General features: G+C 45.1%; 3 protein-coding genes and 1 pseudogene across 6 annotated transcripts in view; 2 read left to right on the top strand and 2 right to left on the bottom strand.

Moving 5' to 3' along the window:
* Positions 1 to 11846, bottom strand: part of LOC140721644 (uncharacterized) — an 18417-nt gene extending 6571 nt beyond the window's left edge. The window contains exons 1-2 of one of the 4 annotated variants that reach the window (XM_073036447.1): positions 11745 to 11846; positions 10631 to 10797 (exon numbers count right to left, since the gene is read on the bottom strand). The gene's annotated coding sequence lies outside the window, so the exon portion shown is untranslated. Of the gene's footprint in view, positions 1 to 10630; positions 10798 to 11238; positions 11374 to 11744 lie in introns of those variants that run through there. The other 3 variants (XM_073036448.1, XM_073036450.1, XM_073036451.1) reach the window with 3 other exon arrangements.
* A 7790-nt stretch (positions 11847 to 19636) lies between these two features.
* LOC140721653 (uncharacterized) lies at positions 19637 to 26611 on the top strand (annotated as a pseudogene).
* Positions 26612 to 50645: 24034 nt separating this feature from the next.
* LOC140721652 (uncharacterized) lies at positions 50646 to 52115 on the top strand. The gene has a single exon (XM_073036455.1). It carries the CDS (start codon positions 50742 to 50744, stop codon positions 52113 to 52115), a length of 1374 nt encoding a protein of 457 aa, XP_072892556.1. The 5' UTR covers positions 50646 to 50741.
* Positions 52116 to 62050: 9935 nt separating this feature from the next.
* LOC140721643 (uncharacterized) lies at positions 62051 to 68048 on the bottom strand. Its single transcript, XM_073036446.1, has 2 exons — positions 67928 to 68048; positions 62051 to 63983 (listed from the first exon to the last, which is right to left on the bottom strand). The coding sequence occupies exon 2, from the start codon at positions 63575 to 63577 to the stop codon at positions 62186 to 62188; it is 1392 nt and encodes a 463-aa protein (XP_072892547.1). The 5' UTR covers positions 63578 to 63983; positions 67928 to 68048; the 3' UTR covers positions 62051 to 62185.
* Between the last annotated feature and the right edge of the window lie 4041 nt (positions 68049 to 72089).

The following is a 72089-nucleotide window of genomic DNA, read 5'->3' as shown; positions in this document are numbered from 1 at the left end:
GGAGTTACAGGCGGGAAACCATAATGAGAATGAACAGACAGACCAGATTATCCAAGCCTTGGAAAGGGCTCTCCAGCAACCTGTAAACATCACTGAAGTTCTTGAATGCAAACCTAAGCCTGGGGAATCGGGACGAGACTATCGGGAGCAGTTTGTGGACTGCTACGGCACTGGGAATCCACCCCCCCCCCACCCCCAGTTTAAAGCCTTACCGCTCCAATACTTACCAACTAAGTTATCCAACATGATTAAAACAAATAATATGGATTGGCCTGACAATGACCGAAATCGAATGCGACAAGCTTTGACATATTATTGGGACCCGACTTTCGAATCCTGATCAAACCCAAAGGGAACTAACATTAAAGGTGAATATGTTCAGCGGCAAAGAAAGACGTGAGCGGGCTATATCTGGGGATCCGAAATGGGAACAAAAACCTACCAAGGGACAGGTGGGGACAGCAACCTGTTTAGAAATTGACAATCAAGGATGCTTCCTACTGTGAGTACCACCCCTCAGGAAGAGCCCAATTTAATATTGCAAGTTGCTGGAATTCCGGTTCCACTTCTGATTGGGGGCAACCACAACCACTGTCGATCAGAAAATAGTATCGGAAAAGGGAAAACAGCTATCAGACGCGACAATCACTCTGTTTGGGTTTGAATGAACGGAATGTACGTATTCACGTATCCAGCCACTGCAGGTAGAATTCCAGGGGACCCAGTGTGAGGTTTCATTTAGAGTCACCACCAGTCGGGGTGTAATCTAGCAGAGAGAGACTTGCTCTGTCCGTTGTAAGTCGAGATTCTCTGCGTGGACAAGGGTATCACCCTGGGACTAGTGAACAACCGACATCTTCCCCAGTTACTGACACCCCCCCCCCAGTGGTGGGCACTTAATCTGGACTCCACTGTGTTTGAACCCCTTCTGCCAGCGGCCGACCCTCATGTGACCCTGTGCTATGACCCTCCGGGGTGCTCAACTGAGGAAAGCCAGTATTATGCACCCCTCGAGGGACAGAAGTTCCCAGTCACGGTGATTGGAGAACTTAAAGGAAAAGAGGGCAGTGCATTTCTGGCCGAAGTTCCAGATTTCCTTTGACGACAGACAGGACTGGTTGTTCCCCATACTACCTTCAGGGTTTGCCCCGGGTTCAAACCAAAGACCCTGGGGTTCTTTGCCTACACACTGATGAAACAAGCCTCTAGCAACGAGGGAGACTGGCAAAACTTGGGCGCAGGACAACTCCAATACTGGAAGGACTTTGAGTTGAAGATGGCACATCTGGTAAGACAACCTTTTAATATTGACCAAGATGTTGTACCCCATCTCTGGGCAATTTCAGGCCACGAGATCGGCCACACAAACTGCTCCAGTCCGGATCACTGCGGAAGAAGAACAGACTCTCCCATCCATTCCGCAATACCCCCTCAAGCCCAACGCAACTCCATATAAGGATGGAGGCTCTTTTGTGGATCCAGCAGGGAAACAATATTCTGGTGATGTGATAGTGACGGACAGTGAAGTAATTGAGCAGGCCTCTTTTGAAGCAGCTGTCTCTACCCAGAAGGCTGAGCCGTTTGCTCTGACTTGGGCCTGTATCCTAGCAACAGATAAAAGTGCGAACAATTACACGGACTCCCGTTATGCATTTGGAGTTGTCCATGACTACCGGGCTCTCTGGGAACATGGGGATTCCTGATTTGCTCTGGCCACCCCATTAGTAATGCCTCTTTTGTAAACAACTTACTCACCGCTCAACAGCTACCTCAAGTTTTGGCTATTATTAAATGTGCGGCCCACACCCGCATGGCCAACCAGGTCACTAAACTCAATGCTTCAGCAGATTAGACAGCGAAAAGTGCTGCACAATCCTCGATAGTTGTAGACTCCTCGGGTTCCCATCAAGCAATCCTCCGTGACTGAAGCAGAACGAGTTTGCCAGACATGTGGGAGGTACGTACTTTTCAGGGGGACGCCTCTGAGGAGGAGTGCAAGCTGTGGTTCCAGGTGGGGTGCCAGAAAGACCCCGACCGAGGTTTCTGGATCACCCCAGCGGGACAGGTTTGTGTTCCTACACAGTTTTTACCTATATTGATCAATTCTGCACACACCTGGAAAAGGAGGGAATGGTTGTTAACCTGCACCCTGCACACCGGGTACGACTCCCTTGACCATTTTCGTGTCTACAAGTTGATGTTACTGAATTGCCTAGAGTACATTGCTATAGATGCTGCTTAGTTATTATAGATGCATTTAACAGGTGGATTGAAGCTATTCCAACTACCAATAATACTGTTATGACTGTTGTGAAGGTATTATTACGGGATATAATTCCCAGGTACGGCCTGCCAGAGATGCTGAGCTCTGACAATGGCCCACACTTTGTGGCGAAAGCAAGCGAAGGGGTGTGTAACAAACTAGCTATCAAGCAACATTTCCACTGTGTACACCACCCACGGGCCGTTGGCTTAGTGGAAAGAGTCAATGGCACTCTGAAGAGTAAATTGGCCAAACTAACAGCGGAGACTGGACTCACTTGGTTGAAGGTCCCACTGTTAGACCTATTCTACATGAGGGTCACCCCACAGGGGAAAACAGTGTTGTCACCAGCTGAAATCATTTATGGACGGCCCATGAGGACACCCTGTGGACCAAGACCTTGTGCACCATTGTTCCCAGAAAGTCTACCAGGTAAATTGGATATGCATACCCTCGGGGAAGAGATGGGGAAATACATATGCCAACTGAACAAAATTTTCCAAGCATTACATTCACAGGTACAACAGGCTTACAAGGAAGAGAACCACCCTGCAGAGAGGAGTGACTATCCCACCCTAGAACCTGGGAATTTTGTCCTGACCAAGAACTGGGATTGAGGGAAACTCAGACCTCGGTGGAGAGGACCATATTAGGTGTTACTGACCACTCCACGGCTCTGAGACTGAAGGGGCAATCTCGGTGGATACATCAAACAGACTACAATCGTGTTACTGAAGGAACTGAGTAGAAGGACTCTCTCAGACTAAAGGAAAAGGTATTGGTTGATCGTGGTGTGGTGAACCTCTAGGTTTCTTGTCATTTTAAGAGAGATTGCCTGAGTGACGTCAGCCGCCGGCTTTCTCGGCTCCTGTTTGATTCTTACTGAGAGAGAGGGAGGGGTGGAACTATTTGACTCTACAGCGTGTTTACACTTGCTCACAGCTTGCGTTTACATAGCTCGCAGTTTGCTTTATTTAAGCAAAGACAGTCAGAGACAGACAGTCAGATGGAGAGAAAGAAAGAAGATGGAAGGTTCGAAACAAAGGATCTAGTGGCCGAAGTTCGGTGTTTGAACTCTCCTGTGCCCACAAGGGTGGGTTGATTATCGATCCAGCAAATACCTGGAAAATACCTGAGGAGGAAGGTAAAGCTGCGTGAGCGCGGGTGACGTCAGTGGCGAGCGCGGGCTTTAAAAAGCGACCCACTTTTAGGAGCGGGAGTAAGGAGTGCTTGTGATCGACATACGACTGGAGATCGGAGGATCAGTCGTTGTAGGCAGGCCAAGACCCTCGGACCTACCTGGAAAATACCTGAGGAGGAAGGTAAAGCTGCGCGACCGCGGGTGACGTCAGTGGCGAGCGCGGGCTTTAAAAAGCGACCCACTTTTAGGAGCGGGCAGTGTCGATGCGGGCAGCGGAGTGCGCAGGAGCAGAGTGCTGGGCTTTGGCTCAGCGGGCTTCGGCGCAAGAGGACTTTGGCGAGAAGACTTTGGCTGCTTTTCATTTATTCTGACTAATCTGGGATCAGGTAATGGGGGAGACGCTTAGAGCAGTGGTGTGCTCCGTATGCAGTATGTGGGAGGTCAGGGTCAACACAGTTGTCCCTGATGACCACACCTGCAATAGGTGCATCCAGCTGCAGCTCCTATCAGACCGAGTTAGGGAATTGGAGCAGGAGCTGGATAAACTACGGATCATTCGGGAGGCAGAGGCAGAGATAGATAAGAGTTATCGGGAGGCAGTCACACCGAAAAGAAAGGAGGTAGGCAAATGGGTGACAGTCAAGAGAGGCAGGGGGAGCAGACAGAGAGAGAAGAGCACCCCAGTGGCCGTTCCCATCAAAAATAAGTATACCGTTTTGGATAATGTTGGTGGGGATGACCTACCAGGAACAAGCTGCAGTGGTCCTGTCTCTGGCACTGAGGTTGGACCCGCGACTAGGAAGGGGAGGAGGGAAGAGAAGAGAGCAGTAGTGATAGGGGATTCTATAGTCAGGGGGGCGGACAGGAGATTTTGTGGGGAAGATCGGGAGTCTCGGATGGTATGTTGCTTCCCTGGTGCCGGGGTCCGAGACATCTCAGATCGGGTGCAGTTTATTCTCGAGAGGGAGGGCAAGGATCTACATGTTGTGGTCCATGTAGGGACCAATGACATGGGTAGGATGAGTGAGGGGGTCCTGCGTAGGGAGTTCAGGGAGTTAGGTGCGAAGCTGAAGAGCAGGACCTCCAGGGTAACAATCTCAGGATTGCTACCTGTGCCACGTGCGAGTGAGACAAGGAACAGGAGGATTATAAAAATTAATACGTGGCTGAGAGGATGGTGCAGGAGGGAGGGCTTCAGGTTTGTGGATAATTGGGCCTTATTCCAGGGAAGGTGGGATCTGTTCCGAAGGGACGGTTTACACCTGAACTGGAGCGGTACTAACATTCTTGCAGGGAAGTTTGCTAGAGCTTCTTGGGAGGGTTTAAACTAAATTTGCAGGGGGTGGGGATCCAGAATGTGAGAGAGGATAGCAAGAGGATGAATAAAGGACAGGTGGAGATTACACGGTTCCGGAATATTAAGTGTGTAGTAGAGGAAGGTGGGGCGGAACAAGCGATAAGGAGGACTCGTGTACAGAGGGATGGTCTGACTGAACATGGAGTTAAATGTGTTGCAAGAATAAGTAAATGTAGGAAGGACAACAAAATTCTAGGGGCGTATAGCCCGATGGGAGATCGGGGAGCTGGGTTAAGCACAATAGGCAGCAATTCAAACAGAGAGAGGAGAAATGGGTTAAAAATTCTATATCTGAATGCACGAAGTGTCAGGAATAAGACGGATGAGCTTGAAGCCCAGGTGCGAATGGGTAACTATGATGTTGTTGGGATAACGGAGACATGGCTGCAGGGAGATCAGACCTGGGAAATGAATGTACAAAGGTATACGTGCATGTGGCAAAGGTAATGTCGCAGTAGTTATGGGGGATTTCAAAATGCAGGTGAACTGGGAGAATCAGGTTGGTGCTGGACCACAGGATAGGGAGTTTGTAGAGTGCCTACGGGATGCATTCTTGGAACAGCTTGTACCAGAGCCGACCAGGGACAAGACTATTCTGGATTTAGTGTTATGTAATGAACAGGATTTGATAAGCGATCTCGCAGTAAAGGAGCCTTTAGGAGGTAGTGATCACAATATGATAAGCTTTTATCTGCAATTTGAGAAGGATAAGGGCAGCTCGGAGGTGTCAGTGTTGCAGATGAACAGGGGAAACTATGGAGCCATGAGGGAGGAGCTGGCCAAAGTTGACTGGACGGATAGCCTAGCAGAAAAGACAGTGGAATAGCAATGGCAGGTATTCTTGGGAATAATGCACAAGGTACAAAATCAGTTCATCCCCCAGAAAAGGAAGGATTCAAAGGGGGGAAAGGGGCCTCAGTGGTTGACAAAGGAAGTCAGAGACTGCCTAGCATTAAAAAAAAGGAAATATGACAGAGCTAAGGTGAGTGGGTGGACAGATGATTGGGAAGTTTTTAAGGAACAACAGAACTTAACTAAAAAGACAATACGGGGAGAAAAAATGAGGTACGAACGCAAGCTAGCCAGGAATATAAAGGAAGATAGCAAAAGCTTTTTTTTTCAGGTATGTGAAGAGAAAGAAGATAGTTAAGAACAATGTTGGACCCTTAAAGAATGAATTGGGTGAAATTGTTATGGGAAACAGAGAAATGGCAGAAGAATTTAATGAGTACTTTAGATCTGTTTTCACTAAGGAAGACACAAGCAATCTCCCAGATGTATGGATGGGCCAAGGACATAGGGTAACAGAGGAAATGAAACAGATTGACATTTGGAAGGAAACGGTGATGAGAAGACTGATGGGACTGAAGGCTGAAAAATCCCCAAGTCCAGATGGTCTGCACCCTAGGGTACTAAGAAGGTGGCTCTGGAAATTGCGGATGCATTGGTAATCATTTTCCAATGTTCCTTAGATTCAGGATCAGTTCCTGAGGATTGGAGAATGGCTAATGTTATCCCACTTTTTAAGAAAGGAGGGAGGGAGAAAACAGAGAACTATCGACCTGTCAGCCTGACATCGGTGGTGGGAGAGATGCTAGAGTCCATTATTAAGGATGAAATAGTGGCATATCTAGATAGCAGTGATAGGATTGGGCCGAGCCAGCATGGATTTACCAAGGGTAAATCATGCTTGACTAATCTGTTGGAGTTTTTCGAGGATGTAACCAGGAAGTTAGATGGGGGAGATCCAGTGGATGTAGTGTACCTCGATTTTCAGAAGGCATTTGATAAGGTCCCACATAGAAGATTGGTGGGTGAAATCAAAGCTCAGGGCATCAGGGGGAAGGCATTGACATGGATAGAAAACTGGTTGGCAGATAGAAAGCAAAGGGTAGCGGTGAATGGGTGTTTCTCAGAATGGCAGGTGGTGACTAGTGGGGTGCCACAGGGCTCGGTATTGGGACCACAGCTGTTTACCATTTACGTTAACGATTTGGATGAAGGTATAGAGAATAGCATCAGCAAATTTGCTGATGATACTAAGCTGGGTGGCAGTGTGACATGTGATGAGGATGTTAGGAGAATTCAGGGTGACTTGGATAGGCTGGATGAGTGGGCAGATACTTGGCAGATGGCGTTTAATGTGAATAAGTGTGAGGTTATCCACTTTGGGAGTAAGAACAGGAAGGCAGATTATTATCTGAACGGTATAGAGTTGGGTAAGGGAGTAATACAAAGAGATCTCGGAGTCCTTGTTCATCAGTCACTGAAGGTGAATGAGCAAGTGCAGCAGGCAGTGAAGAAGGCTAATGGAATGTTGGCCTTTATTACAAAGGGAATTGAGTACAAGAGCAAGGAAATCCTCTTGCATTTTTACAGAGCCCTGGTGAGACCACACCTGGAGTATTGTGTACAGTTTTGGTCTCCAGGGTTAAGGAAGGACATCCTGGCTGTAGAGGAAGTGCAGCGTAGATTCACGAGGTTAATTCCTGGGATGTCTGGACTGTCTTACGCAGAGAGGTTAGAGAGACTGGGCTTGTACACGCTGGAATTAAGGAGATTGAGAGGGGATCTGATTGAAACATATAAGATTATTAAGGGATTGGACAAGATAGAGGCAGGAAATATGTTCCAGATGCTGGGAGAGTCCAGTACCAGAGGGCATGGTTTGAGAATAAGGGGTAGGTCATTTAGGACACAGTTAAGGAAAACCTTCTTCTCCCAGAGAGTTGGGGGGGTCTGGAATGCATTGCCTCAGAAGGTAGTAGAGGTCAATTCTCCAGATGCTTTCAAGAAGGAGCTAGATAGGTATCTTATGGATAGGGGAATCAAGGGATATGGGGACAAGGCAGGAACTGGGTATTGATAGTAGATGATCAGCCATGATCTCAAAATGGCGGTGCAGGCTTGAAGGGCCGAATGGTCTACTTCTGCACCTATTGTCTATTGAATGTGTGATTGTCACTTTGTTTGATCCACTCGAGTGGATCTTTACATTTGGCAGTAACCTGTGAAGACCACTTGTGCTAACCCTTGCCTGGGGGTGGTAATTCACTTGTACAGGGTAACCCGTGACAAATCACTGTTGGTGATAATTCCTATAATCCATATGGGGATTTTGATGGAGTATCCCGTGGCTACCACTTTTGTTAACCCTTAACTGGATTCAGGTGTGTTATGTGGTAACCACTTGTGAGAAAGGTATTCTGTGGAAATCACTGTCAGTTATACTTTGTGTGTTGGATCTGGATTGGGAGAACCTTGTGGAATCTACCTGTGTGTTAACCCTTGCCTGGGTGGTAGTTCCCTTTGAAGACGGTACCCCTGTTATCAGCTAGTTTTGGTGATAATTCATATGTGGATTTGGAACGAAGACGGATAAGATCTTCGGCGACTGTTATCCTGTTTTACCACCGTGGAACTTGTGGAATTGGAAGCAATTGCCTACTCTCGACATTCACCTTCGATTACAAATATCTCTCTCACATCATTTATTCCGTGGATGAGCTGAACTTTCATACTTTACCATCTTAAGACTCTAAGCTTGGTATTCCCTGAGCTCAATGGTTTGGGAGTTATATTTACACATATGTATACACATAACACTGTTAACCATAGAACACTACAGCACAGTACAGGCCCTTCAGCCCTCCATGTTGTGCCGACCCATATAATCCTTTAAAAAATGTACTAAATCCACACTACCACATAACCCTCTATTTTTCTTTCCTCCATGTGCCTGTCCAAGAGGCACTTAAATATCCCGAATGTTATAGCCTCCACCACCATCCCTGGCAAGTCATTCCAGGCACCCACAACCCTCTGTGTAAAATAACTTACCACTGATGTCTCCCCTAGACTTCCCTCCCTTAATTTTGTACATATGCCTTCTGGTATTTGCTATTGCTGCCCTGGGAAACAGATACTGACTATCCACCCTGTCTATGCTTCTCATAATCTTGTAGACCTCTATCGTCCCCTCTCATTCTTCTACTCTCCAAAGAGAAAAGTCCCAGCTCTGCTAACCTTGATTCATATGACTTGTTCTCCAAACCAGGCAACATCCTGGTAAATCTCCTCTGCACCCTCTCCATAGCGTCCACATCCTTCCTATAATGAGTTGACCAGAATTAAACATTAAGAGCAGTCTCACCAGAGATTTGTAGAGTTGCAACATGACCTCTCTACTCTTGAACTCAATCCCCCTGTTAATGAAGCCTAGCATACCATAGGCCTTCTTAACCACCCTATCAACCTGTGCAGCAACCTTGAGGGATGTATGGATTTGAACCCCAAGGTCCCTTTTGATTGTTTTGCTTAAGTTGTTATATTATAAGTAGATACAAATAAAGATAGTGGTGTTAACATCAAAACCAGACTCCATGTGTGGTCTATTGCTGCTGGTTCATTTAAATTGTTACAGGTATGTAACAGTGGTGTTCGTGTTTATGTCTTTGAGAGGGATCACCCCACAATCCGGGGTCCCCATGTTAACACATTTCTGTGTCTCTGTCACACCGATGCCAAACAGGTAGAACTAGGGCCACCAAACGCAACTTCACAGACTGGGAAGCATGCAACCTGGCCATACTTGCAGGTGCCCAGCAGCGGAGAGGAATAACTGAGACTGAGTGATTTTGGATGATCACTTTTCTCTCCTATGGAGTAGCCAGGAATCCACCAAAGATAATCAATTTGGCTAAGGCACTTGAGGAGCCGGACACAATACTGCAGGGGCCCTGACAGAAACAAAGGCCCAAGTAACAGAAATATCAACTGAAATGATTGCAATCCGGCAAACAGTCGTACAGAATCGTATGGCTTTAGATTTTATCCAAGCTGAGAAAGGGGGAACCTGTGTTATTATTGACACAGAATGCTGCACCTATATCCCTGATGAGTCTACTAACATTACATCCCTCTCCAAGCACACTGCCAGGGAGATTGACAGCATCAAGAAAGTAGGGCAGGATTTACACAGGTTCACCGAAGGGTTGAAATGGTAGTATTTGAAGGCCTGTTTGGTAATATGTGAGGCATGATATTGCATTATGGCTTAATAGTTGTGCATATCATTGTTATAATTACTGTTGTGCATTGTTTTTATTCATTGATAAGTCAATGCTGTACACGGTTGCTCTCTCTGTAAAAAAAATTACGGCTTTGTTGATCATGTAATGATCAAAAGGAGGGAGTGGTAAAGTATGTAAAAGGGTTAACACTTCCTTAAACAATAGCCGCCTGTTCTTCTGAAAGAAATTGCTGATGATTAGCCAATGTACTAAGCCATGCTGAGCCATATTTCTTCTTGAGGGCAGCTAGCTAGGGTTTCTGGATGTTTATCTGAATTGTGCACTCATGCGTAGAGATAGGACAGCTTCAGTCCGTTCTGTGTGTTTAAGCCATTATGACTATTTTGTAATTTAAATTAAGGGGCTGTAATACAGTAAATAACTTTGGCTCCAGCCTGCCTTGTGTGGTGGGTATCTGGACAGATATATCTGTGGTGTAAGGGGAATTGTTAGTCAGTTAGTGGATTGGATACTAACGACACTAACGACATAAACAGTCTATGACTGTTCCTGTTTGAACGACTAACTGAGTAAGCCCCAGGTGCTTGGAGTAAAGAGTTTGTATTTATACGGTCTCTGAGTGACTTTATCCGGATTCGACTTCCACAGAATGGGAGTGGTTTTAAAGGACTGGGCTGCTGGAAGCACATTACCAGACCTGGAGTGATTGCAACTGGATCTGACAGAGGCATAACTGGCTCCTCTGGGCACATTCAGTCTCACTCCAACAATTTCCTACCTTCCTTTTACAGGTATGTAATGTCTAAAGGACCAGTGTTTCAGTAAATGAGACTCACCAAACTTTCTCCTGACTGAATCACTGGATTCTATGAGTCAGATGGGTTCTCTCCAGTTGACGCTCTCAATCCTCGGGCTGGTTCACTTGTTGATGTTCCACTGTCTTCAGTTGTGGTTTGCTTCCAGTTGGGTTTTTCTTCCAATAAATCTCTCACCGCAGGTCTAACTTTAACATGAAAGATAATGAAGCACATTGACAATAGAAAGGAGAACCAAACATCTCTGCTTAATGTTACTAAGAGCAAAACTCACTGAAATTTAAATGTTGAAGGTAGATATAATGATCTCAGTGAACAATCTTTTATTGTCCCTCACACGTCACAAAACGATATGGGATAAGAAGGAGCCATCATTCAGTTATGGTCAGACATAAGACACAGGAACAGAATTAGGTGATTCGATCAATCTGGTCTGCCCCACCACTCAACCATGGCTGATTTTCATTCCAACACCATATTCCTGCCTTCCTCCAGTAACCCTGAAGCTACTTAGCAATCATCAATATATTAATCTCTGTCATAAACATACCCAAATGGCAGCCTCAACCACCCTCTACAGCAACAAATTCCACAAATCAGACTTCCTTTGGCTGAAGAAATTTTCTCACCTCAATTTTAAAGGGAAGCATCTTTATTCTGAGCCTGTGCTGTCAGATCACAGATTCTCTGTCTAATGGAAACATCCTTTCCATGTCCATTTTATCCAGGCTTTTCAGCATTCGGTAGGTTTACTTAACCATACATCCCTCCACCACCCCCCACTCTGAACTCCATTGAACACAGGTCCAGAACCATCAAATACTTTTCATACATAAAGCCGATCATTCCTGAGATTATTCTTGTAAACATTGTTAGCAACACACCACGTGATCGTGCGTCACAAAGCAGATCTGCGGCGCACAGCCTCACGTGACCTGTTGGCGGGACGTCCGTTTCAATTCTGCGGAAATAGACAGCCTGGGCTCCTGGTTTGGATCGCTCAATGCAGATTCAGTGAAGTCGACACATTTCTGACGAGCCCAGATAACTGGGTACTAAATGAGTAATTGGCCCTCAGTTCGGGGCTCAAGGCCAATATCGGACCTCCCCGCCCGGGATCGGTCTCAATACTCACCGATGGGAAAGTGATATTTTCGGCCCGCAGACAGTGATCCCGAATCCGCAGAACGGCGCCAGCCTGGAGACTGTGAGCATGCGCAAAGTGATTGGTGCATCATCCGGAGGGCGGGGCCTCGGAAGCGACGCACAGATGCTGCCCATCTGTGGTTAAATGGGAGGGGAAAATGGGATCACCTGACTCCTCCTTCCCCCCCCCCGGCTGTGACTCCAGCTATCCATTACTCTGTGGAAAGAAGCAAACTTGCCACTCACATCTCCTCTCACCCTAAATGTATTAGCCATTTCACCCCCAGGAAAAATATATCGTCTGTCCACAATTTATTCCTCTCGTAATCTTATAAATGTCCATCCAGTCTCACCCCAGTCTGCGCCGCTCTGGAGTAAACAACACAAGTTTGTGCAACCTCTCGTTACAGCTCATGCTTCTAATCCAGGCAATATTCTGGTAAAACTCTTCTGCGAACAGAACTGTATGAAATTCTTCAGATGTGGTCTAACTAGTTGAATAAAACTGTGTTACGAACTGTAACGTTTTAGAAACGAAACAGCAGCAATACAGTTCACACCGGAGTCTGGTTTTGATGTTAAAACCACTTATTTATTAGTATCTACTTATAGTAACTTAACGAAATAAAGGAAAGGTAACAGTGTTATGTGTAAATATAACTCCCAAACTATCGAGCCTGAGGGAACAAAGCTTAGAGTCTTGAGATGGTAAAGTAGGAAAATTCAGTAATCCCCGGAATAAATGATGGGAGAGAGATATTTGTAATCCAGGGTGAAACGTAGAGAAAAGGCCGTTACTTCGAAATAACCGTCGTCGAAAATTTTATCCGTTGAATCTGTCCATATACAAGTTATCAGCGAAAGTGACCTGTCACAGTAATACCGTCTATCAGGGGTTACCGCACAACATACCCAGGCAAGGGTTAACACAAGTAACAACCACACACATTCGTTGTGGTTCTGTGCACCGATGATCAACCCACTCTTGTGGGCCGAGGCGAGTTCCAAGCCTCAGCTGCGACTAACTGAAGCTATCAGCTTTTCCACTCACACACACACACACACACACACACACACACTCTCTCTCTCTCTCTCTTCCCCCCCCCCCGCTCTCTCTCTCTCTTCCCCCCCCCCCCGCTCTCTCTCTCTTCCCCCCCCCCCCGCTCTCTCTCTCTTCCCCCCCCCGCTCTCTCTCTCTTCCCCCCCCCCGCTCTCTCTCTCTCTTCCCCCCCCCCGCTCTCTCTCTCTCTCTTCCCCCCCCCCGCTCTCTCTCTTCAGACTGGCCGACAGCCTGTCTGCAGATCGCTCACTCTCTCTCTCATGATTAATCCACAGTTAGCGCTGTCAGCCTGTGACTGACGTCATAGTCCCGCCTCCTCACGCCGGCGCTCTTAAAGAAACAGTCACAGTACGACCGCAGGCACGTAACAGCTGCAACACAACTTCCCGACTTTTGAACTCAATGCTTCAACTAATAAAGACAACCACGCCATTTGCCTTCTTAACCACCCGATCAATCTGTGCAGTCTCTTTCAGGAGCGATGAACTTGGAGTCTGAGATCCCTCTGATCATCAACACTGTTCAGGGTTTTGCATTTATCAGTGTACTGTCTCATACATTCGACCTACCGAGCTGCCGAGATGATCATCACTAATCAAATCTCACTGAGATTTCTCAGGTCCTGTTGAATTTATTGCCAAGTGCACAAGTACGGGAAGGTACAGGTACAGAGAAACATTGACTTGTGGCAGCATCACAGGCAAGTACATTCGGATAACACACGGAACACAGATTATACGATTCTCTGTCAGTAACAATCTATTATCTATAAACATGTTATTAACCGTATTTTATATACAGTACGTTCTGTCATGATCAATATTTAAATGTGCAATAACGGACTTGGAAATGTTGAATTTGGTCCATGTTTCCATTCCTCCTGTAATCCACAACCAGCTCCTTTGTTTTTGACACAATGAGGGAGAGGTTATTTTCTTGACACCACTGTGTCGGGGTGATGACTTCTTCTCTGTCGGCTGTCTCGTTATTATTTGAGATTAGGCCAGTCAGTGTAGTGTCGTCAGCAAATTTAATAAGCAGATTGGAGCTGTGGGTGACGACACAAGTCATGGATATACAGAGAGATAAAGGAGGGGGCAAGGAGACGCCCCTGTGGGGTATGTGTGCTGGGGGTCAGAGAGACAGAGGTGAGGGAGCCCACTCGCGCGATCTGACAGGAAGTCCAGGATCCAGCTACACAAGACACGGTGAAGGCCGAGGTCTCTGAGCTTCTTATCGATACTTCTCGCCTTCGTATGGCTGCTACTCTGCCCATGACTGCAAGGAACGGCAGAGAACTTTGGAGAGCGGAGAACATCAGAGAAACAAGCCTCCCCTCCATGGACTCTTCCTACACTTCCCCTGCCTCGGAAAAGCAGGCCATGTACTCACAACCTGGACATTCTTGCTGCAAACCCGCTCCCCATCGGGGAAGAGATACAAAAGCTTTAAAGCGCGAAACACCCGGCTCAAGGTCGGCTTCCTGTCTGTGGTTATAAGCCAAATGAATGATAAAATGGACTCGACCTCACAATGTAACTCGACGTGACCCTGTACCAGATGTCTATCTGTACTGCACTTTCTCTGCAGCCATAATGCTTTGTTACAGTTATTGTCTTGTCGTATATCAACTCAATGTACTGTCGTAATGTACTGATCTGTGTGGCTGGTACGTCAGGCAAGCTATTCACTGTAGCTCAGTACGTGATAAGAATAAACAATATCCCCATTTTAATTGTGTGGAAATACTAGACAGACTGAGCTTCTGCTTTGGAAACTCAGAAGGAAACTTAACTGACTGTTGTAATTTCTGAGGAATGCAAATAAATGGAAAAGGCTTCAATCTCGCATTACGATCTGCGGTAACTGGGATCAGGTGACCGGTGGTGGGTCTCCCATATCAATATCAGAATCAGGTTTAATAGCACCGGCATATGTCATGAAATCTATTGTCTCTGCGGCAACAGGAGAACCTAATTCATAACAATAGATTTTAACAACTATGAATTACAATAATATACATATTAAATCGTTAAATTATATAAGTAGTGCAAAAATAAACATAAAAACTAAACTCTTTTAATTGTGTGGATATTCTGGAGCAAAGCTTAACTGAACTGTCCACATTGATGAGAAGCTCAGAAAAATAGTAAAGGCTAAATTCTCATATGAATGGGTCAGGCATCCAGAAATATTGGCTGCACTTTGGCAGGGAGAAACAGTGGAATAGACCATAAGACCATAAAATATTGGAGCAGAAGTTGGCCATTCGGCCCACCGAGTCTGCTCCGTCATTCAATGATGGCTGTTCCAATTCATCCTGTCATCTCCACTCCCCTGACTTGGTCCCATACCCTTTGATGCGCTGGCTAATCAAGAAGCTATCTATCTCTGCCTTAAATACACCCAATGACTTGGCTTCACAGCCACTCATGGCAACAAATTCCACAGATTTACCACCCACTGACTGAAGTAATTTATCCGCATCTCCATTCCAAAATGGACGTCCTTCAGTTCTGAAGACATGCCCTCTTGTCCTAGCATCCCCTACCATTGGAAATTTACTTTGCCATATCTAATCTGTAATGGTCTTTTAACATTCAGAATGTTTCTATGAGGTCCCTATTATTCTCCTGAACTCCAGGGGACACAGCCCATGAGCTGTCAGACCCTCCTCATATGGTAAACCTTTCATTGCTGGAATAATTCTAGTGAATCTTCTCTAAACCCTCTACAATGGCAGTATATCATTTCTAAAATAAGGATCCCAAAACTGCACACAATAGTCTGTGTGATCTCACGAGTGCCTTACAGAGTCGCACCATCGCATCCTTGCTCTTAATTCAACCCATAGAGACTCTACACCTTCCAGTCATATGTCATCTCCTTCCAATGATTTAATATTGTACACAGGGCCACACCACTTCCTGTGCCTACCCACCTCTCTTTCAGATACACCGTACATCGTTGGACTTCCAGCTGCCAATGGCCGCCATTCTTTAGCCAAGTTTCACAGATAGCCACAGCGTCATGTTTGCCAATCTGTAGCTGGATTTCAAGATTGTTCATTTTATTCCTTATGCTGCGTGCATTCAAATACAACACTCTCAGTCCAGTATGTGCTGCTTTCTGTTTTAATCGCACAATGACTCTATTGCTCTGTAACTCATGCCACTGGTTTTGATTAAGCTTCATCTCCTGCCTGTTCTTTCTATAATCTCCGTTGCACACAATCTTTGATTTATTTCTGTTTTCCCCTTCCTCAGCCCAATCACTCCGGGTCCCATCTTTGTATACCTGTCTGGACACACCCCTCTGCTGACTGCTCCTCCTCCTCCCTCAGTCACCTACTCCTGAGGTTCAATAACATTGCTGACTCTGAGTTTACCACCGTCAAATGCCAGGAGGGATATAATAATAATAATAATAAGAAGAAGAAGAAGAAGAAGAAGAAGAAGAAGAAGAAGAAGAAGAAGAAGAAGAAGAAGAAGAAGAAGAAGAAGAAGAAGAAGAAGAAGAAGAAGAAGAAGAAAGTTTCTGGTGGCAGCCGTGTAAATAAAATGTGATCTAGCGTGTCCAATCCGTTAATAATCTTACCTGTTTCATTCAGATCCCCTCTCATCCTTCTAAGAATGCGAAGGAGACAGACAAACTGAGCCAAGTCACAGACTGATGAAGGGGAGGAATGATCCATTTTGATACAGACAGGGAAGCAGAGAGTTTGATATTGTGCCTGACACCGGAACTGTAGCCAGTTAGAAGATGAAGTGTTGTTCCTCCAAATTGTTTTGAGCTGTGAAAGTGTTTTTTTATCAGAAGACACAATGGAGACTAAAATTATCTGAGTTGAAATGTTGTCCTTCTCCCAGTGACGTGCTTTGTAAACTTTCAACAGTGTAGAAAGATCAAGGGATTTGTGTATGGGAATCTCAAACGTTGTTTCCGCTGTATCTGTCAGTTCACCAGCGCTTGCATGTCGCCGATCCTTGAATGTGGGGGCGGAGATACGGGAGAAGACAGCGCCCCACTCGCTGCAAGACAGCCCGATCACGTGTCCGTGTTCGTGATCTGATTGGATACATTGCCACGACGTTGATAGCAGTGTGATGTCATTCACTGACGAAGTGTCTCGGCCCGAACAGTTGACAGCTCGTTTCAACGGATGCTGAGTTCATCCAGCTTGTTTGTACGTGTTGATGTCATTCACTGGCACTCATTTTGGAAGGGATTCAATCGGCCATCGCAGATACACCAACAGCTTCGCACTGGGAAGCGGCCGTTCACCTGCTCCGTGTGTGCAAAGAGACACATTCAGTTAACCCACCTTGTGATGCTCCGGTGAGTTCACAATAAATAGAGGCCACATTTCTGTCCGGAGTGAGCAAAGAGTTTTACTCAGTCATCCCAGCTGCTGCAACACCAGCAACTTCACATCAGGGAGGAAGTTCAAATCAGCTCTGTGTTAAATGTTTAACCATCACGGTGACTGAAGGCAGCTGCAGGTTCATGAGGGACTGTTACTGTCAGATTCTGCAGTTCTTTCAGCTGCTCATCGCACCCAGGACTGAACCCTGGTCACTGAGCATTGGAAGAGTCTGTTCTGCTGATGTTAACCTTAAACTGGACTGATGTTTAATATTGTGGATCTGTGAAAGATAAACCAGTTCTGTTTCAAATCCCGTGTCTCAGGTACTGACTGTCTCTGCCAGACTCAGAATGTACACTAGAGAGGCCCATGTTTCTGTTCCATATCAGTATTTAGAAATATATCCCTGCCACTCCCCATTCAATCTCCCTGTATTTAGCCGGTTGCAGCTAGTCGCCACTCTAGGAGATTTCCCTTGAATTTCATAAAATCATAGAAATCTACAGCACATTACAGACGCTTTGGCCCACAATGTTGTGCCGACCATGTAACTTACTCTAACTCTGCCTGGAATTACGCTACCGCATAGCCACCTATTTTCCTAAGCTCCATGTACCTATCTAAGAGTCTCTTAAAAGACCCTATTCTATCCGCCTCTACAACCGTCGCTCGCAGTCCATTCCACACGCACACACACCACTCTTTGCTTTAAAAAACTTTGCTCTGACATCTCCTCTGCACATACTTCCAAGCAGCTTAAACCTCTGCCCCTCGTGTTAGCCGTTTCAGCCCTGGGAAAAAGCCTCTGGCTATCCACACGACCAATGCCTCTCATCATCTTATACACCTGCATGAATTCCCTGCATGATTTTCTCCAGGCTGAATAAAACGATGAGCTCACTGTGGTTTTGACTTTCTTCAGGGCTCTGGACAAAGTTGGTTAAACTCCTTCTTCCCTGCTCTTTTCAACGTTTTGGGTCATTTTCACCAATTTTAAAGGACGGTGCCTCAGACAGCTGGGTTGTTGCAATTGTTACGTACCAGGAGCAACAGATCACTAATGGAGTCTGGTTTCGATGTGAAAACCACTATCTTTATTAGTATCTACTCCAAATATAAAAGATTAAACAAAATAAACAGAAGTTAACAGTGTAATGCGTATATGTAGCTCCTAAACTATCAAGCTTGGGAAACAATGTTTAAAGTCTTAAGATGGTAAAGTAGAAAAGTTCAGTAATCCACGGAATAAGTGAGTGAAAGGAGAGATTTGTAAATCCACACGAACATGTAGAGAGAAGGCAATTACGAAGAATTCCACACACATTTTACGCTGGGTAAACGAAATAACAGTCGCCGAAGATCTTAGCCGTCGATTCGTTCCGAAATTCACTTCAAAATATCACCAGGTGACAGTGACAGGAATATCGTCTTCAAGTGGTTACCACAGAACACACCGATTCCAGGTAATGGCCAACAGAAGTGATAGCACGGGATACTCCAACAAATCCACACGTATGAATTATACGAAGTGACAGTCACACATACGTTTTGCACTGCGTGCTGATGATCAACCCAGTCTTTTGGGCATGGAAGAGTTCCAACTCGTAGCAGTGAGAAGCTGAAGTTCCAACAGCTGCTCTCTCTCTCTCTCTCTCTCTCTCTCTCTCTCTCTCTCTCTCTCTCTCTCTCTCTCTCGCTCTCTCTGACGTCACAGTCCCGCCTTACTCTGGCACTTAAAGCGACACTCAAGTAAACGAACCCGCGGTTTCGTAAAACAATGCACCTCTAAAGTCTGACAGCAGACTAGTGAATGAATCTTCGATGGAGCAGAGTCAGAAACCAGAGAGTTGCCAGCCTGAGCCAGGGCTTTGGGGCTCCGGAGAAGGATGCAGTCCAGAGTTTACGAGGAGGAGGAGGAGCAGGAATCAGACCAGCAGCATGCGGCTACAAAAGAAAGATCAGAAACATTTGGAAACTGGCTGACCGAAAAAGAAGGTGGTTAAGTTCTGCAAAATACTGGTGGAAATCAACAGATGAGGCAGCAAATATGGAGAGGAATAAACAGTCTACGTTTAGGCCGAGCCCCTTCAGCATGCCGAGTCTGTGTACTCCTCTGCTTAGTTGCCGGCTGAACTGCAGAGCTCCTCCAGCATTTTGTGTGTGTACGTCTCTGTATTTCCAGTAACTGCAGAATCTCTCGTGTTTCACATCTGCATTTTACCTTGGCATGAGATACACGTTGATATTGAGTATATTGTATATGGGAGCCGCTTTCTGCGTTAAAACAGCTGCTGATTTTTCTATACACACGAAAAAAAATGAGGTATGGACATTGAACCAGTGCTTGCAGAAATGTTTAATGGCGTCGTGATTACCCATAAGGACTTGCGTCACAGTTTTTGGCCGGCGCTGATGCACCGATCGAATGAGCAGGCGTCAGGGCTGTTGACGTCACTGTGTACACGTATGCGCGCAGTACAGAAAAGGCCTTGGAAAATTTCAATGCAGGTGAGAGTTATTCTCCATTCTGCTAATTTAAACTCCAACTTCGGGACAATGCCCTTGAGGTGTGGCCAATTATGGCCCGCAATCCCGGGACAGTCCTGTCTTTTTTTTCCCTCTCTGTCATCCCCACGATCCGTGCACGGGCCCCGGGGAGCTTAGGGCTGATGAGGGAATGGGAGCCAATGCATCTCTCAGACAGAGCTGAGCTCCAGCTATCTGAATGCAAGGATTAGGAACTCGGAGAAAGGGAACTTTTTTTTACATCAGCTGTGAGAAAGCCACCTTTGTTCTACCTCCAATCCTTAATAAGAGAAAATCCACAGATGTTGGAAATCCAAACAACAAACACAAAATGCCGGCGGAATTCATCATTAGTACACTTTTCGATGGTTGCTGCCTGGTCTGCTGAGTTCCTCCTGCATTTTGTGCGTGTGTTGCTTGTTCAAACTCCTCTTGTTCTGGACTTTTCTACCGGTGAGAAGATATTTTGTCCCATTCTCTCTGGGTACATAATGATATCAAACAAGTAGCTTTCACATCTGGAATGTGCCAGACTCCAATGAGACGGACTACATTGCCATCAATGAGTTCACCACCATCTGTCACCTGGGAGAGGATTCAGGGGGAAATATTTATGTACACTACAGAAACTGGTGATACATGTGTGCATTGTGATGATGCAAAAGTTGCTGGAGAATTTGCAAGTGAGAAGAAATGGCTTGATATTTGGAAATCTGACTTTTTAAAGCATATATGTCAAACTCAAGGCCCGTGAGATAATATCTAATTACTATTAAAGCTGGCCCCAGTAATCGAAGAGCCTATGGCGTATGATATGGCTAATGCTGAGTTTATTCAGGTACTAGGTTTTCAGGGTTTTTAGTGTTTATTCGGCAGTCTTGCTTGGCAGTCTTCTTCATAAGAAACCGAATTTGTAAAGAAAAACACTTTGTAGTTATAGCAGAGGCTGAGACACATGAGAGCAGGCTGAAAAAACGGAGGCAACGAAAGCTGCGTTCACACGCGTCCGACTGATGCAGTATGAAGCTGCATTTTGCTCAATCCGGCCCGTGACCTAAAATGAGTTTGACACCCCTGTTTTAAAGCATCATTTAGCAAGCCAACCAGATATTGACAATATGCAAAGGCTTTGGTGAGAAAATCCTTCATTACCCATTCCAGGCCTGCTACATAGGTTGTGTGAGAGTGCAGATGAACTGGATCAAACCCAGAAGAGGTCAAATTTCCTATCGACAGTGATTTGCCAGCTGTGAAAATGAATTCCTCTCTATATTAAATTCACTGTGCGCATGTTGTCACTGGGTAAAAAAATGCACAGTACAAGGTTTATGTGCACAAGGGTCATTACAAATTAGAGGGGACATTGGTGGGAAGTTGGGGAGACCTCCAGTGTCCCTGATGCCCTCACCTACAAGATGTGCATCCAGCTGCAGCTTGTAACCCTGCACTTCAAGGAGCTGGAATTTGAAATGGGTGAATTCCAGATCATCCAGCAGTTGGAGGGGGTGATAGATATGACATGAAGATGGGTAAGTTACACTCAAGGTTCAGGACACAGGACACTGGGTGAGAGCCAGGAAGGGGAATAAGGTTAAATAGCAGAGTACTCTTGTTGATATCCCACACAACAACAGTAGACCACTTTATTGGGGGGAATTACCTGGCAAAGGAAAGTCAAATAGCTGATAGGGGATTCATTAGTTAGTGGAACAGAACAACAGGGGATGAATATCCTAGTGGTAAGGCTTGCTGGTGGGGGGGAGAGGTGATGTGGTTACAATAAGCTGTAGAAGGTATGGGAGTCAGAATGACAGAACAGATAGTGGAGAGGGTGAATTGAGTTGACTTTATCACATACATACTTCATAAACATGAGAAAAATGCAATTGTATCAGCATGAATTAATCAGTCTGATGGCCTGGTAGAAGATGATGTCCCGGAGCCTGTTGGTCCTTTTGCTGTGGTACTGTTACCTTGATGGTCACAGCAAGAACAGTTTGTGGTGGTGGTGAATTTGGCCTGTTGTTCCCTGATATCCTTTGGGCCCTTTTTACACACCTGTCTGTGTAAGTGTACTGAATTGTGGAAAGTAGATTGTGCAATGTATAATTTCCTTGTTTATATTTAGAGCCTTTTTTAGGTGTATAAAATGATGAGGGGTATTGAGCGTGTGGGTGGCCAGAAGATTTTTCTCCAGGGTTGAAATGGTTAACACGAGGGGGCATAGTTTTAAGGTGCTTTGAAATAGTTACCGAGGGGATGTCATGGGGTAAGTTCTTTATACGGAGAGTGGTGGCTGGGTGGAATGCACTGCCAGTAGCAGTGGTCCAGGCAGGTACAATGGGGTCTTTTAACAGACTCTTAGATAGGTACATGGAACTTAGAAAATTAGAGGGCTATGCACTAGGAATGTTCTATGCAGTTTCTACCTTGTCATGCCCTGGAGATGTATCCACCCTAATCTGCCACAGAATAGCAAACAGCTCCTCTTCTTTAATCTGTACAGGGTCCATGATTTTTTAAAAATCTAGGCAGTTACTAGAGTAAGTTACATTGTTAGCGCAACATTTTAGGCTGAATGGCATGGAATACGCTGTAGATTTCGATGTTCTATTTTGAACAGCAAAATAACTTCTCTTCTTTAAACTGTAGAGGGTCCACGATTTTAATGCCTCTTTTCCACACTCCCATAGACCCTGTGTCCATCTCCTGAGTAAATAGAGATGAAAACATATTTAACATCTCCCCCATCTGCTTTGGTTCCACACGTGGATTGCCATTCCAGTCTTCCAGAGGATCAACTTTGTGCCTTGCAATCCTTTTGCTCTTAATCTATCTCTGGAATCCCTGAGGATTATCCTTCATCTTTTCTGCGACAGCAACCTCATGCCTTCTTTTAGTCATCCTGATTTATTTCTTATGTGTTCTCTTGCATTTCTTATACTCCGTAAGAACCTGCCTGCCTATCCCTGTTATGCAATTCCATTTTGTCCTTCACTAGGGTCTCAATATCTCTTAAAAACCAAGGTTCCCTACAGTTTCTACCTTTTCCTTTTATTCTGACAAGCACATACCCACTTTGTACTATCAATATTTAGATTTGAAGGCCTCCCATTTACCAAGCACACCTTTTCCATAAAGCAGCCTGTCACAGTTGCCAGATCCTGGTGTCATAATTCCAGGTGTTGATCCATCCCTGAACACATCTGCCTGTCCTACACTGCTCCTTGTATTGAAATATACAGGGGTCAGCATAGTCACTGCACCATTCCTGACTTTGTCTGCGGACAGAACAACAACTGTCTCCAAAACCCCTCCACCCTCTGTTCCATTATTCCGGCCCCCTGCAACTTTAGTTTAACCCCCCCCCCCACCTACGCCCTCCTCCCACCATGCAGCTCTATCACCCCTTTGACTTTCAGCACCCAAATCTATAAATAGGAGGTGCATACCAGGTACAGGCAGATAAGAACAAATGGGGTACTTATGAAGTACAGGAAATTCAAGTGAACACTTATGAAAGAAATAAAAGAAGGCATGAGGTTGCCCCAGCAGACAAGGTGAAGGAGAATCCTCAGGGATTCTGCAGATAGGTTAAGAGCAAAAAGATTGCAAGGGAAAAAATTAAACCTCTGGTAGATCAGAATGGTAATCCACATGAGGTAACAAAATAGATCGGTGTGATTTTTTGCACATGTGCAGGAACCGGATATATAAGTATTTGGATAGTTGTGGATTGATTAAGGATAGACAGCATGGCTTTGTGCATGGTAGGTCATGTCGAACCAACCTTACAGAGTCTCCCGAGGAAGTTATCAGGAAATTGGATGAAGGCAAGGCAGTGGATGTTGTCTGCATGAACTTTGGCAAGGCACTTGGCAAAGTCTCATATGGGAGGTTGGTCAAGAAGGTTCAGTTACTCAGCATTCAAGATGAGACAGTAAATTGGATGAGACAGTTTCTTTGGGAGAAGCCAGAGTGTGGTAGCAGATGGTTGCCTCTCTGACTGGAAGCCTGTGACTATTGGTGTGCCAGAGGGATCAGTGATGGATCTGTTGTTGTTTGTCATCTGTATCAGTAATCTGGAAGATAACATGTTTAGCTGGATCAGCAAATTTGTGGATGACACCAAGACTGGGGGTGTAGTGGACTGTGAGGAAGACTATCATGGTTTACAGTGTGAACTGGACCAGCTCGGAAAATGGCTTGAGAAATGGAAAATGGAATTTAATGCAGACAAGTGTGAGGTGTTGCACTTTGGTAGGACCTACCAGGGTAGGTCTTACACAGTGACTGGTCGGGCTCTGAGGAGTGTTGTAGAAGAAAGGAATCTAGAAATACAGGTTTTCTCTGAAAGTGGTGTCACAGTTCGATAGGGATGGAATGAAAGATTTTGGCACATTGGCCTTCGTGAACCGAAGTACTGCGTACTGGAGATAGATGTTATGTTGACTTTGTACAAGATATTGGTGATGCAGAATTTGGAGTATTTTGTGTAGTTTTAGACACCAACCTGCAGGAAAGATGTAAAAGAGTTTGAAGGAGTTCAGAGAAAATTCACAAGGATGTTGTCAGGTCTGGAGGACGGGTTATAAGGAGAAATTGAACAGGTCTGGGCTTTATTCCTTGGAATGTAGAAGATTAAGGGGAAATTTTGATGGAGGTGTACCACAATTGTGAGGGCTATAGATGAGGTAAATGCAAGCTGGCTTTTACCACTAAGATGGGGTGGGACTACAACCAGAGGCCATGTGTTAAGGGTGAAAGGTGAAACTTTAAGGGCAATATGAGGGGAAACTTCTTCACACAGATGGTCATCCGGGTGTGGAATGAGCAGCCAGCACAAGTGGTGCATGCAAGCTCATTTTCAACATCTAAAAGGTTTGTATATGTACCTGGATGGTAGGGGTATGTGAGTAGACAATTTAAATAGTTCAACACAAACTAGATGGGCCAAAGGGCCTGCATCTGTGTTGTACTTTTCCATGACTGACAAGAACCTTAAATAATACTAACATTCACTTGAATTCCTTTTAACAGCTGTGCATACCAACCATACATCTGAGTAGGAGATATTTACATGGCATTAAAACTGGCACTTTAAATTAACAGTACCGAAAGGAAAATCCCAGCTGCATGTCAACAAAGCCTATTTCTGTGAGAGTGTTTCAGTTACTGTGGGGCCAGGCACCCATGCAGCTCAATGGAACAGGGAATAATACCAATGGAGAGAGTCAAACTGATCCAAGTAACAGTTTGAAGATGGAAAAAATGCCCCATTCATACAGAGACAGGAAGAGCATCAGAGAGTTTGATTTCAGATACCAGCACTGTGCCCAGTTAGAAGATAATTTCTCTCTCCAACTTGGGTTGTACCTCGCTGTAACAGTGTGATGACAGATCACACCTTGACAACTATAGTGATCTCATCTGAAATGTTGTCCTTCATTCGTTGATGGATTTTGTAAATCTTTTTACAGGTTAAAAATGACAAGGAATTTGTCCATGGGAATTCCAACAAAACACACCAGTTTTGCTGTCTCTGTCCAGATATTTAAGAAGTGGAGCAAGGGATTCACTCGATCATCTTTCCTGCTCAGACTGTGGGGAGGGATTCACTTGATCATCTGACTAACTGGCATGTCTGTCATTTTACACAGGGGATCCCATTCATCTGCTCAGAAAGTGGGAATGAATTCAGTCTGTCATTTCAACTGAAGGTACATCAGCAAGTTCATACTGGGCAAGGCCATTCACCTGTTCTGTGTGTAAGAAAGCATTTAGTCTGTCATCCCACCTGTGGACACACCAGTCAGTTCACACTGGGCAGAGGCTGTTCATCTGAATTTGTGGGGAAGGATTCACTCGGTCATCTGACCTAATGGCTCACCAGCGAGTTCACACTGGGGAGCGGCCGTTCACCTGCTCGGACTGTGGGAAAGGATTCATTTACTCATCTAAGCTGAAGGTACATCAGCGAGTTCACACTGGAGAGAGGCCGTTCATCTGCTCGGACTGTGGGAAGGGATTCACTCAGTCATCCACCCTACAGAGTCACCAACGAGTTCACACTGGGGAGAAGCCATTCACCTGCTCAGACTGTGGGAAGGGATTCACTCAGTCATCCACCCTACAGAGTCATCAACGGGTTCACACTGGGGAGAAACCATTCACCTGCCCAGACTGTGGGAAGGGATTCACTTTATTATCTCACCTACAGAGACACCAATCAGTACACACTGGAAAGAGGCCATTCACTTGCTCAGTCTGTGGGAAGACATTCACTCAGTCATCCCACCTACAGAGTCACCAGCGAGTTCACACTGGGGAGAAGCCGTTCACCTGCTCAGACTGTGGGAAAAGATTCACTTGGTCATCTGATCTACTGAGACACCAGCGATTTCACACTGGGGAGAAGCCATTCACCTGCCCAGACTGTGGGAAAGGATTCACTTTATTGTCTCACCTACAGAGACACCAGTTAGTACACACTGGAAAGAGGCCGTTCACCTGCTCAGTCTGTGGGAAGGCATTTACTCAGTCATCCCACCTACAGAGTCACCAACGAGTTCACACCGGGGAGAGGCCATTCTCCTGCTCAGACTGTGGGAAGGGATTCACTCATTTATCCGAACTACAGAGTCACCAACGAGTTCACACTAGGGAGAAGCCGTACACCTGCTCAGACTGTGGAAAGCATTTCACTAGATCATCCACCCTATTGGCACACCAGTCAGTTCACACTGGGGAGTGGCCGTTCACCTGCTGTGAATGTGGGAAGGGATTCACTCGGTCATCTCATCTACTGAAACACCAGCGAGTTCACTCTGGGTAGCGGCCAATCACCTGCTCAAACATTGGAAAGAGATTCTCTCAGCCATCTCCACCAAATGAGCATCAGTGAATTCACATTGGGGAGAGGCTGTTCACCTGCTGTGAATGTGGGAAGGGATTCACTCAGTTATCTAACCTTGTGACACACTACTGGGTTCACACTGGGGAGAAAGTTTCAATAAGCTGCATGCTGGATATTTGTCCAGCACCATTGCTGAATGTAATTTCGAGAGTGACTGTCGGTGCTGAACTCTGCAATTATTGCTGCTGCTCACCACACCCAGTTCTGCACCCTGGTCACTGGGCACGGGAGGAGTTTCATATAACCATATAACAATTACAGCACAGAAACAGGCCATCTTGGCCCTTCTAATCCGTGCCGAACACTTACTCTCACCTAGTCCCACTGGCACACACTCAGCCCATAACCCTCCATTCCTATCCTGTCCATATACCTATCCAATTTTACTTTAAATGACAATACCAAACTTGTTTCTACCACTTCTACTGGAAGCTCGTTCCACACAGCTACCACTCTCTGAGTATAGAAATTCCCCCTTGTGTTACCCTTAAATTTTTGCCCCCTAACTCTCAACTCATGTACTTTTGTTTGAATCTCCCATGCTCTCAATGGCAATAGCTTATCCACGTCAACTCTTATCTATCCCCCTCATAATTTTAAATACCTCTATCAAGTTCAGCCTCAACCTTCTACGCTCCACAGAATAAAGACCTAACTTGTTCAACCTTTCCCTGTAACTTAGATGCTGAAACCCAGGTAACATTATAGTAAATCTTCTCTGTACTCTCTCTATTTTGTTGACATCTTTCCTATAATTCTGTGAACAGAACTGCACACAATACTCCAAATTCGGCCTTGCCGATGCCCTGTACAATTTTAACTTTGCATCCCAACTCCTATACCAATGCTCTGATTTATAAAGCCCAACATACCAAAAGCTTTCTTCACCACCCTATCCACATGAGATTCCACCTTCAGGGAACTATGCACCATTATTCCCAGATCACTCTATTCTACTGCATTCTTCAATCCCCTACCATTTACCTTGTATGTCCTATTTGGATTATTCATTCCCAAAATGTAGCACTTCACACTTCTCAGCATTAAATTCCATCTGCCATCGTTCAGCCGACTCTTCTAACTGGCCTAGATCTCTCTGCAAGCTTTGAAAACCTACTTTATTATCCAGAACGCCACTTACCTTAGTATCATCTGCATACTTACTAATCCAATTTACCACCCCATCATCCAGATCATTAATGTATATGACAAACAACATCGGACACAGTACAGATCCCTGAGGCACAGCACTAGTCACCGGCCTCCAACCTGACAAACAGTTATCCACCACTACTCTCTGGCATCTCCCATCCAGCCACTGTTGAATCCATTTTACTACTTCAATAATAATACCTAACAATTGAACCTTCTAAACTAACCTTCCATGTGGAACCTTGTCAAAGGCCTTACTCAAGTCCATATAGACAACATGAACTGCTTTACCCTCGTCAACTTTCCTCATAACCTCTTCAAAAAATTCAATAAGATTTGTCAAACGTAACCTTCCATGCACAAATCCATGTTGACTGTTCCTAATTAGACCCTGTCTATCCAGATAATTATATATATATACCATATCTAAGAATACTTTTCATTAATTTACCCACCACTAACATCAAACTGACAGGCCTATAATTGCTAGGTTTACTCTTAGAACCCTTTTTAAACAACGGAACCACATGAGCGATACGCCAATCCTCCGACACCATCCCTATTTCTAATGATATTTGAAATATTTTTGTCCCCTGCTATTTCTACACTAACTTCCCTCAAGTTCCTAGGGAATATCCTGTCAGGACCCAGAGATGTATCCACTTATAGATTCCTTAAAAGCGCCAGTATTTCCTCCTCTTTAATCATCATAGTTGCCATAAATTCCCTACTTGTTCCCCTTACCTTACACAATTCAATATCTTTCTCCTTAGTGAATACCGAAGAAAAAAAATTGTTCAAAATCTCCCCCATCTCTTTTGGCTCCACACATAGCTGTCCACTCTGATTCTGTAAGGGACCAATTTTATCCCTCACTATCATTTTGCTATTAATATAACTGTAGAAACCCTTTGGATTTATTTTCACCTTACTTGCCAAAGCAACCTTGTATCTTCTTTTAGCTTTTCTAATTTTTTTCTTACATTCTTTATATTCCACGAGCACTTTATTTACCCCATGCTGCCTATATTTATTGTAGATATCTCTCTTTTTCCTAACCAAGTTTCCGATATCCTGTAGCGGGGTGCTACGCGCAGCGCTGAAATTACAACACGGAGTCGATAAACTGCAGCCACAGAATAAGTTTATTTCAAAAACACAGTCTTGCTTTAAAGCCTCTCTCCCCCACTCGATACTTTGAGAGGCACGTAACTGAAACCCCTTGAGGCTATCTCCCTTTGTCTCTGGCTCTGGCTAATTGTCAGCTGGTTCGAGTGAGCTAGTAATTGGGTCACCACAATCCTTTAAAAACTATGGCTCTCTCAAATTTCTAACCTTTACTTTCAACCTAACAGGAACATAAAGATTCTGTACCCTTAAAATTTCACCTTTAAATGACCTCCATTTCTCTATTACATCCTTCCCATAAAACAAATTGTCCCAATCCATTCTTTCTAAATCCTTTAACATCTCCTGAAAGTAGGGCCTTTCTCCAATCAAAAATCTCAACCCTGGGTCCAGTCCTATCTTTCTCCATTATTATATTGAAACTAATGGCATTGTAGTCACTAGACCCGAAGTGCTCCCCAACATATACCTCTGTCACCAGGCCTATTTCATTCCCTAACAGAAGATCCAACACTTCCCCTTCTCTAGTCAGTACCTCTATGTATTGCTGCAAAAAACTATCCTGCACACATTTTACAAACCCTAAACCATCCATCCCTTTTACAGTATGGGCTTCCCAGTCTAAGTGGAGAATTAAAATCTCCCACAATCACAACCCTGTGCTTACTACAAATGTCTGCTATCTCCTTGCAAATTTGTTCCTCCATTTCTGGCTCCCCATTAGGTCGTCTATAATACACCCTTATGTATTACTACACCTTTCCCATTCCTCAATTCCACCCAACTAGTCTCTCTAGATGAGCCCTCTAATCTATCCTGCCAGAGCACTGCTGTAGTATTTTCTCTGACAAGCAAAGCAACACCAGCCCCTCTTGTCCTTCTGATTCGATCACACCTGAAGCAACGAAATCCAGGAAAATTTACTTTTCAATCACACCCCTCCTGCAACCATGTTTCACTGATAGCAACAACATCATATTTCCAGGTATCAATCCATGCTCTAAGCTTATCCACCTTTCTTACAATGCCCCTAGCATTAAAATAAATGCATTAAAGAAATTCTCCACTTCTTCCTCTCTTTTTATCTCTAACAGTACAAAGAACTTTAGTCTTATTTTTCTTCCTTCTCCCATATATCTGTTCCTAATTTCTGGTTCCCCTCCACCCCCCCCCCCCCCCCCCCAGTATCTAGCTTAAATCCACTGGAGCCTCTCTAGCAACCTGCCTGCAAGAATATTTGTCCCCCTCCAGTTCAGATGTAAAACGTCCCGCTGGAACAGGTCCCACCTTCATTGGAAAACTGCCCAATTATCTACAATTCTGAAGCCCTCCCTCCTGCACCATGTCTTCAGCCACGTGTTGATCTGCAGTATCTTACTATTTCTAAACCCACCCACCTGCACGTGGCACTGGTAGCAATCCTGAGATTGCTATCCTGGAGGTCCTGTCCTTTAACTTAGCACCTAGCTCCCTAACTCACCTTTCAGGACCTCCTCACTCTTTCTACTCATGTCATTGGTCCCTACATACACCACGACATCCGGCTGCTCTCCCACCCTCTTGAGAATACTGAGAACTCGATCTGAGATATCATGGACCCTGGCACCAGGAAGGCAACAGACCATCTGGGACTCTCGATCTCTTCCACAGAACCTCTTATCTGCCCCCCCCCCCTAACTATCGATTCCCCTATCACTACTGTTCTCCTCTTTTCCTTCCTTCACTTCTGAGCTGAGGGTCCAGTCTCGGTGCCAGAGACACAATCACTGCAACTTGTCCCTGGTAGGTCATTGCCACCAACAGTATCCAAAATGGTATACTTGTTGCTAATGGGAACAGCCACAGGGGTGCTTTGCTCTTCCTGTCTATTCCCCTTCCCTCTCCTGATAGTCACCCAACTACCTGTCTGCTGACTCCTAGGGGTGACAATCTCCCTGAGACTCCTGTCTATTTCTGGATCTGCCTCCCAAATGATCCGAAGTTCATCCAGCTCCAGCTCCAGTTCCTTAACACGGTTTGTCAGGAGCTGCAGCTGGATGCACCTTTTGCAGACAACAGTGCTTGCCCTGACTTCCCACATGCCGCAATCGGAGCACTCAACTGCCCTAACTGCTGCCTCCATTACCTACTCCTAAGCTAATTAGATTAGTTAAAGGTGCTTACCCGGCCTTACCTCACCTGGAGTTAAGCTCGTTCTCAGCCTCTGCTCACTATTTAAATTCTCCCGCTGCCACACGGGCCGACGTTTTATGCGCTTACGCAGTTGTGTCCCGTTCAAACCACGCCAAAGCCTGACTGAGCCAAAGCCGTCCCACTCTGCCTCAGTCCACTCCGACGATGGCCACTGTATATGGCGGTCTTTCTTTTTAAACCTTTGGCGCGCTGCGTGACGCGCCTGTGCAGTCTAGCGTCTTTGCCCCGATCAGTTAAAAAAAACAGCTTCTCTCCGAGCTTCTTTTACCTCTTCCCTCTCCGCCTCTTGCCGTGATTTAAATAACCATTGAAAACTTCCTCTCCTTTTTATACCTTTGGCGCGCTACGTTTCTTCTGCAGACTGAAGAAGCCGAGCTGACTGAAATTCTGTCTGCGATGTCCTTCGCCCCTCTAATCTCTGGGCTGAGGAAGAATGACATTGGTAGTTGACCTCCTTAATCTCGACTCATTTCCATATTATGGGTTATTTTCTCTCCTGAGAAAGCACTCCTGTCCTCTGAAGACTGAAAGCAGAATGGGAAACCATCAGTTGGATGTTCCAACGAAGCAGGGACAGAAACCAGAGGCAGGTCTGCACAGGGCAGAGTTTGGGGCTCCGAACGATGGTCGGGGTAAGTTCGTATGATGAGGAGAAGGGAATCATCAGCTGGGTGTGGCAACGAATGACAGAGTAGCAACATTTGGAAGCTGATTGACAGAGAAAATCTTTTGGTTGTCTGACTGATAACATAAACAATACCCGTGGTGAGGTGCTCCACTGGTTGAGGAAGATGTGTGTGTTGGGAATGGTTTTATCTATTCAGGGAGTTGTTCCTGCTTGTTATCCTGTAATATTATTAATGGCCTCCTAGGTTCCCCAGCGTTTTGTGTATGTGTTGCTTGGATATGTAGAGTCCACTGATTTTCTCCTGTTTTTGAAAAGAGCAAAAGCGGGGTTATATAATATAGCAAGAAAATAGTAGGAAGTCAGAGGATTGGAAAGCTTTGACATAACCAACAGAAGACAACTAAAACACACACACAGGAGAGGCAAGATGAAAAATTGAGGTAAGTGAGCCAATAATATCAAGTATCAAAAGTTTTTCAGATACATAAAGAGTACAAGAGAGGCAAGAGTTGATATTGTACCACTGGAAGATGATGCTGGCGAGTTAATAATAAAGGAAAGAACCAGCGGCCGAATGTAATAAGTATTTTGTGCCAATCTTCACTGTGTAAGACACTCGCAGTATAAGACCATAAGACATTGGGGCAGAATTAGGCCATTCAGCCCCATCGAGTCTGCTCCAGCGTTCTATCATGGCTGATCCCGGTTCTCACTCAACCCCATGCACCTTCCTCCTCGACATATCCTGCAATGCCCTGACTGATCAACAAACTATTAGCTTCTGCCTTAAATGTACCCACAGACTTGGCCCCCACCGCTGTCTGTGTCAGAGAATTCCACAGCTTCACCGCTCTCGGACTAATTAAAATCCTCCTTAACTGCTCTAAAAGGTCACTCCTCAGTTTTGAGGCTGTGCCCTCTGTTATGGCTACCCCCACCATACAAACTGTCCTCTCCTCATCCACCCTATCTAGAGCTTTCCACATTCGGTAGGTTTCAGTGAGATTTACCCCCTACCACCTGCATTTATTAAACATAGGTCAGTGCAGGAGTACAGGCCCAAGGCTGGCAAACGCTCCTCATATCTTAACCCCTTCATTCCCGGAAACATCTTCTTGAACATCCTCTGGCCTCTCTCCAACGACAACACTCCTTTTCTGAGATTTGGGTCCCACATCCTCTAAGTGCAGCCTAAGTAGTGTCTTCTAAAATATCTACATTATCTCCTTGTTTATATATTCTGATTCACTTTAAATAAATGCCAGAATTGCATTTGCCTTCTTTTCCACAGGCGCAACCTGTAAATGAACCTTCTGGGAGTCTCGCCCGATGACTCATATTTCCCGCTGTACTTCTGATGTTTGAAACTTCTCCCCAATCAGATAATAGTTCACTATTGTTCCTTTTACCAAAATGCATTATCATACATTTCCTAATATTGTATTCTATCTGCCACTTTTTTGCCCGGTCTTCAAATTTGTCTGTGTCCTGCTGCAATCGTATTGCTTCCTCAGCCGGACCAACATCTCCACCTATCTTTGAATCATCCGTAAACCTTGCCACAAAGCCATCAGTTCCATTATCCAACTCATTGACAAGCAATGTGAATAGTACCGGACCGAATACTGACCCTTGTAGACCACAAGTCACTGCTAGCCAAACAGAAAAGGCTCCTTTTATTCCCACTTGCTGCCTCTTGGCTGTTAGCCATTCCTCTATCCATGTCAGTATTTCTTCTGATTTTCATCCTGTTAAGCATTCTCATGTGTGACACCTTCTCAGAAGCCTTCTGAAAGTTTAATTAAATTATATCCACTGCCGCTCGTTTCTCCATCCTGCTTATGACTTCCTCGAAGAACTCTAACAGGCAAGATTGCCCTGTACAGAAGCTATGCTGGCATTGACTTTTTTTCTCATTAGTCTCCTGGTACCTCAAAACCTCATCTGTTATAATAGACTCAAACGCTTTCCCAGCCACTGAGGTTAGGCTAACTGGACTATAATTTGTTTTAATTGCCTGGTGTTTAATTTTAAAAGATACCCAATTATCTAACTTCCTTCTCACTTTTGCTTTCTTATATGCACTTTTCTTGGCTTTTATGCAGTCCATAACTTCCTTTGTCAGCCACGGTAGCCTAGCCCCGCTGTTTCAGAACTGCTTCTGCGGGACATAACTATCCTGTACATTATGAACTATTCTCAGAAATGGGGAATTCTCACCTGGGGAATCACCTCTCCCATGCCTCTGTAATTCCCTTTATTCCATTGCGATACTACGCGTGTGACCTATGGTTCTCCCTCACAAATTGCAGTAGGAATTCAATCATTTTATGATCCCTACCTTCTATTGGTTCCTTTACATTAACCTCCCTAATAAGATCTGTGTTGTTACACAACACCAGAACTGAGATAGCAGTTCCCCGATTAGGCTCAACCATCAGCTGCTCTAAAAAATCTGTTTCGTAAGCATTCACTCTCTTGTGATCGGACACACATCTGACTTTCCCAATTCTCCTGCAGATTGAGGTCACCCACTACAATTGTGTCATTAAATTTATTACATAAATGCCAAACATTCAGAAGTATCTGGGGCAGAATTGAGGATAAATGCTTCTACCAAGGAGAGAAGGTGTCACTGAAGATTCATTTTCTGCATTCATATTTAGACTTCTTCCCTGCAAATCTTGGTGCTGTTAGTGACGAGCATGGTGAAAGGTTTCACTAAGATGTTGTGGTCAAGGAGAAAATATACAAGGGCAACTGAATCCAGCAATGCTGCAATTTATTGTTGGACACTTAAGCGAGCAACCTCAGATACGGAGTACAAAGGAAAATCATTAACAAAATATTTTTAACTTAGTTGAGCTATTGCAAAGCATTAGCACCATTATGCAATTAAACACATTATATTCAATAAAAGTTAATTTGTCGTTTTTCCAAATTCCTACGTGATACATGTAGTCTGAAATTCTATTTGTGTTAATCTTCAAGCAGTCTATCATAAACAAAAAAAAATTGAAGAAGCAACACTTTTGAAAAAGATTGTTGTCCAGTGAAATTACAGGACAGTTAGTCTGACCTCAGTGGTCAGGAAGATGTTCGAGTGTATTAAGGGTGAGTTTTTTTGGGTACTGTAATTGGGGAGGCATGATGAAGTAGGACAAAGTTAGCAGGATTCCTTTACAGGAAATAGTGCCTCATAAGTACCTTGGAATATTTTGAGGAAATAACAGACAGGATAGATAAAGCAGAGGCAATGGATGTTGTTTGCTTTGATTTTCAGATGATTTTAACAAGGTACGCCATGCAAGGCTGATTGAGAAAGTAAGGAGGCATGGAATCCAAGAGGACATTGCTTTGTGAATCCAGAACTGGCTTGCCACAGAAGGCAATGAGTGGTTGTAGACGGGTCATATTCTGAATGGAGGTCAGTGACCAGTGGTGTGCCTCAGTGATCTGTTCTGGGTCTCCTACTCTTCGTGATTTTTATAAATGACCTGGATGAGGAAGCGGAGGGATTACTAAGTTTGCTGATGACACAAATGTTGGGTGCGTTGTGGATAGTGTGGAGGGCTGTCAGAGGTTACAGCAGGATATTGATAGAATGCAAAACTGGGCTGAGAATTGGCAGATGGAGTTCAACCCAGACAAGTGTGAGGTGGTTCATTTTAGTAGGTCAAATATGATGGCAGAATATAGCATTGATGGTATGACTCTTGGCAGTGTGGATGATTGGAGGGATTTTGAGGTCCGAGAGCATAGGATGTGGAAACCATAGAACGGGTGCAGATGGGATATAGAAGAATGTTGCCTGGATTGGGCAGCATGCCTTATGAGAGAAGGTTCAGTGAACTCGGCCTTTTCTCCTTGGAGTGACGGAGGATGAGAGGTGACCTGATAGAGGTGTATATCATGATGAGAGGCATCGATCTTGTGGTGAGTCAGAGGCTTTTTCCCAGGGCTGAAATGGTTAACACGAGAGGGCACAGTTTTAAGGTGCTTGGAAGTAGGTACAGAGGAGATATCAGGGGTAAGTTTTTTATGCAGAGAGTAGTGAGTGCATGGAATGGGCAGCCAGCGACGGTGGTCGAGGCAGAAATGATAGGGTCTTTTAAGAGTCTCCTGGATAGGTATATGGAGATTAGAAATTTAGAGGATTCTTGGTAAGCCTAGGTATTTCTAGGGTAAGGGCATTTTCTGCACAGCTTTGTGGGCAGAAGTGCCTGTATTTTGTTGCAGGTTTTCGATGTTTCTAAGATGCTGCACGTGAGGCTGCTTAATAAGATCACAGCTCATGGAATTACAGTAAAGATACTTGTATGGATCGAAGAGTGGCTGACTGACAAGGGAGAAAGAGTCAGAGAATCTGCAATTCTGTATTGCTGTTGGTAACTAATAGTGTTCCGTAGGGGGTCGGTATTGAGACCGGACCTTTACATGTTATATCTGAATGATATGGATGACGGATTTGATACCTTGGAGACTGCTGCACCCTTGGCTTTATCACAGGCCAGAGAAGTCGTGTCAGAGCTTTGGAATGTGCAAAATATTATTCCTTTGTTTAAAAAGAGAAGTGGAGATAACTCTGAAAATTATAGTCTAGTGAGTCTTACGTTTGTGTGCAAACTATTGGAAAAGATTGTTAGAGAGATAATTTAAGAGAAATTGGAGACGGGAATTGAAATAGTCATTATTGCTTTCAGAGGAGCAGCTCTTGTCTCAGAAGCCGTGTTGTATTTTGTGAGGGTATGACAAAGCACATTGATAAAGGTAGAGACGCTGATATGGGAAAATGGATTTTAATAAAACATTTGATAGGTTTCACCGAAGTCACCGACAGCAAAAGTCATCTAGCAGGATCCTTGCCTCGCCCTGCCTCTGCCTGGAGCTTTGCCTTGCCTGTGTCTGAGTCTCGCCCTGTTTGCAATTGTACGTCCGTGTCCGCGTCTTCGATAGGCAGGTCCGGCCATTTTGCCGCTACTTAGCGTTGGGAACTGTCTCATCGTGTCCGCATTCTGTGTGATGACTCCCGCCCTACGTCCTGTACCCAAGGAGGGGTCCCGGCTCGGTGTTCCATGTTCCTATCCTCCCTCGACCCAGGCTCAGTGTTCTGCGTTCCTGTCTCTCCCTCGACCAAGGCTCTGGTGTTCCAAGTATCAAGTCCTGGCTCTGGCGTTCCAAGGATCAAGTCCTGGCTCTGGCGTTCCAAGGATCAAGTCCAGGCTCTGGCGTTCCAAGGATCAAGTCCTGGCTCTGGTGTTCCAAGGATCAAGTCCTGGCTCTGGCGTTCCAAGGATCAAGTCCTGACTCTGGCGTTCCAAGGATCAAGTCCTGGCTCTGGCGTTTCAAGTATCATGTCCTGGCTCTGGCGTTCCAAGGATCAAGTCCTGGCTCTGGCGTTCCAAGGATCAAGTCCCGGCTCTGGCGCTCCAAGGATCAAGTCCTGGCTCTGGCGTTCCAAGGATCAAGTCCTGGCTCTGGCGCTCCAAGGATCAAGTCCTGACTCTGGCGTTCCAAGTATCAAGTCCTGACTCTGGCGTTCCAAGGATCAAGTCCTGGCTCTGGCGTTTCAAGTATCAAGTCTTGGCTCTGGCGTTCCAAGGATCAAGTCCTGGCTCTGGCGTTCCAAGGATCAAGTCCTGGCTCTGGCGTTCCAAGGATCAAGTCCTGACTCTGTCGTTCCAAGGATCAAGTCCTGGCTCTGGCGTTCCAAGGATCAAGTCCTGACTCTGGCGTTCCAAGTATCAAGTCCTGGCTCTGGCGTTCCAAGGATCAAGTCCCGGCTCTGGCGCTCCAAGGATCAAGTCCTGTCTCTTACCCCCGAGCTCCTAGTCCTAACCCCAGACGCTGAGTCCCAGCCTAGTCCCAGGCCTGAGTCCTCGGCCATAACGCCTATTCCCGCTTCCTCTTTGCTCTCCTTGATTTCTCTCAGTTCTATCCTTGCGTCACGGCTCTCCTTGTAAATAGTAATAAACTCTATTTAGTTAACCTTACGAAACGTATTTGTGTCCTGCATTTGGGTCCTCCTCCAGCAGCCTTGCCCCTCCACGTTTTGACATGATTGTTAGCAGTCTCGTGGAACAGAGGGATGTTAGCGTCCACATCCACAGATTCTGCAATGTTTCTTCACGCTTTGACAGGCAGTTTAAGAAGACGAATTGGGTGTCAGCTGCATTAGGTAGGGGATTGAGTTCAGGAGCCACGAGGTCATGTGGCAACATCCTTGTAAATCTCCTCTGCACCCTTTCTATAGTTTCCACATCCTTCCTGCAGTGAGGTGACCAGAACTGAGCAGAATACTCCAAGTAGGGTCTGAGCAGGGTCCTTTATAGCTGTAATATTATCTCTTGGCTCTTGAACCCAATCCCACAGTTGATGAAGGCCAATGCACGGTATGCATTCTTAACCACACATCCAACTTGCATAGAAGCTTTGAGTGTCCAATGCACTCGTCCCCAAGATCCCTCTGATCCTCCACGCTGCCAAAAGTGTTACTATCAATCCTATATTCTGCCATCATATTTGACCTGCGAAAGTCAACCACCTCACACTTATCTTCGTTGAACTCCATCTGCCATCTCTCAGCCCAGTTTTGCATCCTATTGATGTCCTGATGTAACCTCTGACAGCCCTCCACACTATCCACAACACCTCCAACCTTTGTGTCATCAGCAAACTTACTAACCTATACCTCCCCTTCCTCATCCAGGTCTTTCATAAAAATCATGAAGAGAAGGGATCCCAGAACAGATCCCTGAGGTACACTACTGGTCACCAACCTCCATTCAGAATATGACCCGTCTACAACCACACTTTGCAAGCCAAATCTCGATCCACAAAGCAATGTCCCCTCGGATCCCATGCCTCCTCACTTTCTCTATAAGTCTTGCATGGGGTTCCTTATCAAACGATTTTCTAAAATCCATATACACTACAGCTATGGCTCTACCTTCATCGGTGTGTTTATTCACATCCTCAAAACATACAATCAGGCTCGTAAGGCACGACCTGCCTTTGACAAAGCCATTGTGACTATTCATTATCATATTCTACCCCCTGAAACGGTCATAAATCCTGCCTCACAGGATATTCTCCATCAACTTACCAACCACTGAAGTAAGACTCACTGGTCTATAATTTCCTGTGCTATCTTAGCTCCCTTTTTTGGAATAAGGAAACAACATCTGCAAACCTGCAATCCTCTGGAACCTCTCCCATCCCCATTGATGATGCAGAGATCATTGCCAGAGGCGCAACAATCTCCTCCCTCGCTTCCCACAGTAACCTGGGGTGTATCTTGTCTGGTTCCAGTGACTTAATTAACTTGATGCTTTTGAAAAGCTCCAGCACATCCTCTTTCTTAACGTCTATATGCTCAAGCTTTTCAGTCCGCTGTAAGTCATCCCTTCAGTCGCCAAGGTCCCTTTCCGTAGTGAGTACTGAAACAGGTTTGTGTGGTGTCACAGTTTTTCAGGACGGTGCCTGGGGTTTGTGGTGTTTCAGTGTGTCAGGACCCTCCCAGGGTGTGTGTGGTCTCACAGTATATCAGGATCCTTCCAGGGGTGTCTGAAGTCTCATAGTGCGTTAGTCCCCTTCCAGGGATCCGTGGGGTCTCTCGGTGTGTCAAGACACTACCAGGGGAATGTGGGTCTCACTGTCTCTCAGGAAACTTCGGTGTGTGTAGGGTCTCACAGTTTATCAGGACATGGCGGGGTGTGGGATCTCACAGTGTGGAACAGTGTCAAATATTACAAGTAGAAGACAGAGATTGAAGCAGAGGGCAAAGGGGTTTAGAGGGATCTGAGGAAGAGATTTTTCACTCAGAGGGTAGTTGAAATCTGGAACACACTGCCTGAGGTGGTGGTGGAGGCAGGTCCCTTCACAACATTTACAAAGTGGATGAGCATTGAAACTGCTGAGATACAGTCGGCTATGAACCAAGTGCTGATAAATGGGACCAGTGTAGACAGTGAGTGGATGGTCACAACAGGGATGGCCGGCCAAAAGCCTGTTTCCGTGCTGTGTGATCCGTCACTCCGGACATGCTAAATTAACGATAGTGGCACTGCAAGGCATTGATTTCAAAACTCCACACCCCTCCCCAACCGGCATCCCTTTGTCTCCACTGCGAATATCTGTTTCCTTTAAGATAACATACAAATTGGTCACTTCTACTGAACAACTGGCAATTGATGAAGTTCCTGTGTCTTCTTCCATTAATGTTGCTTCCTTACAGCAAAACTAACCCTCTCACTGTGTCAGAATCAGTGACTAAATCCGGCCCCAAACACTGTGCTTTCATCCCTGCACATTGTAACTTGAACCATCTCACTGAGGGTCTGATGGAGACACAACTCCTGCCCTCTGCACATGCGATCACATTTCCCCTGCTTCTGACATTTCAAATGCCCTCAGAATGGTTTTCTGATTCAGTCTGAAGGTGATGGTACATTCAGCCCGTCGTCAGACCTGACAAACCATGTCTTCCCACAGCTGGTCCCACCTGTTGGTGTGTCCTCTTTCCTCCACCTCCGGGGAAGCTGCATCTCCACACAAACTCCTCACTTGAGACGACAGTCTGTACCCGTGACACAGGAAATCACATCTCTGTCACTCTCCTGATACCGTGTCTGACCTGCTCACCTCCGGTTATCCTCCCTCAACAAGCTTCCTCCTCAGTCACCGTCTGTGAGATTATATATATAAAAAAAAGCAATTAAAACCATCTATCAGGCAGCTCCTGTACCCCTCCACCCCAGACGATGGCTCGCTGGTTAAAACTCTCTTTCCTCAACCCCAGATATGCCAGCAGATCCGAATCCACTGTAGGGACATTTACATCTCACAAGCGGCTGTACAAACCCGTGTCTTTCTCTGATGCAAGGTCACTGACACCCCTCCCCTTTCCCATTCTGCACTCGCAGCCCATGACGGTGACAGCTGTTCCCAGACGCTGGGGCTTTGTAACAAACACAATGTCAACATCAAGATTAGACAATAATTAATTTAAAGAGAGTATTGTTGCTTCCTGAAAGGAAACCCGAGCGTCCAATACAACGGAGCAGATCCTCCCCTGTTTACAACTGTATTTGACCCGGGTCACGGAACCGGAGATACCTACAGACCTCCTACAGTATCGGAGGCCGGAGGGACAACGGAGAGGTAAATCACAAACACGACAAAGTCTGCAGATGCTGGAAGTCCAGAGCAACACAAACAAAATGCTGGCGGAACTCAGCAGGCCGGGCAGAATCTATCTTAAAGAGTCAACAGTTGACGTTTCCCGTTGAGACCCTTCTTCAGGACTGAGAAGGAAGGGGAAACGTATCGGAATATAAACGGGGCGGGTGAGGAAGGGGTAACTATGGGTCACATTGTCAGGGTGTTAAGTTTACCAGGAGACAGACACAAATCGAGACAAACACCACGCTGCCCACTCCACCAACAACACGGCACAGCCGGACACATAACAGGGGACTTTACATCTCACAACACTGGATTCAGTGATGAAACCCATGATTAAAGTTGTAGGCCCACTGAAATCATCAGAAACGTGAATTAAAGTGTTTTTATATGTGAGCGCTCTCCCACAGCTGCCGTCAGACACCCCCCCCCCCCACGCGCCTGACGTCACACATGGGCTCCACACGCCTGGAACTGCCCTCGCGTGAGCAGTGTCTTACGTCACCCACGAGCTGGAGAGCTCGAGTTTTATCGGTTTAACGGCTGGGCTACTAACCACGTGACCATCCCCTCCCCCACCGCTGTCAACGGAGGATTCGGGCGCTGCGCTATTCCTATTGGTGCGAGGCGATGTCAATCACTGGTTAAAACAAGTCTCGGAGGCGGACAAGCGGAGTGGGCGTTACCACCGCTTCGTTCGTCTCCCGCTGAAGCGCCGACCGCCTCATCAGAGCTGAGAAAATCTCAAAGTAAATGTTCGCTTTCTGATTTATTTCCATTTCCCTCCGAGGGAAGCTGGGGCGTTTGTGAAGCGTCTCTTGCGGCCGAAGACTGATGTATCGCTGAGAGGTAGGAGGAGACCGTTCGGCCCGTCGTTTTGATGCCGGTACCCCGTGGTGAGGTTTGGGGAGGGGTATTTTATTGAAAGAATGAAGATGGTGAGAGACGGGTCGGACAGGATGTTTGTCCCGGTGGGGACAGGAGGGGCTCATCTGTGGAAATGTCTGAGACCACGGTGGTGTCGAGCAGAGGGATTCATCACATTGGGGGGCAAACACTGGCAGACTGTTGCCCTGCAAGCGGGGCCAATGGTCCGGCAAAGTGACAATTATTTGAGATTTGTTGAGATTGTACCTGGAATATGGTGTAAAATCCCGCTCCCCATACTAACACGGGTTATATAGACCAATCCCTCTGGACTGAGAGTGGAAGGGAAATAGTCAGAGAAAAGAGGTGAGGGGTGGGGATGGGGCAAGAGCTGGGGAGTAAGATGTGGATCCAGGTGAGGGGGGAGGTGGGAAGGTGGAAATAGTGACAGGGGTGGGAGGTGAGTGTTTGAGGCAACACGGGGCTGCAGAAGATGTAAATTAATTCCATAGAGCAGGGGTGTTAAACTCATTTTAGGTCACGGGCCGGATTGAGCCAAATGCTGCTTCATGCGGTCCGGATCAGTCGGACGCGTGCGAACGCAGCTTTCGTTGCCTCCGTTTTTTCAGCCTGCTCTCATGTGTCTCAGTCTCTGCTATAACTACAAAGTGTTTCACTTTACAAATTCCGTTTCTTATGAAGAAGACTGCCGAATAAACACTAAAAACCCTGAAAACCTGGTACCTGAATAAACTCAGCATTAGCCATATCATACGCCATAGGCGCTTCGATTACTGGGGCCAGCTTTAATAGTAATTAGATATTATCTCGCGGGCCAAAGATAATTCCACCGCGGGCCTTGAGTTTGACATATATGCCATAGAGGACTTACAAAGAGGTTAGAGAGTATTTGTTATCGAGAGTGCAATGAAGATTCACCAGACTGATCCCTGGAGTGGTGGGGTCTGTAAGTCCCCACCACAGAGGGCGGTGAAGACTCAGTGATCGTCCTCACATAAAACAGAGGCCGGCAGATGTGTGGAGACCGAAGGGATCGAGGAAATGAGGATCGTGCAGAAACATGTGGCTGAGATGGGAGAGCAGCCATCATCTTGTTGATGGTTAGAGGGGCTGAATGGCCACAGATAGAAAAGAGCAGACAGATCGAATAGACCTGCGGGGTAATCTCAATACACAGAGGCAGTGAGTACCTGGATTAAGCTGATCAGTGTTTGCATCGTTGGTTATCTACCTCGGGTTCAGTATCCTCACCGTGTTTGGAAATTCCCATTCACTGTCGTCTGTCTGTGAGCAGCTGGAAGTTAAAGAAACACTCAAGATGCTGGAGACGTGAAACCACATCAGAAATTGTTTGAAGCCATTCCGACACAGGGTGTTGGAGCTGAAACACTAACTTTGTTCCCCACAACAGATATTCTTTGTCTGTTAAGTGTTACTTGAATTTGCAGTTTTTTAGAACATTTCGTTGGAATGATTTAAGTCTCCTAGGAAATGGACTTGTGTCGGACGTACAATGTAATTCACTCTCTTACAGCACAGAAACAGGTTTTTTGGCCCATCTAGCCTGTGCCATTTTCTGCCTGGATCCATCCACGTGCACCGAGACTCTAGATGTCAATACCTCCCTCATCCACGTACCCCACAAACTTCTCTTCAATGCTGCAATTGAACCCGCATCCACGTTCGCATCACCATCTGAGAGAAGTAAACATCACACCGAACAGGGTTGTCGGAACAGATCGGTTCAGAACACTCCTGGGTACCGGCTTCCAGAGTGAATACGCTTCTCACTCTACCACCACCCTCTGCCTCCTGTGGCCAAGTCATTTCGGTATCCACAAAGCCAAGTTCCCCTGGATCTATGCTTCCTACCACCCTGACCCGGCCTAATTTCGGGAACGTTGTTAAAATTCTCACTAAATTCCATTTGGCGCTTCTTCGTGAATTTTAATAAATACTCCCGAATACCTTAAGTGTAGTGAACAGTGAAAAGATAAGTGCAGAATACATAAAATTGAAAAAGACCGAAAAAAATGAAGTTCCATTGTGTGTGTGTCTGTGTGTGTATTATCCTGTGAAAGTGTGCATTTTTGTGAGGGAGAAATGAACAGAAAAATAGGTGGAAGATAGAAAAATAGATGGACAGAAGCGCAGATAGAGAGAGAGAGAGAGATGTCCCCATCGCAGGTAAATTGTTTTGCTGTAACAGAATCAAAGAGATCGGCGTGGGCAGGAACGCCGGCATGGACATCGTCGACCTCACTACACACATCGATGCTGTGAAACTCCATGGACAAAGTGGAGTGAACTGCCCGCTTGCATGAGCGGAATATGTTGATTGCAGAGAGTCAATGTGTGGTAGGGCAGGACAAGAGGAACTCTGTCGCTATTGCTCCAGTGTCTTCATAAATGCTACCCGACCTGCTGAGTTCCTTCAGTACTTTGTGTGTGTTGCTTTGGGTTTACAGCATCTGCTGAAATCCACCTGTTTAACATACTGAGATGAACATTTTTTTCAGGTATGTCGCATCCGGAATCCAGCATCAGGCTGGATTCGAACTCAGGACCTCTCGCCTCGAAGTCCGGCGCTGATGCCAATGCGCCAGCAGCCGTAGTGGCAACAGAAATGAACATATTTTTTGAAAATTTCAGATGGATGGAGACGCACGGAGAAGTGAATCCATAAAACCATCAGATATACGAGCAGAAGTAAGCTATTCGTCTCAACGGGTCTGCTCCGCCAATGAATCATGGGCTGATCTAATTATTCCAGACATCTGAACTCCCCTGCTTTCACCCCATACCCTTTGATGCACTGCCTAATCAAGAACCTATCTATCTCGGTCTTAAATACACCAAATAACTTGTCCTCCAAGGATGCTCGTAGCATCAAATTACACAGATTTACCACCCTCTGATTACAGTGATTTCCCCACATCTGAGTTCTAAATGGACGTCCTTCAAGTCCGAGGTCGTGCCATCTTGTCCTAGAATCCCCTACCATGGGAAATTAACTTTGTCATATCTAATCTGTTCTGGCCTTTTAACATTCAATATGCGATCTCCCTCATTCTCCTGAACTCCATGGAATACAGCCCAAGAGATGTCAGACGATCCTCATACGGTAAACCTTGCATTCCTGGAATCATTCTCTGAATCTTCTCTATACCCTCTCCAATATCAGTATATCATTTCTAAAATAAGGATCCCAAAACTGCACACAATACTCTACCAATTTCCCTCTATTTTTTCCTCTATTATTTCCCTCGATCTTTCAATTGCCCTCTATTTTCCTAAGTTCCATATACCTATCTAAGAGTCTCTTAAAAGAACCTATTGTATCCGCCTCTACCACCGTCGCTGGCAGTGCATTCCACACACATTGTTCAATAAACGTAACCCTGACATCTCCTCCGTACCTACTCCCAAGCAGATTAAACTTTTGCCCCTTCGTGTTATCCGTTTCAGTCTTTGGGAAAAGCCTCTGCATATCCACACAACCATTGCTTCTCCTCATCTTATACACCTGCATGAATTTCCCGCATGATTTTCTTCAGGATGAATAAGACAATAAACACACTATGGTTTCGAAATTCTCCAGGGCTCCGAACTGAGGTGGTTAAACTCCTTCTTCCCTGCTCTTTTCAACTTTTTGAGTCATTTTCACTCATTTCAAAGGACTGTGCCACAGACAGCTGAGTTGCTGCATTGCACCTCTAAAGTCTGACAGCAGACTAGCGAGTGAATCTTCGATGGAGCAGAATCAGAAACCAGAGAGTTGCCCGCCTGAGTCAGGGCTTTGGGGCTCCAGAAAGGGATGGGGTCTAGAGTTTACGAGGAGGAGGAAGAGGAATCAGACCAGTAGAATGCGGCTACAAATGAATGATCAGCAACATTTGGAAACTGTTTGATCGAAAAAAAAGTGGTTAATTTCTGCAAAATACTGGTAGAAATCAACAGATCAGGCAGCAAATGAGGAGAGGAACAAATAGACAACGTTTAGTCCGAGCCCGTTCAGCATGCCTAGACTGTGCACTCCTCTGCTTAGTTGCCACCTGAACTGCAGTTTTGTGTGTATGTGTCTACATTTCTAGCAACAGCATAACCTCTTGTGTTTAATATCTGCATTTGTAAGAAGGTTCTACTTTGGCATTAGAAACGCGGAACGTTTGCTGATATTAAGAGCATTGTTTCTTAGAAGCTGCTTCCTGCGTTAAAAGAGCTGCTGAGTTTTCTACACAAAAACAAAACTGAGGTCTGGATATGGAACCGGTGCTTGCAGAGACTTTTAATGGCACCGCGATTACCCTGAAAGCTCTGCTGAACAATTCTCACTGTCGCTGATGCACCGATCGAATGCGCAGGCGTCAGGGTTGCGGATGTCCCGAATATCGCGCATGCGCGCAGTACACAAAAGGCCTTGGGAGGATCAATAAAAAGGTAAGTGTTTCGCTGGGTTAACATTTTCACTACCGACTGAGGGGCTATTTCTGTGAACTCAGTACATCGTGACCCACAATCACGGGACAGTCCTGCTCTCTTCCCTCTCTCACAGCCCCGTGTTCTGTACACGAGCCCCGGGGGTGGGGGCTTCCGGCTGCTGAGGGAATGGATCTGTCAGACAGAACTGAGCTCCACCTATCTAAATGCGAGCACTGGGAACTCGGAGAAAGGGAACAAAATCGTTTCCATCAGCTGTTGAGAAAATCACCTTTGTTCTACCTCCAATCACAAACAAGAGAAAATCTGCAGATGCTGGAAATGCAAGAAGCGCACACAAAATGCTGGAGGAACTCAGCATTAGTACTAATTTCCATAGATGCTGCCTGGCCTGCTGAGTTCCTCCAGCATTTTGTGTGTGTTGCTTGTTCTACCTCCACTTGTTCTGGACTTTTCTGCCAGAAAGGACATGTTTTGATCCATTCTCTCTGGGTACATAACGATATCAAACACCTTGTTCCTGGGCATCAAGTAGCTTTCACATCACAGATGTGCCAGACTCTAGTGAGACAGACTACTGCCCTTCCCTTATCATATTCATTGGCATTACCATCAGGAGTTAACCACCGTCAGTCATTGGGGGGGAGTTCAGGGGAAATATTTATGTACCATATTGAAAGTGGTGTTACCTGTGTGTAGAAAATTTGCTGGAGAATTTGCAGGTAGGAATAAGCAGAGTGATATTGGGAAATCTGACTCTTTAAAGTGTAATTTAGCAAGCAAATCACATATGGACAATGTGCAAAAGCTCTGGTGAGAAAATCCTTCATTACCCGTTATAAGCCTGGTACATAGGTTGTGTGAGAGTGCAGATGAACTGGACTGAACCAAAAGGAGATCAAAGTTCCTATAAACAGTGATTTGCTAGCTGTTAAAATGAATTCCTCTCTATAGAAAATTCACTGTGCACATGTTGTCACTGGGTAAAATATGGACATTACATGATTTATGTGCACACTGGTCATTACAAATTAGAGGGGACATTGGTGGGAAGGTGGGGAGACCTCCAGTGTCCCTGATGCCCTCACCTACAAGATGTGCATCCAGCTGCAGCTTGTAACCCTGCACTTCAAGGAGTTGAAACTTCAAATGGATGAATTCCAGATCATCTAGGATTTGGAGGGGATGATAGATATGACATGAACAGAGGCGAGTTACACCCAAGGTGCAGCACACAGGAAAGTAAGTGAGAGTCAGGAAGGGAATAGAGGTGAAATAGCCATTGCAGAGTACTCTTGTGGAAATCAAACACAACAGCAGGTGGACCACTTCAGAAACGGTTGGTCTGTACTACCTGGCAGAGGAAAGTCAAAGGGCTGATAGGGGATTTGTTAGTTAGGGGAACGGTACAAGAGGGGACTAATATCCTTGTGGTAAGGCTTGCTAGGCTAGTGTGTGTGTGTGTGGGGGGGGGGTGTGATGGGGTTAAAATAAGTTGTAGGGGGAATGGGAACCAAATGACAGAACAGATAGTGGAGAGGGTGATTTGAATTGAATTCACTTTATTACATACATCTTTCATATAGATGAGGAGTAGAAATCTTTATGTTACGTCTGTCTAAATGCGCAATGTGTAAATTATAATAAATAGCTTGTACTTAGAACTGTCAATGTAACATCGAAATCAATTAATCAGTCTGATGGCCTGGTAGAAGATGAAGTCATGGAGCCTGCTGGTCCTTTTCTGTGTTACCGTTTCCTGGATGGTAACAGCAGGAACAATTTGACGTTGTAGTTAGTTGACTCCCCAATATCCTTTAGTCCCATTTTATACAGCAGTCTCTGTAAATATCCTGAATAGTGGGAAGTTCACATCTACAGATGGGCTGTGCTATCCGCACCACTCTCTGCAGGTTCCTGCGATTAAGGGAAGTACAGTTCCCATACCAGGCATTGATGCGGTCAGTCAGGATACTCTCAATTGTGTCCCTGCAGAATGTTCTGAGGATTTGGGGCTGCATCCCAAAATTCTTCGACCGTCTCAGGTGAAAGAATTGCTGTTGTGCTTTTTTTCACAACACAGTGGTATGTACAGACCATGTGATATCTTTGGTGATGTTTCTGCCAAGGAACTTAAAGCTGTTCACCCTCTGAACCCCAGATCCATTGATATCTTGATGTCAATATGGGTTAGCCTGTCTCCAATCCTCCTGTCATCCACAATCAGCTCCTTTGTTTTTCTGACAATAAGGGAGGGTTTGTTTTCTTGACACCAGTCAGATGTTGTTCAGACCTCAGACAGAGTCAGCAATCAAATGGTTGAGCATGGTGCGATGAATGTGCTGAGCTGTGTATATCACCATGCAAGAAGCCTCGTAGGAAAGCCAGATGAGATCAGGACAGGGAATTATGATATTGTAGCCATTACTGGGACTTGTTTACTCCCAAAAGTCTGAGGGATTTAGAGGAACAAACTTGTAGAGAGATGGCAGACCATGCCAAGAAACAAAGGTTGATTTAGTAAGTGATTTTAACTTTCCATATATTGACTGGGACTCCCATACTGTAAAAGGACTAAATGGAGTAGAGTTTGTCAAATGTGCCCTTAATCAGTACGTAGAACACCCGGTGTAGAAGTGTGCAATAAACCATTAGGAAGTGATCCAGGGCTGGTGACAGAAATTAGTGATCATAATCCATGAAATTCCAAGTAAAGGTGGAAAAGGAGAGGTCTGGACAACGGGTTGAGATTCTGAATTGGAGAAAGGTCAATTTTGATTGTATCAGAAGGGATTTGACAAGTGTGGTATGGGACAGGCTGTTTTCTGGCAAAGGAGTACTTGGTAAGTGGGAGGCCTACAGATGTGAAATTTTGAGGGTGTAGAGTTTGTATGTGACTGCCGAAATAAAAGTTGAAAGGTAACTGGTTCAGAGAACCTTGGTTTTCAGGAGATACTGAGGCCCTGGATATTCTGGTCCTCTAAATGCCACAGACTTTTGGGTGCTACCAAGACTCATTAATGACTACAATATCATGATTCCATGCCCTGAGCTCATCTGGCTTTTTTTTTTAGTCATCTTCTGTTGGTTTCTAAAAGCTTCCAAATAGTTTTTCTTCTAAATTTTGCCCTCTCTTTGGCTCTTATGTTGGCTTTGGCTTCTCAGTTTAGCTATGGTTTTGTCCTCCTGCCTGTCCAATGCTTCCATTTCATTGGGATGTATGAATCACTCAGCTCCCGAATTGCTCCCAGAAACTCCGGTCATTGCTGCTCTGTTGTCATTCCTACCTTTCCCTTCCAAACAAGTTTGGCCAGCTTCTCTGACATAGAAACATGGAGAAGTTTAGTATGGATACAGGCTATTTAGCCCATCTAGTCAATGCTGAAAAAACATTTAAGCTGTCTAATGCAACTACCTGCACTGGGACCATCGCCCTCCATAACCCTACCATCTAGGCTTCCCTCCAAACTTCTTTTAAATGGTGAAACCGAGCTCATATTCACCTCTTGTGCTGACATCTCATTCCACAGTCTCACAACCATTTCAGTAAAGAGTTTTTCCACATGTTTCTGTTAAATTTTCACCTTTCCCACTTACCCATGATCCTCTGGTTGTCATCGCACCCAACCTCAGTGGAAAAAGCTGCTTGCATTTACTCTATCTATACCCTCATAATTTTGTATACTTCCAACAAATCCTCAAAACAATGTATACTTTCCTTATAATTAGATTATATTCAGAGCCTTTTTTTAAATGTATAAGATGATGAAGGGCATTGATGATGTGGATATCCAGAGTTTTATTCCCAAGGCTGAAATGGCTAATGCGAGGGACCATAGTTTTAAGGTGTTTTGAAATAGATTCCGAGGGGATGTCAGAGGTAAGCTTTTTACACAGAGAGTGGTGGGTGTGTGGAATGCACTGAGTACCGGCTATTTGTGTGAGAGTGTTTCAGTGACTGTGGGGCCAGGAATCCATGCAACTCAGTGGGAACCGGGAATGGAGACAGTCAAACTGAGCCAGGTCACAGATTGTACTTGGCAGAAATGCCCCGTTCTTATAGAGACAGAAAGAGCATCAGAGAATTTGAGGGTCATTCCAGATACCAGCTCTGTGCCCAGTTAGAAGATGATTTCTCTCTCCAACTTGGGTTGAACTTCATTGTAACAGCGTAATGCCAGATGACACCTTGATAACCCAAATGTTCTCACTGAAATGATGCCCTTCACCCACTGATGGATTTGTAAATTTTTTTACAGGTTAAAAATGACAAGAAACTTGTCTACTGGAATCATCAGCTCAGACAGTGGGAATGGATTCACTTGGTCATCACAACTAAAGGTGCATCAGCAAGTTCACACTCGGACAAGGCCATTCACCTGTTCTGTGTGTGAGAAGGGATTCAGACAGTTTTCCCATCTGTGGACACACCAGTCAGTTCACACTGGGCAGAGGCTGGTCATCTGCTGAAGTTATAAGGAAGAATTCACTTGGTCATCTGACCTAATGGCTCACCAGCGAATTCACACCAGGGAGCGGCCATTCACCTGCTCAGACTGTGGGAAGGGATTCACTAAAGCATCTAAACTTAAGGTACATCAGCGAGTTCACACTGGGGAGAGGCCATTTACCTGCTCAGACTGTGGGAAGGGATTCACTAAAGCATCTAAACTTAAGGTACATCAGCGAGTTCACACTGGAGAGAGGCCGTTTACCTGCTCAGACTGTGGGAAGGGATTCACTTGCTCGTCTCAACTGAAGGTACATCAGAGAGTTCACACTGGAGAGAGGCCGTTCACCTGCTCAGACTGTGGGAAGAAATTCAGTTGCTCATCTCAACTGAAAGTACATCAACGAGTCCACACTGGGGAGAGACCATTCACCTGCTCAGACTGCGGGAAGGGATTCACTCTGTCATCTAAACTGAAGGTACATCAGAGACTTCACACTGGAGAGAGGCCGTTCACCTGCTCAAACTGTGGGATGGGATTCACTTGCTCATCTAATCTGAAGGTACACCAGTCTGTTCACACGAGAGAGAGACCATTTACCTGCTCAGACTGTGGGAAGGGATTCACTCAGTCATCTAAACTGAAGATACATCAGAGAGTTCACACTGGAGAGAGGCCATTCACCTGCTCAGACTGTGGGAAGGGATTCGCTCGGTCATCTCAAGTGAAGGTACATCAGAGAGTTCACACTGGAGAGAGGCCATTCACCTGCTCAGAGTGTGGGAAGGGATTCACTCAGTCATCCACCTTAATTGCTCACCAGCGAGTTCACAACAGGGAGTGGCTGTTCAACTGCTCGGACTGTGGGAAGGGATTCACTTCATCATCTCAACTGAAGGTACATCAGCGAGTTCACACTGGGGAGAGGCCATTCACCTGCTCAGAGTGTGGGAAGGGGTTCAGTCAGTCATCCAACCTACAAGCACACCAGTCAGTTCACACAGGGGAGAGGCCATTCACCTGCTCAGTGTGTGGGAAGGGATTCACTCGGTCATATAAACTGAAGGTACATCAGCGAGTTCACACTGGAGAGAGGCCGTTCACCTGCTCCGACTGTGGGAAGGGATTCATTCAATCATCCACCCTAATAGAACACCAGCGAGTTCACACTGGGGAGAGACCATTCACCTGCACGGACTGTGGGAAGGGATTCACTTCATCATCTCAACTGAAGGAACATCAGCGAGTTCACACTGGGGAGAAGCCATTCACCTGCTCAGAGTGTGGGAAAGGATTCACTCAGTCATCCCACCTGCAAGCGCACCGGTCAGTTCACACTGGGGAGAGACCATACACCTGCTTAGACTGTGGGAAGGGATTCGCTTCGTCATCTCAACTACAGAGACACCAGCGAGTTCACACTGGGTAGAGTCCTTTCTCCTGCTGTGTATGTGGAAAGGGATTCACTCAGTCATGTAACCATATGTAACTCTCAATTCGCCTAGCAGCTTAATATAGGGGGTGTTCGCCCCCCCCCCCCCCCAGCACGGCCAAACTTAAGAAATCTTGTTTGGGTGGATGCTGCGTGATGTGTCCCCTGTTACAAATCAGTACCCCGAAATAACAAACAATACACAATATGTTATTAAAGGACTGGGCTCTATAATTCTTACTTTCACTATAGGGTTAGTAAAGAAAAAATAAGGGCCCATTTTCTCCATTTGTGTTTTCTCATCTGTCCCGGCAAGTGACCGTGAAAATCTCTCTTCCAGACTCAATGAAAGAACATTTCTCTCATTGGATAGCACCGCACTCCAAAACCCTGTTATCTCTGCTACATAGAAACCGTTACCTCAGCAGTGAAACATTACAGAGAGGCCATTACATTAGCAGTGAAACATTGCAGCGTGTTACACTTGTGACACACTACCAGGTTCACACTGGGGAGAAAGTTTCAATAAGCTGCATGCTGGATATTTGTCCATCACCATTGCTGAATGCAATTTCGAGAGTGACTGTCGGTGCTGAACTCTGCAATTATTGCTGCTGCTCACCACACCCAGTTCTGCACCCTGGTCACTGGGCATGGGAGGAGTTCCTTCTGCTGCATATTCACCTTTAATGGGACTGGATCTGTGACAAATAAATCAGTTCTATTTTAAACTCTCCGGTATTTAGTGAATTTATAACACACCTAGTGTACAGTAGAGAGTTAACTCATGCCGGCTGGACCCTGCCAGTGATACTGTTTGCAACAGTCCTTTTAAATCCTCCCCTGTTGTTCATCTCTCACTCTCCATTCACTCCATTCTCATCTCCCTCACTCTCCACTCACTCTGTGGGTGAAGAGGTTTCCCTTGAATTTTCTGCAGACTGAAGAAGTCGAGCTGTCTGCAGTTCTGTCTGAGATGTTCTTCGCCCCTCAAATCTCTGGGCTGAGGAAGAATGGCATTGGTTGTTAACCTCCCTATTCAGGGCTCATTTCCACATTATGGGTCATTTTCTCTGCTTCTAAAGGGTTGTTAGAAAACACCACTGTCCTCTAAACACTGAAAGCAGAATGGGAAACCATTAGTTGGGTGTTCAACGGAGCAGGGTCAGAAACCAGAGGCGGGTCCACACAGGGCATTGTTTGAGGTTCTGAACGATGGTCGGGGTAAGAACGTATGATGAGGAGAAGGGAATCAGCAACAGGGTGTGGCAACGAATGACAGATTAGTAACATTTGGAAGATGACAGAGAAGATAATTCAGTTATCTGACTGATGACACAAACAATGCCTGTTGTGAGGTGCTGCACTGGCCGAGGAACGTGTGTGTGTTGGGAATGGTTTTGTCTATTGAGGGAGTTGTTCCTGCTTGTTTATCCTGTAATATTATATCCGGATGGTTATTATAGATTGTCCTATCTGATATAATGTATTGATTATCATATAATTTGTAAGATTTTGACTCTAAACGTGGATCAGGCTTGAACTTACGGTGCCTCGATGAAGTGATGAGGGCATTCATGCGTTTGTATTTTAAAGCAAGGTTTTGGTGAATCATATTTGCCACTGATTGTACCTTTGTAAGTAATCAGATTGAGTTAAACTGCTGTCGGGTCCTGAAATGTGTTGGATTGTGTCTGATTTCTCTTGGCATTTTCTACACAGACAGACAGACAGACATACTTTATTGATCCCGAGGGAAATCGGGTTTCGTTACAGTCACACCAACCAAGAAGAGTGTAAAAATTACTTACTGCCTTATTGTTTGTATTTCATGTACTTTCGATTTTTCTTTCCTTTTGTTGACCACATTGATGTGTATTTCTGCAAGGAACCCCTTGTCAAGTGATTTTTGACAGGTCATGACCATTGCATCTGTTATCTCTTCAGCAGCCTCTCTCAGGTGTTACGAATCCCTCGGTTTCGTTTGCTGTGGACTGTCACTTTAAGAAAGTTCCTGAGTGAGGCGGGACTAACAGTGACGTCAGCCGGCAGCTTTCTCAGCTCAGAGAGAGAGCGAGATAGAGATTTAGAGAGAGCGATATATATAGATAGATATGAGACACACACACACACACACACACACACACACACACACACACACACACACACACACACACACACACACACACACACACACACACACACACACACACACACACACACACTCACACTCTCGGAACGAGGGAGACAGAACAGCCACTCTCGTAGTCTAAGACTTTTATTTAATAACTGCCAGGGCAAGGTTTGCTCCAGAATGTGTGTCTGTCACTTCGTATAATCCAAAGGAGTAGATTTAGGAATGTAATGTGGGACCACTTGAAGTTAACCCTTACCTGGATATGTTATGTGGTACTCACTTGAAGACGACATTCGTCTGATATATCGAACTGGATTTTGAATCGATTCAACGGACAAGATCTTGGACGACGGTTTGCGTTTACCTGTGGAATTCGACATAATTGCCTTCTCTCTACAATTACCCTGGACTACAAGTATCTCTCTCTGATCATTTATTTCTCCGATTACTGAACTTTCCTACGTTACCATCTCAAGACTCTAAGCCTTGATCCCCCAGGCTCGATAGTTTAGGAGTTATATTTACCCATATTTATACGCGTAACACTGTTAACTTTTGCTTAATTTGTTTAACTTACAATATTATAAGTAGTTACTAATAAAGATAATGGTTTTAACATCAAAACCGGACTCCGGTGTGAACTGTATTGCTGCTGGTTTGTTTCTAAAACGTTACATAGGACTCTGGGATATGCTCCATCTAGTTCAGGTGACTTATCCACTTAAAGAACCTGAGTTTGCCTCGCACGTTTTCCTTTGTAATAACAATGACATTCACTCCTGCTCCCTGACTCTCACGGATCTCTGGCACACTGCTGTGTCTTCCACAGAGAAGACAGATGCAAAGTACCTATCGAGTTCATCTACCATCTCTTCCCCATTTCTACCCCATGAGCATCATTTTCCAGAGGTCCGAAATAAACTATCGCCTCCCTTGCGCATTTTTATAATGGTGCATATTATTGTCTAGTTTGCTCTGATATTTCACCTTTCCCCTTCATATAGCTTTTTGCAGTTGCCTGTTGTTGGATTTTCAAAGCTACCCAATTATCTAACTTCCTACTCACTATTGCTACCTGAAGTCCATAACTTCCTTTGTCAGCCACGGTAGCCTAGCCGCGCCATTTGTGAACTACTACTGTGGGACATTATGACCTATTCTGTACATTATGAACTATTCCCAGAAACGTCAGCAACTTCTGCTTTGACGTCATCCTCACCAGTATCCTTCTCAAATCCACCTGGGGAATCACCTCTCTCATGCCTCTGTAATTCCCTTCATTCCATTGTGATACTATGCATGTGACCTATTGTGGTGAACTAGATATACCTGTCTGACTGCTCCTGTGGCTCCTCCCACAGACCCCTGTATAAAGGCGACTGTGGGCTGCTGCTCTCCCTCATTTTCCCCAGGATGTAGTGTTGTTTATTCTTCCAGTCAATAAAAGCCGATATCTCGTTTCCTAAGTCTCAGCGTGAGTTATTGATGGTGCATCACCTATGCTTCTCCCTCACAGATTGCAGTAGGAATTCAATCAGTATGGTCACTGCCTTCTGATGGTTCCTTTACATTAACCTCCCTAATAAGAGCTGAGTTATTGCACAACACCCAATCTAAGTTAGTAGTTCCACGAGTAGGCTCAACAATCAGTTGCTCTAAAAATCCATTTCGTAAGCATTCAGTACATTCCCTCTGTTGTGATCTCACACCAATCTGACTTTCCCAATTCTCCTGCAGATTGAAGCCACCCACTGTTTTTACAAAGGAGAGAACGTGTTTTGGAAGCTGAAAAGCCTGAAGGTGAACACACCAGGGTGCGGAAAGAGGTAGCTGAAGAGATTATGAAGGCATTATAGTCATAGAATACTACAGCACAGAAAAATCTTGTCCGTGCTAAAGCATTAATCTGCCGAATTCAAACAACTTCCACCTGGACCATAGCCCTCCTCATCCATGGACATAGGCAAACTTCTCTTAAAGGTTGAAATCGTCCCTGCCACTTGCCCTGGCAGCTCGTTGCACACTCTCCCCGACTCTGAATGAAGAAGCTCCCCCTAAGTTTTCTCTTAAAGTAATGAGTAATGATCTATCACGAATCACTAGATTTTGGAACGGTTCTGGCAAACTGGAAAGTTGCAAACCACACTCCACACTTTAAGAAGTGAGAGAGGGCAGAAGAAAATTATAGGACAGTTAGTCTGACCTCAGTGGTCAGGAATATGTTGGAGTGTATTAAGGGTGTGTGTTTTTGGATACTGTAATTGGGGACGCATAATGAAGTAGGCCAAAGTCAGCAGGATACCTTTAAAGGAAATTGTATCTGACAAATCACTTGCAATACTTTGAGGAAGCAACAGGCAAGATAGATAAAGCAGAAGCAGTGGATGTATTTTGCTTGGATTTTCGGATGATGAGTTCATGAATCACTTGCTTCTGGCATGGTCCCGGAGGACAGGAAGATTGCAAATGACAATCGACTATTTGAGAAGGGAGGAAGGCAGAGGAAAGCAAATCATAGTCCAGTTAGCCTCACCTCATGCTGGGGAAGTGTTTGAGTCTATTATTAGAGATGAGGTTTTGGGGTACTCGGAGACTAATGATAAAATAAGTCAAAGCCAGCATAGCTTCTGTACAGGGAAATCTTGCCTGACAAATCTGTTAGAGTTCTTCGAGGAAGTCATAAGCATGATGGACAACCGAGAGGCAGTGGATATAATTTACTTGGGTTTTCAGAAGGCATCTGATAAGGTGTCACACATGAGACTGTTTAACAGGATAAAAATCAGTAGATATACTGGCATGGATGGGAGGAATGGCTAACAGCCAAGAGGGAGCGAGTGGGAATTAAAGAAGCCTTTTCTGGTTGGCTAGCAGTGAATAGTGGTCATGGGGCAGTAGTCTGTCCGCTGCTTTTCAAATTATTTGTCAATGATTTGGATAATGGAATTGCTGGCTTTGTGTCAAGGTATGCGGATGATTCAAAGATAGATGGAGGCGCTATTAGTGCTAGGGAAGCAATGCGACTGCAGCAGGACAGACAAATTTGAAGAATGGGCAAAAACTGAGAGAGGGAGAGTAGTGAAGGAAGAAACTTCTTGGGATATAATGACAAACAGACAGACATACTTTATTGATCCTGAGGGAAATTTGGTTTTGTTACAGTCGCACCAACCAAGAATAGTGTAGAAATATAGCAATATAAAATCATAAATATTTAAATAATAATAAGTAAATTATGCCAAGTGGAAATTAGTCCAACACCAGCCTATTGGCTCAGGGTGTCTGACACTCCGAGGGAGGTGTTGTAAAGTTTGATAGGCACAGGTAGGAATGACTTCCTATGAAACTCAGTGTTGCATCTCGGTGGAATGAGTCTCTGGCTGAATGTACTCCTGTGCCTAATCAGTACATTATGGAGTGGATGGGAGACATTGTCCAAGATGGCATGCAACTTGGACAGCATCCTCCTTTCAGACAGCACTATCAGAGAGTCCAGTTCCATCCCCACAACATAACTGGCTTTACGAATGAGTTTGTTAATTTTGTTGGTGTCTGCTACCCTCAGCCTGCTGCCCCAGCACACAACAGCAAACAGGATAGCACTGGCCACTACAGACTCGTAGAACATCCTCGGCAGATGTTAAAGGACCTCAGTCTCCTCATGATATAGAGACGGCTCTGACCCTTCTTGTAGACAGCCTCAGTGTTCTTTGACCAGTCCAGTTTATTTTCAATTCATATCCCCAGGTATTTGCAATCCTCCACCATGTCCACACTGACCCCTTGAATGGAAACAGGGGTCACCGGTGCCTTAGCTCTCCTCAGGTCCACCACCAGCTCCTTAGTCTTTTTCACTTTAAGCTGTAGATGATTCTGTTCACACCATGTGACAAAGTTTCCCACCGTAGCCCTGTACTCAGCCTCATCTGCGGTGCTGATGCATCCAGCTATGGCAGAGTCATCAGAAAACTTCTGAAAATTTCCTTAACGATTCTCGAAAGATCATTGCTAATGCATTCATATCTCTTCAGCCATCTCTGGTTGGAGTACCACCTGGTCCAGGTGACCTATTTACCTTCAGACCATCTGTTTCCCAAGAACCATCTCCCAGGTAACATAACTTTAAACATTCTGACCACTAACATTAGGGACTTCCATATTCCTGCAAGTGTCTTCGACAGATAAGAGTGATGCACAATACTTATTCAGTTCATCTGCCATCACCTTCCACCCCCACCCCATTACTACCTCTCCAGCATCATTTTTCAGAGGTTTGATATTCACTTCAGCCTCTCGTTTACACTATTACCTGAAGAAAAAATTGTTATCCCCTTTAATATTGCTGCCTAGCTCATCGATGTATTCCATCTTTTCCTTCTCAATTATTTTAGTTGCATTCTGTTTGTTCTTAAAAGCTTCCCAATCATCTAGCTTCCTAGTAATTTTTGCTCTAAGCCATCTCTTTGGTTTTTATGTTGTCTTTGGTTTCTCTTATCAGCCACAGTTTTGTCACCTTACCTTTAGAATACTACTTCCTTTTTGTGATGTGTATATCCTTGCCTTCCGAATTGCTTCCAGAAATTCCAGCCATTGCTGCTCTGTTTTCAACCTTGCCTGTGTTCTTTTCAAATCAATTTTGACCAATTTTTCTCTCATGCCTCTCTAATTCTCTGTATTCCACATCTGACTTTAGCTTCTCCTTCTCTAATGTCGGGGAAATTTGATCACATTAAGATCCCTTGCCCCTGAGGGTTCTTTGAACCTGAGTAACCTAATTAATTCCAGTTCATTACAACACCCAATCCAGAATAGCTGATCCCCAAGTGGCCTCAAACACGAGCTGCTCCAAAAAGCATCTCATAGGCATTCTAGGAGTACTTCCTCTTGAGACCAACACCATCCTAATTTTCCGAATCACCTACATGACAATCCCCCATAACATTGCCCTTTTGACACGCATTTTCTATCTCCCATTCTGATTTGTGGACCACATACTTACTACTGTTTGGAGGTCTCTATACAATTCCCATCAGGGATTTTTTTTTTACAATTGCTGTTTCTTAATTCTACCCACAGATTCTACAACTCCCAACACTATGCCATCTCTTTCTAATGATTTTATTGAATATTTTAACAACAGGTTCCACACAACCCCATGGCCAGCTTGTTCCTGGCTTGTTCTTTCAAGAAACATGTAAGTATCTGGGAAACAAGAGGACCTGAAGATGCTAGAAATCTCGAGTAATACACACAATGTGCTGGAGGGGCTCAGCATGTCAGGCAGCATCTAATGATGGGAATCAAATTTTTGGGCCAAGACCCCTTATCAGGACTTTTGATACCCACGTATCTGGAATATCAAGAAGCTAAGAAAATAGGAAGTAGTGCAAAATAGGGAAAACCTTTGAAAAATTTAGTTCAAGGCTTTAAAAAAACCTGTCAGAGCTCAATAGTTAACAACCACAACAAAGGCAATAAACACTTCCATCAACACTGACATTGAATTATTTTTTACAAAGATATCTTGGTCCCATTTCAATCAGTAGAATTTACAAAGATAAATAAGAACTTTAGAAAACTTTAGAAAAGACTATTTACACCCAAACCCACTTAGATTAACACCAGCTTGGACAGAACGAGGAAGAGATATAACACACATGATAAAAAATCACACAACAGTCAGATAAAACTAAGTATATATTTTCATCAAAAATGAACAGGATTCAGCACTCCATGTGTGTATATGCAATCGTGATAAGCAATACAGACCAGAAAACTTAAATGAAAGACCAACTCAGAAAAATGAATTACCACTATGGAAGAAAGCATTAACCATTGGAATGAGTATGACCCTCCATGGGAGACATCCCAACAATCTGAGCAGATCAGATGTTGACAAAGAAGCATCGAGCACTCCACTGAGAGTTCGAGACTTCTTCCCACAAACAGAGGGGTTCCTTGCAGAAATACAGGACAAGGTGGTTAACAAAATGAAAAAAAAATCAAAAATACATGAAATACAAATAAAAAACAAAGCAGTAAGTGCAGAAAATGCCAAGAGAAACCAGACACAATCCAACACATTCCAGGATTCTGCAGTAGTTGAACTCAATCTGATCACTTGTGCAGGTACAATGAAGTTCTAAATATCATTCACCAACATCTTGCTTTAAAATACAAACTCATCAATGACCTCCAGCACTTCATCAAGGCACCATAAATTCAAGCCTGATCCAGTTTTAGAGTTAAAATCTAACATTATATGATAATCAATACATTATGTCAGATAGGACAATTCATAATAATTATCTGGATATAATATTACAGGATAAATAAGCAGGAACAACTCGCTCAATAGATAAAACCATTCCCAACACACAAATGTTCCTTGACCAGTGAAGCACCTCACCACAGCTATTGTTTGTATTATCAGACAACCAAAAGATTTTCTCTGCCAATCAGCTTCCAAATGTTGCTACTGTGTCATTCGTTGCCACGTCCTGCTGAATCCCTTCTCCTGATCATACATTCTTACACCAACCATCATCCAGAGCCCCAAACTCTGCCCTTTGCAGACCCGCCTCTGGCTTCTGACCCTGCTTCGTTTCCCATTCTGCTTTCAGTCTTTGGAGGACAGTGGTGTTATCTTAAGAAGCAGGGAAAATTGCACATAATGTGGAAATGAGCCCTGAATAAGGAGATTAACTACGAATGGCATTCTTCCTCAGTCCAGAAATTAGAGGGCCAAGGGACATCTCAGACAGAACTGCAGTCAGCTCGACTTCTTCAGTCTGCAGAAAATTCAAGGGAAACCTCTTCACCCACAGAGTGGTGACTGTTTGGAACCCATCACAACAGGGAGAGCGAGAGGGGAACAAAAGGGGAGGATTTAAAAGGACTGTCGTGGAACAGAATCACTGGCCGGGTCCAGCAGGCCTGAGTTGACTCACACTAGGTGTGTTATAAATTCACTAAGTACTGGAGACAGAGTTTAAAATAAACTGATTTATTTGTCTCAGATCCAGAACATTAAACTCCAGTCCCATTAAAAGTGAATGTGCAGCAGAAGAAACTCCTCCCATTCCCAGTGACCAGGGTGCAGAACTGGGTGTGGTGAGCAGCAGCAATAATTGCAGAGTTCAACACTGACAGTCACTCTCGAAATTGCATTCAGCAACGGTGATGGACAAATCTCCAGCATGCAGCTCATTGAAACTTTCTTCCCAGTGTGAACCCGGTAGTGTGTCACAAGTGTAACATGCTGTAAGGTTTCACTACTGCTACAGTTACATTACTGCTAATGTAATGGCCTCTATGTAATTTTTCACTGCTGAGGTAAAGGTTTCTATGTAGCAGCATTGTTTAGGTTACAACTAGAGATAAAAGGGTTTGGAGTGCAAGGCTATCCAATGACAGCAATGTTCTTTCTTGTGAGTCTGAAAGAGAGATTTTCGTGGTCTTTTGATGGGGAGAGATGGGAAAACTCGAATGGTGAGAGTGAGCCCTTTCTCTTTTCTTTTGGTTTATTTCACTAACTATATCGTCAAAGTAAGAATTATAAAGCTCAATTATTTAATCACTATTGTGTACCATTTGTTATTTCGGGGTACTGATTTGTAACAGGGGTCATCACATAGCACCCACCCAAACAAGATTCCTTATATTTGGCTGGGCCAGGGGTCTATCACCCCCTATATAAATCTGCTAGCCAAAGCAAGAGTTACATGAGGTTTAATGACTGAGTAAATTGCTTCCCACATTCACAGCAGGTGAACAGCCTCTCACCAGTGTGAACTCAATGATGCACATTTGGTTGATTTGATTGAAAGAATCTCTTCTGAAAGTCTGAGCTGGTGATCGGCATCTACCCAGTGTGAAATTGCTGGTGTCTCCGTAGTTAAGATGACCGACTGAATCCTTTCCCACAGTCTCAGCATATGAATGGCCTCTCCCCAGTATGAACTCGCTGATGTACCTTCAGCTTAGATGAACAAGTGAATCCCTTTCCACAGTCTGAGCAGGTGAATGGCCTTTCTCCAGTGTGAACTCGCTGATGTAACTTCAGTTTAGATGAGCAAGTGAATCCCTTCCCACAGTCCAAGCAGGTGAACGGCCTCTCCCCAGTGTGAACTGACTGGTGTGCCTTTAGTGTGTATGACTGAGTGAATCCCTTCCCACAGTTTGAGCAGGTGAAAGGCCTCTCCCCAGTGTGAACTGACTGGTGCCTCAGTAGCTGCGATGACAAAGTGAATCCCTTCCCACAGTCTGAGCAGGTGAACGGCCTCTCCCCAGTGTGAACTCTCTGATGTACCTTCAATTGGGATGAGCAAGTGAATCCCTTCCCACAGTCTGAGCAGGTGAATGGCCTCTCTCCAGTGTGAACTCGCTGATGTACCATCAGTTTAAATGAGCAAGTGAATCCTTTCCCACAGTCCGAGCAATTGAACGGCTGCTCCCCAGTGTGAATTCTCTGATGTACCTTCAGTTGGGATGAGCAAGTGAATCCTTTCCCACAGTCCAAGCAGGTGAATGGTCTCTCCCCGGTGTGAACTCGTTGATGTACCTTCAGTTGGGATGAGCAAGTGAATCCTTTCCCACAGTCCAAGCAGGTGAAAGGCCACTCCCCGGTGTGAATTCGTTGATGTACCAGTAGTTCGGATGACCGAGTGAATCCCTTCCCACAATCTGAGCAGGTGAATGGCCTCTCCCCAGTGTGAACTCGCTGGTGTACCAGTAGTTCGGATGACCGAGTGAATCCTTTCCCACAGACGGAGCAGGTGAACGGCCTTTCTCCAGTGTGAGCTCTCTGATGTACCTTCAGTTGGGATGAGCAAGTGTATCCCTTCCCACAGTCCGAGCAGGTGAATGGCCTCTCCCCAGTGTGAACTCGCTGATGTACCTTCAGTTTAGATGACTGAGTGAATCCCTTCCCACAGTCTGAGCAGGTGAACGGCCACTCCCCAGTGTGAACTCGCTGGTGTACCTTCAGTTGGGATGAGCAAGTGAATGTCTTCCCACAGTCCAAGCAGGTGAACGGCCTCTCCCCAGTGTGAACTCGCTGATGTACCATCAGTTTAGATGAACAAGTGAATCCCTTCCAACAGACTGAGCAGGTGAATGGCCGCTCCCCAGTGTGAACTCTCTGATGCACCTTCAGTTGAGATGATTCATTGAATCCCTTCCCACAGTCCGAGCAGGAGAATGGCCTCTCGCCAGTGTGAACTCGCTGATGTACCTTCAGTTTAGATGACCGAATGAATCCCTTCCCACATTCTGAGCAGGTGTATGGCCGCTCCGCTGTGTGAACTCGCTGGTGAGCCATTAGTCAGATGACTGAGTGAATCCTTCCCCACAAATTCAGATGACCAGCCTCTGTGCAGTGTGAACTGACTGGTGTGTCCACAGGTGGGATGACCGACTGAGTCCCTTCTCACACACAGAATAGCTGAATAGCTTTGCCCAGTGTGAATTCGCTGATGTACCTTAAATTGAGATGACCAAGTGAATCCCTCCACACTGTCTGAGCAGATGAACGGGTTCCCCCTGTGTAAAATGACTGGTATGTCAGTCAGTCAGATGATGGAGTATATCGCTCCACATATTCTGAGTAGGAAGGATGATCGATTGAATCCCTTGCTCCACTTCTTAAATATCTGGACAGAGGCATCAAAACTGGTGTGTCGTGTTCAAGATTCCTGCAGATTCCTGCATTCCTTTTCATTTTTAACCTGTAAAAAGATTTATAAAATCCATCAATGGGTGTAGGACAACATTTCAGATAAAATCACTTGATTTGCTAAGGTGTGATCTGGCATCACACTGTTACAGTGAGTTTCAACCCAAGTTGGAGTGAGAAGTCATCTTCTAACTTGGCACAATGCTGGTATCGCTGATGCTCTTCCTGTCTCTGTAAGAATGGGGCATTTCTGCCATCTCCAATATGTGACCTGGCTCAGTTTGTCTCTGTCCATTGGTATTCCCTGTTCCCACTGAGCTGCATGGGTGCCTGGCCCCACAGTAACTGAAACACTCTGGGAATAATACTCTGGCTATCCACATGATCAATGCCCCTCAACAGCTTATACACCTAAAAAAACTCTAAACATAAACAAGGAAATTATACATTGTTTTGAGGATTTGTTGGAAGTATACAAAATTATGAGGGTATGAGGGTAAATGCAAACAGGTTTTCCACTGAGGTTGGGTGGGATGAGAACCAGAGGATCATGGATAAGAGGGAAGGTGAAAATTTAATGGAAACCTTTGGGAAAAGATCTTTACTGAAATGGTCATGAGAGAGTGGTATGAGATGCTAGCACGTGGTGAAAATGAGCTTAATTTCAGCATTTAAAAAAGTTTTGGATGGGAGCCTGGATGGTAGGGGTATGGAGGGTGATGGTCCCGGTGCAGGTAGTTGCATCAGGCAGCTTAAATCTTTTTTCAGCATTGGCACAATGGGCCAAATAGCCTGTTTTCAAACTGAACTTCTCCATGATTCTATGACAGAGAAGCTGGCCAAACTTGTTTGGAAGGGAAAAGTTAGGACTGACATTGGATCAGCAATGGCTGGAGTTTCTGGGAGCAATGCAGGAACTGAGTGATCGATACATCTCAAAGAAGTGGAAGCATTGGAAATGCAGGATGACACAACAGTGGCTAAAATAAGAAGCCAAAGCCAACATAAAAGCCAACGAGAGGGCAAACAAAAGAGTAAAAACTATTGGGAAGCTTTTAGAAACCAACAGAAGACGACTAAAAAATAAGTCAAATGAACTCAGGGCATGAAATTATGATATTATAGTCATCAATGAGTCTTGGTAGCACCCAACAGTCCGAGGCATTTAGAGGAACACAATATCTCTTGGAAACCAATGTTGCCTGCACCAATTACACTTCAACATTTATTTCTACAAGTACATACACACTCTACATTCTCAAAACTTCACCTGAACAACTGCCACTTACCAAGTACTCCTTTGCCAGAAAACAGCCTGTCCCAAGCCACACTTGTCAGATCCTTTCTGATACCATCAAAATTGACCATTCTCCAACTTCGAATCTCAACCCATGGTCCAGACCTCTCTTTTTCCATATTTACTTGGAACCTCATGGCATTATGATCACTAGATACAAAGTGTTCTCATACATTAATTTCTGTCATTAGTCCTGGATCATTTCCTAATACCTTTTTGCATACTTTTATGTCTGGAATTCTATGTGCTGATTAAGGGCATATTTGATAAACTCTACCCCATTTAGTCCTTTTACATTATGGGAGTCTCAGTCAATATTTGGAAAGTTAAAATGACTTACTGAATCAACCTTTGTTTCTTGGCATAGTCGGTGATTTCTCTACAAATTTGTTCCTCTCAATCCCTCAGACTGTTGGGTGCAACCATGTCCCAGTAATGGCTACAATATCATAATTCCCTGTCCTGAGCTCATCAGGCTTTCCTATGATAAGTCTTGCATTGTGATATACACAGCTCAGGACAGTCTTCACACCATGCTCAACGTCTTGATTGATGACTTTGTCTGAGGTCTGAACAACTTCTGTCTGGTGTCAAAACAAACTCTCTGGGACAGCTTCTTCCACCAGTCTACCAGACTTTAATTCAATGCTGAAAGAATTGTATTTCTGTGTAATATTGACTGTGCTGTTGTACATACAATTTATTGTAAATTACTATAAATTGGACATTGCACATTTAGATGGAGATGCAACATAAAGATTTGTACTCCTCATGTATATGAAGGATATAAGTAAGAAAATCAATTCAATTCACCCTCTCCAGTATCTGTTCTGGCATTCTGGTCCATACCCCTTGAAACTTTAGTTTAACCTCTAACCCCCCCCCCCCCACAAGCAGTAGCAAGCCTCACCCCTAGGCTATTAGTCCCCTTCTAGTTCTGTTCCCCTCAGTAACAAATCGTGTATCACCACTTTGACATTCCACTGCCAGCTAATTCCCTCCAACACTTTCTAAAGTGGTCCATCTATTGTTGTGGGGGATGGCCACAAAAGTACTCTACGATGGCTATTTAACATCGTTCCCCTTCCTGACTTTCACCCAGTTTCCTGTGTCCTGCAACCTGGGTGTAACACCTCTCTTCATGTCATACCTATCACGCCCTCTGAATCCCGGATGATCTGGAATTCATCCATTTCCAGTTCCAACTCCTTAAAGTGCAGGTTTACAAGCTGCAGCTGGGTGCACATCTTGTAGGTGAGGGTATCAGGGACACTGGAGGTCACTTCACCTTCCCACCAGTCCCTTCTGATTTGTGAAGACCAGTGTGTGCAAAAATCTTATGCTGTGCAATTTTGACCCAGTGACAGCAGCATGTGCACACTGAATTTTATATAGAGAGGTATTCATTTTAACAATGTCAATAAGAACTTCTATCTCCTCTGGGTTTGATCGAGTTCATCTGCACTCTCACACAACCTATGTAGCAGGCCTATAGTGGATAATTAAGGATTTTCTCGTCAGAGCATTTGGACACCATCCATATGTGATTTGCTTGCTAAGCAACGCTTTAAACAGTCAAATTTCCAAATATCACTCCACTTCTTCCCACATGCAAAATTTCCAGCAACTTTTGCATCACTACAATACATGCAGGTAACACCAGTTTTTGTATTGTACATAAATATTCCCTCTGAACCCTCCCCCAGGTGATAGATGGTGGTGAATTCATTGATGGCAATGCCAATGAATGTGAAGGGAAGGGCAATAGTCTGTCTCATTGGAGTCTGGCACATTTGTGATGTGAAAGCTACATGATGCCCAGGGCAAAGGTGTTTGATATCATTATGTACCAAGAGGAAATGGGACAAAACATGTTCTCACAGGTAGAAAAGTCCAGAGCAAGAGGAAATAGAACAAGCAACACACACATCAAAAACAAGAGAAAATCTGCAGATGCTGGAAATCAAAGCAACACACACAAAATGCTGGAGGAACTCAGCAGGCCAGGCTAAATCTATGTAAAAGAGTACTAATGCTGAGTTCCTCTGGCATTTTGTGTGTGTTGCTTTGATTTCCAGCATCTGCAGATTTTCTCTTGTTTTTGATTATATAGGCATCCGCTAGTCTCATGAGACCATGGATTTCTGCCTTGGAAGGTTTCCAGGGTGCAGGCCTGGGCAGGGTTGTATGGGAGACCAGCAGCTGCCCATGCTGCAAGTCTCCCCTCTCCACGCCCCCGATGTTGTCCAAGGGCATTAGGACCCATACAGCTTGGCACCGGTGTCGTCGCAGAGCAATGTGTTGTTAAGTGCGTTGCTCAAGGACACAACGCGCTGCCTCAGCTGAGGCCCGAACTAGTGACCTTCAGATCACTTGGCCACGCGCCAAGTGGATAAGTGTTTGTAATTGCAGGTAGAACAAAGGTGATTTTCTCAACTGGTGATGGCAACGATTTTGTTCCCTTTCTCCGAGTTCCCAATCCTTGCATTCAGATAGCTGGAGCTCAGCTCTGTCTGAGAGATCCATCGGCTCCCATTCCCTCATCAGCCGGAAGCTCCCGGGGCTGGTGTACGGGTCGTGGGGCTGGAGAGATGGAAGAGGGCAGGACTGTCCCGGGATTGCGGGGTGTAATGTTCGGAACTCAGAGCAATTGTCCCGAGGTCGGAGTTTAAGATAATATCACGAAGAATCGCTCTTACCTGCTTCCGACATTTTCCGAGGCTTTTTGTGCACTGCGCGCATGCGTGATATCCGGAGACCGCTGCAGCCCTGACGCCTGCGCATTTGATCGGTGCTTCACGGGTAATCACGCTGCAGTTAAAAGTTTCTGCATGTACTGGTTCAATGTCCATACCTCAGCTTTTTTCTGTGTGTATAGAAAACTCAGCAGCTGTTTTAATGCAGAAAGCGGCTCCCATAAGAAGATAATCAATATCAACGTGTATCTAATGGCAAAGTAAAATCCTCTTACAAATGCAGAAATGCAGACAAGACATTCTGCAGTTGCTGGAAATACAGAGACGCACACACACAATGCTGGAGGAGCTCTGCAGTTCAGGCAGCAACTAAGCAGAGGAGTACACAGTCCAGACATGCTGAAGTGAGTCGGCCTAAACGTTGTCCATTTATTCCTCTCCACATTTGCTGCCTGATCTGTTGATTTCCACCAGTATTTTGCAGAAATTAACCACGTTTTTTCGGTCAACCGGTTTCCAAATGTTTCTAATCTTTCATTTTTAGCCACATCCTGCTGGTCTGATTCCTCCTCCTCCTCGTAAACTCCAGAACCCATCTCTCTCTGGAGCCCCAAAGCCCTGATTCAGTCTGGCAACTCTTTGGTTTCTGACTCTGCTCCATCGAAGCTGGTCTTCTGGCAGACTTTAGAGGTGCATTGTGTTACAAGACCGCTGGCTCGTTTAAAGACAGAGGCTGATCAGAGTCCTGACGAAGGGTCTCGGCCCGAAACGTCGACAGTGCTTCACCCTATAGATGCTGCCTGGCCTGCTGTGTTCCACCAGCATTTTGTGTGTGTTGTTTGAGGTTCGTTCACTGTGAGAGGCGGGACTATGACGTCAGAGACAAGCTGCGAGGGACGGAGGGGGAGGGGAGAGAGGGAGGGAGAGAGAGAGAGAGAGAGAGAGAGAGAGAGAGAGGAGAGAGAGAGAGAGAGAGAGAGAGAGAGAGAGAGAGAGGAGAGAGGAGAGAGAGAGAGAGAGAGAGAGAGAGAGAGTGAGACTGTTGGAACTTCAGCTTGTCACTGCTATGGGTTGGAGCTCTTCCATGCCCAGAAGGTCGGGTTGATCATCGGCACGCAGTGTACAACGTATGTGTGAATGTCACTTCGTATAATCCATACGTGTGGATTGTTGGAGTATCCCGTGGTATCACTTCTGTTGGCCATTACCTGGAATCGGGGTGTTCTGTGGGTAACCACTTGAAGACGATATTCCTGTCACTGTCACCTGGTGATATTTCGAAGTGGATTTCGGAACGAATCAACGGATGAGATCTTCGGCGACAGTTATTTCGTTGACCCAGCGTGGAATGTGTGTGGAATTCTGCGTAACTGCCTTCTCTCTACATGTTCGTGTGGATTTACAAATCTCTCCTCTCACTCACTTATTCCGTGGATCACTGAACTTTTCTACTTTACCAGTTTAAGACTTTAAGCATTGTTTCCCAAGTTTATGGTGGAGGAAGGGAAGCCCCTTTGTTTAAAAAAGGAAGACATCTCCTTCGTCCTGGAACGAAAAGCCTCATCCTGAGAGCAGATGCGGCGGAGACGGAGGAATTGTTAGAAGGGGATAGCATTTTTGTAAGAGACAGGGTGCGAAGATGGGAAGCTACAGTCCAGGTAGCTGTGAGAGTCTGTAGGTTTATAGTATATATCAGTAGATAAGCCGTCTCTAGAGATGGAGACAAAAATATCAAGAAAGGGGAGGGAGGGTGTCAGAAATGGACCAGGTAAATTTGAGGGCAGGGTGAAAATTGGAGGCAATGTTAATGAAGTCAACGGGCTCAGCATGCGTGCAGGAGGCAGTGCCAATGCAGTCGTCTATGAGCGAAGGAAAACAAGGGGACGGATGCCCATATAGGCTTGGAAAATGAACTGTTCCACAAAGCCAACAAAAAGGTAGGCAAAACTGGGACCCATGCCGGTGCCCATGGCTACGCCTTTGCTTTGGAGGAAGTGGGAGGAGCCAAAGGAGAAATTATTCAGAGTAAGAATTAATTCCTGTTGTGTTCCCAATCACAAATCCTTTGACTTTTCTACACTGCTAAAAGTTTACAAAAGCACGTCAGTGGGTGAAGGGCAACATTTCAACTGAGGTAATTTTAGGCCCCATGGTGCCTTCTGATAAAAAAAACACTGTCACAGCTCAAAACAGTTTGGAGGAACAAGACTTTATCTTCTAACTGGCCACAGTTCCGACATCAGGCACAATATTAAACTGTCTGCTTCCCTCTGTATCAAAATGGATCATTGCTCCCCTTCGTCAGTCTGTGACCTGGCTCAGTTTGTCTATCTCCTTCGCATTCTGAGCATGCACCACACACCTACTGAGATCACATTTTTATTTACACGGCTGTGACTAGAGACTTTCAGATTATTATGTCCCTCCTGGTATCTGTCGGTGGTAAAGTCAGAGTCAGCAATGGTATTGAACCTCAGGAGTAGGTGATTAGGCTTTTTCGTTGGAGATCGATAAACTGCCGGTAGTGTGTGTCTGGATGAGTGGTTCATTTTCAGACTGGGAGGAGGTAGCGTTTGGAGTTCCCCAGAGATCAGTCCCTGACCACAGCTGTTCACAGTTTAATGTCCTGGCGGAGGCAGCGAGATGTGAGATGTCCCAGTCTGCTGGTGACGCAGAAAGAGTGGAGTTGGTGTAGGGGAGGCTATTCACATGCAATTTCGTAGCTTTGCAATCAGTACGTAGTGCACTGTGGGGATGCAGGTGGCGGGTTCCATTACTGGGATCAGTGCACAGTCACTGTGGGCTATGAGGATTTTGTGAATAAAGCGCCATTCTCCAATTTAGAATCTCAAGCCGTGGAACAAGCCTACCGCTTGTACATTTATATTGTATTTATGGCATTGTGATAACCAGATACTATAGCCCTCCACAAACTCTTTATCTAGTCCTAAAGAGTGGTTGCCATTGGGAGCTGAAAGTCCAACGATGTACGGTGTATCTGAAAGAGAGGTGAGTAGGCACAGGAAGTGGTGTGGCGCTGTGTACAATATTAAATCATTGGAAGGAGATGACATATGATTGATAGATAGATAGATAGATAGATAGATAGATAGATAGATAGATAGATAGATAGATAGATAGATAGATAGATAGATAGATAGATACTTTATTCATCCCCATGGGGAAATTCAACTTTTTTCCAATGTCCCATACACTTGTTGTAGCAAAACTAATTACATACAATACTTAACTCAGTAAAAATATGATATGCATCTAAATCACTATCTCAAAAAGCATTAATAATAGCTTTTAAAAAGTTCTTAAGTCCTGGCGGTAGAATTGTAAAGCCTAATGGCATTGGGGAGTATTGACCTCTTCATCCTGTCTGAGGAGCATTGCATCGATAGTAACCTGTCGCTGAAACTGCTTCTCTGTCTCTGGATGGTGCCATGTAGAGGATGTTCAGAGTTATCCATAATTGACCGTAGCCTACTCAGCGCCCTTCGCTCAGCTACCGATGCTAAACTCTCCAGTACTTTGCCCACGACAGAGCCCGCCTTCCTTACCAGCTTATTAAGCGTGAGGCGTCCCTCTTCTTAATGCTTCCTCCCCAACACGCCACCACAAAGAAGAGGGCGCTCTCCACAACTGACCTATAGAACATCTTCAGCATCTCACTACAGACATTGAATGACGCCAACCTTCTTAGGAAGTACAGTCGACTCTGTGCCTTCCTGCACAAGGCATCTGTGTTGGCAGTCCAGTCTAGCTTCTCGTTTAACTGTACTCCCAGATACTTGTAGTCTTAACCTGCTCCACGCATTCTCCATTAATGATCACTGGCTCCATATGAGGCCTAGATCTCCTAAAGTCACCACCATCTCCTTGGTCTTGGTGATATTGAGACGCAGGTAGTTTGAGTTGCACCATATCACAAAGTCCTGTATCAGTTTCCAATACTCCTCCTCCTGTCCATTCCTGACACACCCCACTATGGCCGTGTCATCAGCGAACTTCTGCACATGGCAGGACTCCGATTATATTGGAAGTCTGATGTGTACAGGGTGAACAGGACCGGAGAGAGTACGGTTCCCTGCGGCGCTCCTGTGCTGCTGACCACCGTGTCAGACCTACAGTCTCCCAACCGCACATATTGAGGTCTATC

This window comes from Hemitrygon akajei, unplaced genomic scaffold, assembly GCF_048418815.1.
Source record: "Hemitrygon akajei unplaced genomic scaffold, sHemAka1.3 Scf000059, whole genome shotgun sequence".
Classification (NCBI taxonomy): Eukaryota; Metazoa; Chordata; class Chondrichthyes; order Myliobatiformes; family Dasyatidae; genus Hemitrygon; species Hemitrygon akajei.
The sequence above is the reverse complement of the archived record's forward strand: the minus strand, read 5'-3'. Positions and strand labels throughout refer to the sequence as shown.

Excerpts from the sequence above, each read along its gene's own strand:
- LOC140721652 (XM_073036455.1), top strand. The coding sequence starts at position 50,742 with ATGGCTCACCAGCGAATTCACACCAGGGAGCGGCCATTCACCTGCTCA.
- LOC140721643 (XM_073036446.1), bottom strand. The coding sequence starts at position 63,577 with ATGGCTCACCAGCGAGTTCACACAGCGGAGCGGCCATACACCTGCTCA.